The sequence below is a fragment of the Uloborus diversus genome, chromosome 7 (genome assembly GCF_026930045.1).
Source record: "Uloborus diversus isolate 005 chromosome 7, Udiv.v.3.1, whole genome shotgun sequence".
NCBI classification, from domain to species: Eukaryota; Metazoa; Arthropoda; class Arachnida; order Araneae; family Uloboridae; genus Uloborus; species Uloborus diversus.
Window position 1 is genome coordinate 59,937,992 of NC_072737.1, and position 72,089 is coordinate 60,010,080.

At 33.1% G+C, this 72,089-nt stretch overlaps 1 protein-coding gene across 3 annotated transcripts; it reads right to left on the bottom strand.

Moving 5' to 3' along the window:
* Nucleotides 1–14,597: 14,597 nt before the first annotated feature.
* On the bottom strand, nucleotides 14,598–57,047 carry LOC129227053 (Golgi reassembly-stacking protein 2-like). Of its 3 annotated transcripts, XM_054861696.1 has the most exons (11): nucleotides 56,855–57,039; nucleotides 55,873–55,953; nucleotides 53,565–53,768; nucleotides 52,523–52,609; nucleotides 31,711–31,841; nucleotides 30,078–30,207; nucleotides 27,684–27,780; nucleotides 24,859–24,924; nucleotides 23,917–24,081; nucleotides 20,514–20,535; nucleotides 14,598–16,645 (listed from the first exon to the last, which is right to left on the bottom strand). In XM_054861696.1, the coding sequence occupies exons 1-11, from the start codon at nucleotides 56,915–56,917 to the stop codon at nucleotides 16,636–16,638; spliced, it is 1,056 nt and encodes a 351-aa protein (XP_054717671.1). In that variant the 5' UTR covers nucleotides 56,918–57,039; the 3' UTR covers nucleotides 14,598–16,635. The 3 variants fall into 3 exon arrangements, with proteins under 3 accessions (XP_054717671.1, XP_054717670.1, XP_054717672.1); XM_054861695.1 differs by lacking the exon at nucleotides 20,514–20,535; XM_054861697.1 differs by lacking the exons at nucleotides 20,514–20,535; nucleotides 24,859–24,924 and having other exon boundaries at nucleotides 56,855–57,047.
* Nucleotides 57,048–72,089: the final 15,042 nt, after the last annotated feature.

Below are 72,089 nucleotides of genomic sequence, written 5' to 3' on the forward strand. Positions count from 1 at the left end.
CAAGAAAAAAAATCATTCCATGTGAAAATTTAAGTCAAAATTATGTCTGCTAATTTGTTAGTATTTAAAAAAAAATAGTGAATCGGCCTTGATAGGAACATGAGGCTCAAATAAGGTGAAATATGAAAAAACGCCGAAAAGTACAACCAAACAAAAACAAATTTAAAAATTCCTTACTTGCAACAAAAAGCATATTAAACGACATTTGATAAACTCTAAATACCCCTCCTCCGATCCCTCAATAAGAACACTGAAGTCAATGGCGGATCCACAGGGGGGGGGGGGCGATCCCCTCTAAAAGGTTTGTAAACTCAAAAAATTTCGAGGAGGAGACCACTGAATCCCCCCCCCCTCCAACATCACAAAAATCACTTCCAGTTGAGTTTTAAGAACTCGAATTCCAAAAATTTTCCAAGAGTCTCTTCTCCCTCTTGTCAACGTGAGATCATGTAAAATTTTACGCTCTTGGAGCTTTAAGTTAAAAACAAATTGCCTGGGAGGTTTCTTTCAACCCATCTCTTCCCCTAACGTTAGCAAAGTTGAATTATACAATCGTGTTTTTAAGACTTCAGTTCCGGAAAATTTCCGAGGAAAGAGAATATAATCTTCTCTCCTGCTAATATCATAAAAAAAAACGCCGAAAATTGTGTTTCTGGAACTTTAATATCAACGCATTTCCATGGGGAGAGTTCTAAACCCTATGCTTTCTCCTTTTATCATCAAAGAAGGACAAAAGTTGTATTTTCAGCCCCTGTCCCATACTACCATTTAGGATTGTCTAAAATTGTACCTTTGGAAACTTCAATATTGAACAGTGAAGGGAGAGTTCTTCAACTGCATCGCTTTTTTAACGCTGCCAACGATAGCCAACTAATAGGTTTTTAAGACTAAATTTTGAACAATTTCCGGAGAAAGGTCCCCGAACCTCCGATTACCAAAGTTCGTCTAAAATTACGATTTTGTACTTCAATTTAAAAAAATTTTTGAATCGTAGTTCCGATTCTCGTCCCTTCTCCTAACGTTTTAAAAGATGGTCTTCAATTTCTTTTGTAGGAGATGTGGACTTGAAGAGTGTGAGTGATGTGTCCATGGCGGGGTTTGATCAACAGACTTTTGTAATGTTAACCCAGTACAGTGAAACCTGTGAAATTCACCACTTGCGGAGCAATACGTTGGTGGTCAACCTATAAAGGGTGGTAATGATTTTTTTTAATATTTTTTATCGTTTCTTGCACCATGTATTCATTTTTTTGACTAATTACCACTTAGTTTTTTTGTTCAAAACACTTTTATTGTTTAACATTACTTGGAAGCAATAATTACAAATGTCATTCAAATATTTTTGTTATTTTTTCCTCGTTTTTTACTATATTAGACACTGCAGTTTTAGATATTTATGTGTCAACTAATTTTCTCTGGCTTTCTCTCTTTTTATTTAATTTTAATATTTCATACTTTTTATCAATCTCAATTTCAACTAACTTTCTTTTTGAAGCGATTTTATGAAAAACTTTTAACACAAAGAGCAACAAGCTGAAAGCTCCTAGTTCATAAAGGCAGCTGAAAATGAAAAACTCGTATCGCTTAATCTGTAACATCAAACAAGCAACTCTTTAGCGCAATTATTTTTTCTATTTTGCCACAAAATATTGCAACTGGGAGAAAAGACTTCGGACTTTTCTACTGACACCTGTTATTATTGAATAGAGAGTACAAAAGACTATCCCAAATAGAATAACAAAAACAAAATATGTTAAAGAGCAGCAAAAATTTTATGATTCTGTTTTATTTAGTTGGTAAAATGCTTGTCTGTCATCAAAGTAGTAAAATTATTTTTAGAAAACAATAAAAAAATAAAAATAAATAAAATAACTTGCTTAGTTGATTTTTAAAAAAATAAACCAAGTGGTCAACTTGCAAAAGGTTTTTACAATGCTCCAAGCTCCAAACCAAGTTTGGTATATTAGTGGTCAAGATAGACAGGTGGTCAAGATAACGAGGTGGTCAAGTTACAGAGGTTTTCCTTCATTATACAAGATAAGACATTCCGTTCCTGATTAAAGCGGTCAACAAAGGCAGGTGGTCAACTTTACAGGTTTTACTGTACTTTACTAGAACCAAAAGGACCTCAAGGCTCGGGCCAAAGATGAGTTGACTGCTTCATGAATGTACACCACATACAGCTAAGTCAGCGATAGGCAACCTAAATTAACAGCCGATCTACTTTTTATGCTTGGCGGAGACTAAGATCGACTTGTCGAGGAGGGGTGGGGAATTATCCTTCTTTCTGGTAACTGGTAACATCCAGTTTGAAACAATGTTTTCCAAGTTTAAAAAATTATAAATATCCATGCTAAGTTTTACCTGTAATCAATAGTAACTTTTGAGGACGTTTTTCAAGAACAAAAGGCAAAAAGAGGTTTTAAATGAAATTTAAAAATTGTGTCACTTTTAGCGATTACAATAAAATTTTGAAACTTATTCAAATGACTTTTGATTATGACGTTGAGTCCAATTTTCCTCCCTAAAATAACGTTCATTCAAGATGATCTGACAAAGAACTTGGTCTAGATGTTGTTACGATCGACTGAAAACGGACTCGAGATCGACCAGTCGATCGCGATCGACGGGTTGCCTACCGCTGCCCTAAGTGATGGAGCGAGAGAGCGATATCTGGATCGGATGGGGCGCCGAGAAGTCAGGCGTTTAGGCGTAAGCAACTTGACTCCAGTTGCAACCTGTTGCTGCTTGACATGGCGCCATTTTTTGAGTAGCTGGGTCACCAGCATGTTGAGTAAAAATGTGGAAGCAGACTGGACGAAGCGTGTCCGGGGCAATGTTTGATCCATGGACCTTTGTGATGTAACCCAGTACTTTACTGCTGAGCCAAAAGAATCTCAAGGCTGGATGGCTAAGAGCTCTCTGAATGTACGCCACACGTTTTTAGGACTTCAGTTTCAAAAATCATCTAAAATTGCGTTTTTGGCCCTTCAATACCAAAATATTTTTAAGGAAAAGTTCTGAAACCTATGCTTTCTCCTAATGTCACCATAGATTGCCCACAATTGCACTTAAAGACTTCATATCCGAAATGTTTTTGGGGAAATGCCTCCGAACTGCTCTTTTCCAAGCATCATTGAAGATCCTCTAAAATCGTATTTCAGAACTCCAATATCAAGATATAACTGCATTGTTGAAGCTTCAATTTCGAAAAATTTCTTGAAAAAACCTCAAGCTCTCCCTTTCCTCCTTATACTACCTAAGATCGTCGAAAACTGCGTTTTTAGAACAAAATTTTCAGGGGAGAGCCCAATGGCGGATAGTTAGTCACCCCTCCCCCCTCCCATAGTTTATTAGCCAATCGCCCCTCCCAAGAGGATCGTCTGGAGTCCTAATAATTTTAATTATAGCCATCTTGGACGACTCTATTTTGCTATATTTATCAAATCACAGAAAAATTGACGGCACACAGACCTTTTTTTATTTGAATTCGTCAATTACATTCATTTGACTTTTTAGAACAATTAGCGACGTTTTTTATAACTAGTAAACAACAGTGAATCATGAAAATAACGAATTTCCTGTAATCCATTTCTGTTCAGAAAAAACAATTTCTGTTCCCCACTTGTGGTGGTGCAATGCCGCCTGCGGCAGATGAAACTAGATGATTTTAATGCTTTTACCTCTGGATGTCCTCAAGACATTCTGCATATCCGGGCCCTTTAGGTTGGAGGGGTGAGACAGGGCAGAATGGCTTCCCTTAAATGTCTTTTATAGAACATTACCAGTATTTACTTGGTAGACATTGACAGTCCGACAGAGTTAAAGATACAGATAGACGCACACACGTTTTAATAGTATAGATATAAAGCATTCATAAATTAAGCGATAAAACACGAAGAAGAGAAATGAGTTTTCGTAGATTTAAGTCAAACTAAGTTTTATGAACAATACTGAATGGAAAACAAAATTAATTCTACTCTTTTTATTTCCCATTAGAAAAATAAAGTCAGTGAACTGTTTTGTAAAATATTTAAATTGCATAATATGACTGCCACGTGTGCTAAAAAAATATGGGAGCTAAGTAGAAAACTTTTCTCTATCGTAGGAACCCCTTACTTCAAAAAGAAATAAAATTTAAAAATTGAACTAAGAAGGCAGAAAAAAGTTTATGCATCAGTTGATTGATTTTTGATTGCATGAAAAGGCTGACTTGGAAACTAATTTCTCGCGTTTTGAGTTTTACTTTCAGACTGTTTCGAGAGAATTTTTGGAATAGAAAATAAGCTCTTTTTAATTACATTCCAACGGATGAATTTTTAACAATACATACAACTTGAATATCGTGTGGCATGTGCTAACTTTAACTCAGCTGAAGTTTGAAACGGTAAAATTAAGAAGGTGGATATGGGACAAAGTGATATAGTTAAAATAATTTACCTTTTTCAAAATGAACAAATTGGAAATTTGTTTTGAAAATTGTAGTACATAAAGAAAGAACGTAGTATTTTATAATAGCATTTGTGTTGAAACGTTATTTTTTCATTTTGGCAATAAATTTGTACATTAAGAAAAAAGGTGGGAAATTTTCACTTTTTTTTTTCACCGGCTGAGTGAAAACTTAAATATTTTTCTAAGGAAATATTTTCCATCTGATTATTAAATATATTTTTTATCAAATGAATGAGTAAAATAATGAATGAATAAATAAATAGACAGTGAAACATTTAAAAAATAAATAAGTAACTTAATTGATTAATATATGAGGATTAATAAACGATATGAGAACTAATAAATGAGAGAATTAAAATGATGAATGAATAAGAAATTAGTTGAAAGATTTAATAAATAAGTGAAATTTTAAACGAAGGAACGCAACTGAATTAATTAGTAAATGAATACAATATTGATTTAATTAATAATTCAATAAGTAAATGAAATTAACAATTTCACTTTGCTCTGCATGAACTTGAATAGTGGGACTAACATTTAAAATAAAAATAAACTTAATATTAATTAAATAAATACTGCACCTAATATTAGTAGATCTTAATGTTCAGAACGATCTCCTAAATTAAATAAAAACAAAAAATCCGACTGCGTAAAAACCAAAAAAACTAAAAAGGAAAATGTATAAGCCCAGTAGTTTAGAATGTATTAAGTACTACTGAATAACTACACCGTTGAAATAGATTTATAACCGTACACAGATAAGACAATTCATAAATTCAAAAGCAGAATAGAAGGATCAACAGTCAGGGCACATTCCTTTCTGATTCAAGGAACCCCGTAAAATTTAAATGGGCTCGCGGACCTAACTCGGCTTAAAAAGCTACATGTGCTTGACCTTCGGCAAAAATGCGCGAACTTAAGTCAACCACAGTACAGCTATATAAACAGCCTGTATAACTCATGATGACGCGAAATCGGAAACGTCCCCCCCCCCCCCCCCCATCAATCAAATCTTTCTCGCAAAACTAAAAAAGCCTCTCAAGAAAGTACACGTCGCGAAACTCAGTTCCTTGAATCAAAGCAAAAACAATTGCAACATGTTAGAGATGAAAACTGAATTAGTAGACTTTCTTTCTTTTGGTGCTTATTGCACGGGTTTATTTTGATGACAGGGTTCGTACCCAATTTCAGAAATAAAATGAAGGAGTTTTGAAGGAGTAAAATGAGTTTTTGAAGGAGCATTAATGGGCTGTCATTATAAATGATGTCACATTTTTTTTCAGCATATTTGACCCCCTTTCCCCTTTATCACTTTACCTAACTCCTCCTCTTGTCACACACACAGACACACGTCGTGTTTTCTACAACCATTATTATAATTACTGTGTGATGTCACTTTTTGTCACCCTCTCTCTTCCCCTTGTCACAATTTCACGAAACCGTCTCCTCCTTAAGGCATGACATCACTTGTGGATGACCCTTTTTACAATATCATAATTGCTATTTACTAAACAATTATTTTTTTGACACAATCACTTAATATAGTACATCTACTTATGTAGTTTTAAAGATTTAAAGAATAATTAAACAACCTGACTTCTGCTGCTGAGAGTGTGGTGAAGGGAAAAACAATAATCATAAAATTTGATAATACAGCCAAGCATCATTTAAGCATGTTTTACTTCACTTATGAAACATCTTCATCATCTAATATTATTTTCACCTTCAACTTTTATGACTTAACTATGATCAATTTGTAAATCACATCTATATAAAAAAAATAATAAATGCACGAAATTAACATTAAAATCGCCGTTGTGACGAAGTTAGTTGGCGATCAAAGTGTTATAAGTTACTGTCATAGAGGAAGATTATGTAGTCTTGAACTGAAAAAGAAGGAGTTTTGAAGGAGTTAAAACCAAAATGAAGGAGTTTAAAGGGCCCTTCAAAAAAATTTCCTAAATGAAGGAGTATTGGAGAGTTTTGAAGGAGCGTACGAACCCTGGATGAGGACTACAATCCGAGTGTCTTGCCTTCGTTACGCAAGATATATTTTTTATTACAGTACAGAATACATATAAAGAACACATGAAAGAATTTACATCAGAAAGAGGGGAAGTACATCCGGAGCGAGGGTGTCTTGACCCACCGCCTCAAGTGGGAGAAGCAATCGCTTTGACCACTCGGCCATTGAGACCCCAATTAGTAGACTTAGTAAACAAAAAAATTCAGGTAGCGAAAACTACCTGCATTTGTCACACGCAGGTAGCGTGCGACACAGTGCGCAACACCCAACGTGCGCCGATCCCGAACTGACAAAATGGCAACTGATTTTTGAAATGGTACCTTTGATTACTGTCATGTGTTTAGTGACGGGGCCGTGGTAGCCCGATCGGTAGAGTGTCGGATTCGGGGCCGGAGGGTCCTGAGATCGAACCTCGATGGTCGAAGACCCACCGTCGTCATTAAAGGGGACTGGGCGACGTTAAATATGCTCGTGGTCTCAATGTCCTCCAAGTGAAACGATACCTCTGGGGGTGCTAGCACCAGGTAGCTATTAGACCCAGGTAGCTATTAGCTCCTGGGGCCTTACAATGATTATATCTAGAAGGGAGTCGTTAACGAGAAACTGGTCAGAAAACCAGTTTTACGTCGTGCGTGACGTCACTTTCCGTGAGGCACCATTTCTTCCTACCATGAAGCTATCCTAAACGTCTTGCTGCCGACTTTAGCTGCCGAGAAGGAGCATTTTCGTTTTCACCCGGGTGGCAGGTGGTGAGTTCGCTTTCTCGGGAGGTGAGAAGTGCTTCCTAGTCAAGATGGCGGTGGCTGTTTACACTTGCGTTGTGATGGAAATTTTGCAATTGTGGGATTTTTAATGCTTGTAATTTTGCAAGAGGAGTCTAGGAAATATTGCAGCCAAGTTACTTTTAATAATAGTAACATTATTATAGGAACATGATTTTCATTAAACACTGACGCATTGTTTAAATCGTTTAGTAATTCAAATATCTTCGGTTTCAAAATATTATGAACATGTTTTTCGTTATAAAGTGGTACGAACATATTTTTCTTAAGCTCATTCCCCGAATATGGATGTTTTTAAATAAACATTAATTATGATGAGGTCAAATAGATACATTTTTTAACAATTTCGATCGCGAGAAATGACTCATTTCTTGGTTTATATATTGGTGTTTCTGCCTTTAAATTACATGTTTTGATAGTTTTGACATGCATATTGCTGGATTCAATTTTGTGACGTTAAGCAACGTTGCTCTACAGATAGACGTTTTCTAATAACTGAGAATATTTTTACAGTCCCCCCAAACTTTTATTTTTTGTACATATAATTTTGTCTTAAAAAATAGCAGGGTATGAACGTTGGTCATTTTAATAGAACCTCAAGATCCTTAGAAATTTTTCACCTACCAAATATTTTTTAATTTACATTTCATAAAATATCAAGCTTTATTTTTCGAATCAAACTGCATTCAGTTTTTTTTTTCCGCAGTATGTTTACGCACTGTTTTGTTGTAACCTCAGTACAAAAGCAACGCGAAACACTTTCCATGTAATTAATTAAAAGAAATAAAGTTTAAACCCCACAGCACTTTTCATGTTAAGTTATAAGTTATACACTATTCTAGCCGAATTGATTTGCTGGACCACTGTTTTTTCATTAGAAGTAATGAGAAAGGGCATTGTAGTCAATTCAAAACGATAGTTTTTGAATTCCCCAGCTTTATTATTAATCCATTATTCTTCAAATTTGCATTAAATAAAAAAAGGTTTTTTTTTTTCTTTTTTTTTAAATATATTTCACCCTGTCTATTTGAAAATCTCTGATTGAGTAGATAGGAGTAAAAGCTATAACAGTAGCCTGACTAGCTCTCACCACTCAAAAAAGAACTTAATTTTGGGCCAGTTTATAGCATAAGATAGAATAAACAAAAAATAAATGCATAATCATACAAAGAACACATAAACTCAACACGAGTAATGCAATAAAGTACGTCTATTTTATAACGGAACCCAGGTATACTATTACAAATATGCTACTTTATCCTAAATTGACTGCAATAGAATTGAGTATAAAATTGTTTAGCCTTTTCTTAAACAAATTTCGATTATTAATGGTTTTTTTTAAAAATGGGTAAGGTGTCCACAATCTTGGTCCGTAAGAGTTAATGCCATTAAACAATAGATTTGTTTTTGCGTTAATAGGTATAATGTTTTCACGGTTTCTAGTGGGGTCATTATGAACCAAATAAATTCTGTCAAATGGTTCTTAAAAGCCGTTTGTTTTGCTTTTGAAAGATAATCAAGAGCGAGTTCATCGTTTATTTTTTCAAAAAACATAATAATTGCTTAGTTTTTTTTTTTTTTTTTTTTTAATTAATAAAGATTCCACCTTTCTCAAGGCTTTATACAGAATCATGAAATCAAAACAAATATGTGGCGCATGAAAGTTTATGAAGAAAGAGAATTCTTTGGTGTAAACGAAGATTAACAGTCACTAGTTTCAAACTACAGCAACCGTGCTTCCCAAATCGGCATTTCTAATTATACGAAACATAGTCGTAAGGATGAGACTACATTGTCAACAATTTAAAGGGGGGGGGGGGGGTAATCTTAAAACTAGACCATTGTCAAATTTTATTCGCTTACTTACCGTGAAAAAGTTTTGAAAACTGATGTATATTAAACAAAAGGCAAACAAAGAGGCACTTTGCATTTTAAAGTATTCTTTCGAAAGAATATTTTCAAAAGAAAAAAATAAGTCAAAAATAAAATTAATAAAATGCGTAAACACAAAAGAAAAAAAAGGTTGGTTATGACATATCAAGAAATGTATCTGCCAATTTGTTTGGCCAGGAGATAACTCCTCGGATCCCGAAACGCCGTGGAATTAGAAGTTGCGGATCCCCGTTGCTGTGGACAAAAAAACTCAATTAGTACGAGAAACCGCAAATGCCGTGGGAAACGGAGTTGCAAGCCTCTTTTGCCGTAGGAAAAAAGAACTCCAGTCCGACTGAAGAGATTCCTTTCCCGCGTCACGAGTAGTTCTCGGAACGCTGGAAACAGGGACAAAATACTCACTCGATGCAATGGTGGTAAGAGCAAATGGGAGGAACCGACTATTTTCTCGGTTGTTCTCGGTTTTCGTGAGGGAGAAAACGTCGTCACCAGAATGGAACGTTACTTACGTTGTAGGGCCCCTGATCTAGTTCTAAATTATCATTAACTGTTCGATCCGGTGATGGTGCTGCCATCTATCGGTATAAAAAATAATGGAGGCAAGGCACTTAGCATGCAGTCCTCGATATAAATACAGTTGAAGTCAGTTGTGACTCGGAATCGTATCGTATCGTGTTTAGTGACACTCCCAACGTTAAGACAAATCGATTGACGTAAGAATTACCAAAATTGGCCAAGGCGTTTAGCCTGTAGAACGCCACATAGAAACGGACATACATACATAGACTGATAAACACATTACCCTCCTTTGCGTCGCGCACGCGCAGTCGGGTAAAAAGAAACGATCCTTCTTTTGAACGGTGAACAGTTTGAAACATCGTAATGATGCACTTGTGATAATTTTTTTTTAAAATTACAATCATCTTCAAAATTTTAACTCTCAATAAATTGCAAACGTCATTTTTCTCAATGTAGTATATTATATTCTATATATATTTCAAATCATTTTTACTTTCTGAATCAGTGGCGCACTGAGGGGTGAAAACACTCCCCAGAGCCATTGGTTTAAACATAAATGCAAATTTTAATACAGTAGTTTATGCATATAAAAGAGCAGTTTTGATTAAAAAAAAAAAAAACTTCAGAAGGTATTTTTGATAAAAATATCCCCTTTAAAAGGTATTTTTGATCAAAAAAAAAACCCCTCCAGAAGGTGTTTTTCATCAAAAAAAACCCCCTCCAGAAGGTAATTCTGGCTGTGTTAGTGTTTTGCATCATTCATTATTTGCATTTTTTCAATGTGTCCATTAGCAATATTTTGTGTAACTTGTTTGGGCTACTAACAAAATATTTGGACTTTCCATTTCCAGATCCAGTCCCCTGTTAAAACATTTATCACGCTTTCTATCGCGAAAACTGTTTCTAAAATTCCTTTTATTTCTTTTCTGGCCGATTCGTTTGTCTTCTATCTATTACATCCCTAATAACTATCATCTCTGTTAATTTGGCTTCCTTTTTAACTAGCTTGGCCACTTCCAAGTTCCTAATTTTACATTCAATATCCAGAGAATTTTTGATGAGGGTTATTGCTTAATTTTTCATCATTTTAACGTGTGTTGTACTTTTCTTTTTCTTTTTTTATATTTTCCCATAGGTACTATTGGATAATTTTGAAGCTCTCTAATATTTAAGTGAGTCCTTTTTTTTAAATTAAATTATTCAATACCACAGCTGAGATACCAATATGTTTGTTGTTACTTTTTTTTTTGCAAGAAATGGTCTATTATTATATACAGTCGAGTCTCGATAGTTTGAAACCTCATATCACAAATATTCCTTTATCTCAAAGTTTCATTGGGTCCCAAAAAATTTAAAAAACTGTGGGAACTTCTGAAAATTAAAATTACCAATAACTCGAAGGTTTATAAGCTGTTCCCTTGGGACTTCGAGTTATTGAGAGTTGACTGTAATTGTTTTATGCATCTGATCCTAATTAAAATGTTTTTTGATTAATTTTTCATAGGCATATTTTCTTACTTTTAGATAATTTAGGTTTATCCTTTAAAATATATCACTTACCTAATAAAACATTTAAAAAATGTATATGGGTATGTCTTACAGAGAGATCACCTGTAATATTTTAAAATGAACTAAGTCATTCAAATGAATGAGTAAAAGAAAGAATGAGCCTCTGATGAACAGATCATTAAAAAGATTGATACTGCCCATCTCTTTTTTTTTCTTTTGTTTCCATTCGGGCTAAGTAAGAGGTTATTTTGTATAGCCTCTTACCCAGAAAAACTTTACCAGTCCTGGTGCGCTCCTTGACAAGGCATTAGTCTTTCATGTGCCACCATTAAGGCACTGATGCATCACACAAGTAGTTTTTGAAGTTTCCACCAGATGGAGGCATAAGGGCTCTCTTCGATGTGAAACTGCACTACAAATTTAATTTTGCCTAGCAAATTCAAAGCCAAATACCCAAGGGATCGTTTACATACCGCAAAATAATACGACATGGAAGCTGATGATTTCCTGCATGTCCAAAATCCACCAACTGGCCACCTCAGTCAGAACCAGGGTCCAAGGCATTGAAGGCCAACACCTTATCATCACGCTGCCAACCGCCTCCCTATCTCTAATAAATATGTGAAACGCGAATTTAGAAAAATTTTTATACTAAAAGCAAATTTCTCGAAAAGTAGGCTGCAAGTACACTTCATAGTGACAACTCATTCAGAGGTTTAAAATGCTTTTCATAAAATAGAATAGATATTTAACCATAAAATACTATTATAGAGATCAAATCAGAAAAAGAAAAATGATGCAACAGGAATTTTTGAGAAAACTTTAATATCGAAATTTTAAAATGAAAATAAAATTAAACATTAAAAATCCTAGAAAAAAATACTGGAAACGTTTTAAAGAACGATCATCCCTGGTATGTCAATGAGAGCACTTAATAAATTTTGAATTTCAGCAATCTTTGATATCTTTTTAAAAATTGTTGTGACCACAAGCGTCATTCAGCCATCTTCTAGTTTTTTCTGTTTTCTTTCCTTTTCCAGCTCTTTCTTGTAACTCCTGTTGGCATTTCTGCTCAGAAGAAAAGTTTATCCATTATTGAAACTAATTCCACTTCTTAATTGATCACAATTGATGCACTTCATGATTTAATGCTTCCAATAGCATCTAATTTTGCTTTTTAAGTTCCCGACATATTAGTATGATCCTGGCTAAGAACTTGGAAAGAAAGTGAAAAGCTTCTTTTAATATCAAGTCGGAAGAAAAACGGTATACTCCGACTCCTGGATTTTGAAACGTCCGACTCCGGCTTTTTTATTTATTTATATTTTTTTTCAAATACCCTCCCTCATGAGAAGGGGGGGGGGGAAACCCCTAAACAGAGATTGTTACATTAATTCCTTTTTATGAAATTTTCGCATTGTATTTTATTGTAAACCAAAGATGCATACAACTTAAGAAGTTCAATTTAAAAATCAAATTATCCAACAGTTGTGATTTCTAAAGTAAGATTACTTTAAAATCATTTTTTTTTTTAATTGTAAAGGATTAATTTACTCCCCTCTTGTGTTCAACAAATAGATGTTGATCAAACTCTGCGCTTTCAATCTTTCAACGCGAAAACTTGAGAGAAAAAAAAACTTTTTTTGTTAAGTCAAAAAAATTTTCTTGACAGGAGGCAGTCTCCCCCCCCCCACCCCCACCAGGCAACACCCATCTGGTGGGTGACACCTCAACTTTGTTTGAGTCTATAAAATTGAAACACTTTAATTATGAAAATTTTTCCTAAAAATAAATCTTAAATTTCATCTTAAAAATTTCAATGAAAACATTGCACTGCATTGCAGGGAGAGGTCGGGTACACGTCTGTCTGCAGCAAATTTCACTTAAAATGCGGCGGTATACAGCTTTGTATGAATAGCTTTTACTATACTTGCATTTCTTGGCTAAATTTTAATTTTATTGGCAGCTTTAGAATTAACTTTAATATGAAGATTTTATGATTAACTACAATTATTGAGAGTTGAACCAATAAATCATGTACTGATTTTATTTTATACTTTTTAGTGATAACTAAGCTTTCTTAGATAAAATCTCTAGATTTAAAAAAACATTTATATTTTAACGGATCTTTTGGATTTGTGTTTTTGTGCCAACACTTATTTGAATTTACCAAGCATCGTCAGAAGTTTCTCGGCATGCTCAAATGATACATTCTTTTTAGGTAAAAAATATATTATTACTTTTATATGAAAGGGATTACTTAGAAAATGTTAAGCCCAAAACTGTTTGCTGACAGTTGCTAACAGTTAAATAAAAATAAAAAATAAGCAAACTAGGAGACCACGGCATAGGAAGCTGTTACAGAAAGTTCGATAAACAATCAAGTCAGCTGGTTGCCACAATGAATTATTTTTTTATTAGTAGGCCTTTATACATGTAATCAAATTAATTGGTAGTCAGTTTTTAAAAATTGCAAGGAGAGTCGGTGAAAATTAAAGAAAAAAAAGAAACCCAGAGTTGGAGTCGGGGGGAGGGCATATTTTCAAACGACTCCAACTCCTTTACCACAAAAACAGTCCAACTCCAACTCCACAGCCCTGTTGAAATCAATAAGCATGGGGTCGGCTGTGACTTCTGCCAGGGGAAAAAGAACTTTCATGCTCCTGTTGTCACCAGTGGTGAGCAAAGTTGTTTAATATTCAAAAGAAAAGCAAATGGATATGGTAGGTTTGATAAAAAAATTTTTTTAAAAAAACGTCAAAGTGACCAAACATGTATTTTTACAAAAAAGCAAGATTTGCCACTAAAAAAGGACTTTCAGTGAACAATGAAAAAAAAAGGGCATTTTGGCGAAAAATGGCACGGTGGGAAGCCTGCAATTAAAATACATTTTCACACTCCTATGCCATAAGATTTTCATCTAAATTTAAAATGGGTTCCAAAAAGAAAAAAACAAACTCTAACAGAAATTCCCACAATAAATAACAAACAAACACAAAAAAAATTTCAATATTAGGGGAAAAGATGTTTAAAACATTAGTTAATGTAATAGATATACTTCAGTTTGGCTCATTCAGTTTACTTCAAAATACTTAAGTATGATGATTTTAAAGATGTAACATGGAAAATATTGCAGTTTTTATCACATATAGCAATCAGTCTAATGGTTACAGGGTGAAGAGTTCTGCTTTTCAAAGGTAAAAAGCAGGAAAAAAGGTGAACAGATAAGTTTTTAAACCCTTGAAGCAAAAGTTCAAAAGATGAATAGCTTTTGAAGATTCTTTAACTCAGTCGAATTTCAAAAATTGTATCATCCAAGTGTTTTATTGGTTTATTAAGAAATTTTCTTAGCAGAAATAATGGCATTTTTTTTTTTTTTTTTAAAGTAGTAAAATTAAACAAATCACTCAATTAAATGAGTATTTATTGCATATAATTTTCCACTTCATACAGTTGATACATATGCATATTTTTTTGTTAATAAATATAAAATTAATATTTTGAAGCTTTATATGATGTTAAAAACTTATGAAATCAGAAGTACATTTTAACACTTTTCTAACTATAAATGCTCAGCTGAATTTAAATTTCCATTTTTATATTGTATGTATTTTTAGAAATCTCAAAATAAATGTTTAAGCATGCTTAAGTACTCATTAGCAATACATTTGTCTAGGTCAAGAGGTCTAGACATTCTTGTTTTTTAACCTTTTGAGTCCAGGCAAACAGAATATTCGCGCACCAGGAACTGGTTTGTGCTTAGAAGTCAGTTTTTTACTTCACTGCCATGGCCCTTGGGACCAAGGGCTCTCTCAAGAGTTTGTAAGCAAAAAATGTGCGAGAAATTGTCAGTTTTAAGGGATGGGAATTAACAATTAGTGGTTAACATTTGCAACTACCTTCTGAGCACAAAACATATTTTCGATAACATACTACAATATCAAGGACTCAAAGGGTTCAATTTCAACATAAGAAGAAGATCAAGTATCATTAGAGATAATATAATGGGATGCTTTTAGCAATGTAATTGTAGTACTTAATTTTTATATTAAAAAAAAAGTCACATGCAAAACTAAACAATAATTTTCTGCTTTATTTTGAAATCTGTTACTCTGAATAGTAAAATTTTAAAATTATGATCTCGGAAAGAAACTTAGAATTAAAAGCACCATATTAGGGAATAAAAAACAATTAAGGTTTTTATGTAACTGACTGACAAATGTATACAAAATGAATTCTTTAAAATTGCTTTTATTACAATAAAGATTTTTAGATGAACATGAACCATAAGTTGTGAATGACATTAAATGCAATAAATGTTTCAACATATTGGTAATTTGATTAAAATACTATAGTGGATGAAACTCATGAAAACATATGAAACCAGTTTTCCTATAAATACATGCAGAATAACAAATATAGAATATTTTTTTCAATAAACATTCATAATTTAATTAAAATCAAAGCAACTTAATGGTGCTCATTGATTAAAGATTTCACATAAGCTCAGAATAATATCTTTTTCTTTTGTACATTTTACAGGCTTAAAATACAAATATAACATAAAATGTAAAAAAAAGGGGGGAGGGACTAAAATGCAAAGTAATTTGATCTTCAAAGGATATTTACTAGCACTCTTATACACAAAAATGTAGAGCACATGAAAGGAACAATTGTAAGTAAAACTGACAATATTTTGAGGACAGTAATATGGGTACCACTCAGCCCTTTCCCCCTTACCAAAGGTTTGAAAGTTACATAAACAAGGAGTACAAGATATGAAACAAGAACTAGCAAAACATAAAATAGTTTAAGCATGGCAATATAGGTTCTCCTTTCTTCAAGTCATATATATCATTAACTATGAAATACAGATGCATAAGAAAATATAAATCTAGCAAACTTTTAATGCTTAAAAAAAGATTTATTTTTACTTATTTATTTTCTTTTCTAACTTTGGAAATACTTGTATAATACAATGAGAATTGCAAATAATTACATGCGAATAATTTAACTGTAGAATGTGTTCCCAATCTTCAATAGCAACAGCAGATTTTACAATTATTAATTTGCAATAGCAGACTTTACAAATTATAAAAACAATCTATTACATCAGAAGCATAGAATAACTGCTCTGTAGCTTTGGTAATGGTGGACTGCAAAATAAGGCCTTGGAAAGTTTTGAATTGGATAATGCAGCAAATATTTATTCCATGCTAAAATGCTTCACGAAATAAATAAAGGAATTCATTTCTAGAAATCTGCTTCTCACGGTAAACTGCGTACATGCTTCCCTGAAGCATTCAAAGTTTGTTGTGAAGAAAGGCCTTCATAAAACTCTATCTCAGTTCAGATTATTCAAGTGAGAACAATATAAATTCATATAAAACCTATACATGCTGAGGTGCTGGTACAGCTTGTGGTGGTCGTGGAGTGCTTGCATTGTCTCCAACATTAGGAAAGCCTGCCAACAAAATATACATAAAATTGTCACAAGTTTAGTATAAGATATTCAGATTCTAAAAACAAGGAAGAAAACAGATGCAGGTCTCACGCAAATGTGCATTTTAAATAAAAATCAATATTTTTTGGAAATAATCAACTTTTTTTTTAAATTCACAATGTTACATTTTGAATTGATGAAATTTGGTCAAGAGAAAAAAAATGTTGGCTCAAGAAAGAAAGAAATACTGGCATAGAAATGCACTGAAAGAAGAAAACTTATCTCATTTAAAATTATCAGTGACAGATTTACAGGTTTAGAGACCCATCGTAACATATTTTTGATCCCTCTTCATATTTAAAACATTTATCATCTGCATTTCAAAATCACATTCAGGGTATAGTCCTTTGGTACTCCGCAATTGCGACATGCTAAATCTGTCACTGAAAAAGATGCAGGATTGGATGAAAATGCAACTTAGAAAATTTTTTTTTGTTAAATAATATACTCATGAACTAATTCTATGTTTTATTCACGAATGATTTTGAGTATAAAATTACTTTCATTTTCTGTAATAAAAAAAAAAAAAAACATTTTAAATTACAGGTGATATTTGTATTTCATTAAAAAGAAGCTGCCAATGTATATTATCTACTTTACACTAATCTCACATACTCTTGCACTAAGTTCAATATCTAGATATAATACTGTTAACTACATGAGGGAAAAAACCTGTAAGTTTTCTTTACTACAATAAAAAAATGATGATAGTAAAAAGTATATTATTATTGTTGTTACTGCTACTATTATTATTATTTGCCTCCTTAAGCAATTTTCTAATGTTACGAACATCAAATCTTACTTTTATTGATAGAGAGTCACTTTAACTAACCAACATTTTAGTCAAGAGCTAGCAAACAGTATTGTCACTTCCTATAGATAACTAGGTCACTTTTTGAAAGTTACTTTTTATGTTCTTGCAAGCATAATATTCAATTAATGAAGCATAAAGCAATAAAATATCAGAATAATGAAAGAAAACTGGCTTTCCTTCACAATGAATGTCAAAAGGCTTATTATTTATTAAACTTATATTCAATGAAAAGTGTTCAAAAACAGAAAATATTAACAAGCACATTGAGGAATTGTGATTTTTAAAGAAATAAAGTTAAAGATTTTTCACATTGTTTGAGAAAAATGTGTTTTTCATCATTCCCTAACAAGTAGCAAATTTCTTTTAATATGATCACAAAACAAATTAAATTTTAAAAAACTCTGGACTTCAAAGATTTAACTCACTCACTGATTATTTATTACTTTTAACTCTTATCTTGTTCTGTCTCACTCTGTTTCTTTTTATTTATTTATTATTATTATTTTTCTTTTTTTACGATAGAAACTTGTCCCATTCTTAGCCCTGGAGTTCAAACAGAAAATAGTTCAGAGACAATGGGAAAAACATTGTTCAACTGTTTAAAAAAGGGGGCAAGAAAATTTACAAAATGGATTCAGAAAACTAACAGCTTTTTTTAATACACTGTAAAAACACTCTTGAAATTCAGCGAATTACAAAAGAAATAATACGTAAAATAAAACTAAAGCAGAAAAATACAGGATCTTTCGATCCCTCAATCAGAAATTTTTAATTTTCAACAAACAATTTAATTGTGCATGCTTTGTCTAATTTTTTTTTCTCAGATGCTTTGGTAAATGATGAGAGCAGATTCAGTTAAGAATAAATTGCACAAAATATAAATGTATATATGATGCATTGTGAATACATCAGGGAGCATTGCATTTATGAACTACAATCTGTTGCAGGACTTATTGAAGAGTGCAGTGTGGACTCAGAGCAATGGTCTCAAAAAATTTAAATTTGGAAGTAGTTTTGCTACAAAAGACAAACATCAAACTAAGCATAATTATACAGTCAACAGCTGAGATTAAATTTTATTTCACTAAGCACCATCTAATGGTCACTTCATGGCAAATGGCATATTTAAAACAACATCTTAATAAGGGATTAAACTTTTTAAGCAATAAACAATTTTATAATACTTTGACAATCTTTGATTCCCATTACAAAAGTCTAACACTGCATTTCAAACAGTTCTATGAGTTAGATTTAAAGCTATTATTATGGTGATTTAACATGCACAAGCAGCAAAGATTGCATCACAATGCAATTACAAAAAAAAAAAAAAAAAAAAAAAAAAAAAAAAAAAAAAAAAACAGCAATAAAAAGTTTTGAAATTAGAAAATGAGCTCATCCTGCAAATAATGCATGCATGCAAATAATTCAAGCATGTTAAAGACATTTTATTTAAAACTGCAGTGGAATTTCAGGTGAATTTACTTCTAACCAGGAACTACATTGGGCATGAATGAAAAAATATAAATAGAATAATAAGATAGCAATTGAAAGAAAATAATGAATTACTTTTTTTCTTTTGACAAATTAGTTACCTCCTCTCCTGTAATAGAGATATACAGTCTTCAAGTTGGCCGAAATTGTAAGAGAACAAGCCAAGTTTAAAGACTTGGCAAGAAATGGAAGTTACGAACCAACTTCACCCTCTGTATCTTCAAAGTGAGAGACAGATATTTTAAATTTCTCACTAACACTTGCTAAATGTGTCAACTTTTCTTAAACTTTCAGTAGATTTTTGAAACCTCAAATTTTAAAAACATATTTTAATAACTAAGGAGGAAAACCAGTTTAGGAGGGCAAAATTTTAGTGTTTGTTTTGATTTTTTTTTAACAGAAAAGAAATAATCAGAATTTGTTTAAACTTGAAAGATATTTTATTCATCTTTTGAAGTACACCTTGTAATGTTTTCTAGTCATTTCCACCAAAAATAGTGGAGTCAAAAACTGCTGTTCATGGGAGTTTTCATCCGAGTTTGTTACTGGTGGGCATTACCGAAGCCACAATTTTTATCTGTAATCCTTGCATGTTTTTTTTCTTGAACAACATACAGTATAACTTTGATTTAATAATACCCGATTTAATGATTTCCCCAATTTAATGATATGTTTCACTGGTCTGGATCTGACTGCATTGAATGTATATGTTCCTCGATTTAACAATAATTTTCCTGTCCCTTGGTGATCGTTATAAATTGGGGTTATACTGTATTTCCTAAGAATATGAACCTAATTGGGATCAAAAAAGTTGAAAATTGCATGTTTTTGAGGTGTTTGAAGTGTTTCTCTACCATTTTTTTTCTCACATTTCTGGCATTAAAAAAATATTTCTATTAACAATATCATCCCAGAGTTAGGTTCATAAAGAGTATAATTGAATAAAGAATATTCACACAAAATTTCAGAACGATAGGTCAATAAACTCTTTGAGCTAGAATGCCCACCAGTTGAAAAAAAGTTGTTTCTAGAGAAACGTGTTTGGAAAAAATTAATGTGAACGCTTTTGAATCTCTAGTCACTTAGTGCTCATAGCATCAGAACTAATCGGAATGTTTCACTGAAATTTTGGCAACATATTCTTGAATAGTTCTACTAACATTTTATGACATAAAAGCAGTGGAATTTTTTAACCCGTCTGAACTGGTTTTGCCCCTTAACTGAAAGAGTTGCAAATAATGTGTGTGTCCAAACAATGCTCTAATATGCTCTTTCGATTGTTACTTATATTTTTTTCTATTTTTACCCTATGGTATGGTTTTCTGGATAGAATCAAATACAGAGAGTTAATTCAGATGATGTACACAATCTATTAGTGTTTTTTTTTTTTTTTTTTGCATTACATGCATGATGATAGACATGCAGTCAGTTAAGAATTTCATGCAAATCAAATTCAAAATTAAAGCCTTCAACACAAGTACATAAAACACAGAAAGAGTAATAATTTTCTATAACAAACAATACCTGTTGTTTGTCCAAGAGCTGTCTAAAATAATAAATATGCAAAGCTTTAAAAATTTAGAATTTGAAATATTTAAAATTTTTCAAATGTTCACAAATATTCTCACAATAGATATAAAACTTTGTACACTTTTAAGTTTCCAAACCTTTAATTGGACTATAGCGTATGAAAGAAAAATCTCTCCCTAAGAATCTATTTTTGAAATCTGCTGTGAGCAACAAAAAATAAGCAGTGAGATAAGCATATGCTATTTAGAATATCGCAAAAAAAAAAGAGATAATGACCAAAAGAATCTCATTGACATTCAATTTAAACCCACAAAGACCAATGTATTTCATATTCCTTCAAGATTTATTCCGAAAGGAAGTAACCTTGCCATTGGTCACAAAACCTAACTGTTGATAAGAAATAGCTAGTAAATAGATTTGCATATACTTCACTTCAAAATCTAAAACTATTGCTTGAATTAAAAATATTTGAAAATACTTTTAGAAATCTTATCATTCTATTAATGAAAAAAACATTCCTTACATTTTTTGCATCATACGCCTTTTTACACCAGATGTCATTTTACAGAGATCAGAAATCTGTTGAAATGTCTTTGGTTTCAACACTCAGTGTACCTGATTCAATGTACTACATTTAAAAAGAAAAAGTAACCCCCAGAGAACTATGAAATGTCTCTGGTCTCTGTATCATAAATACAGAAGTGCCCTCCCACCCTAAAAAAAACACTTCATAAATGAAAGCCCCCGCCCCCACAAAAAAAAAAAGAAAAATACCCATGAAAAACACCCCTTAAAAAATTCAGTGGCACAGTCTGTGTCATGACAGCCTCCTGCTACCTTAGAGGGCACCCCCTGATAAAAGTATCTAACTACTATATTAAACATCTGAATAAATTTTGCTTTTAAAAGTCTGCTCAAAATGGAGCAAGATTTATAATATGTCCAGCTTTTAATACACGAAGAAAAATAAAAAGGATTATAAATCTTTTGGCAGAAAAAAAAAATTGTAAACTGGGAGGATAAAGATGGAAAACACCAAAGATTCTAACAAAGTTAACTTTCTCACTTTCGCTACCTTACACCTAGATTTGAATTTCAGACATAATCAATGAAATTAATAACTAAGTTTCAACTAAAAAAATTTGAAATGTCAAGAACACTATGCATACTGTTTGTCAGAAAAGAATTTCCCATTTTTAGTTTTTATTTAAAATTTTAGCATAGTTATTTTCATACTATGCTTTGCTGTAATCATGTGAGTTTTCACTCTAGTATGCATAATTTTGCTCTACCTTATATTACTTTACAGTTTTTGTATTAGATTTGATCTTAATGTTAGTTCTAAGCATTGTGTATAAATTACACATGGTACTTCTAGGTTTTTTTAATAAACTTAAAGTGATTTTTTTTATACAGTGAAAACCTGCTGCAGCAAACGACAGGTTGACTTGCAGTTGTCAACTCAACAGATTGACTTGCGAGATCACTTTAACCGAGGGATTACTACATCCAATTTTACAACGAAAAGAAAAAGGAAGAATTCCTTTAGATACTTCAAAACAAATATTCGAATCGCACAATATTTCAATTAGTAACCAGAGCAATAAACTGAAATAGTAGTACTAACTATACTTAACTCAATAATAAGCAAGCCATAAAATATACTTTTCTTTGTATGCAGAGGTGAGAGAATTCAGAGACTTGCAGACAGAGGGAGAAAAGACTTAGAAAGGGAAACTTCCTGGCAAATTGCGGATTGAACTCCACAAATTTGATTTCTGAATGAATTAAACTCTTTCCTCTAAAGAAAAGCCTTTTAGCTTATCCAGACTGACCATAATAACTGCAAATTTTACAGGATTATTAGCGGTAAAATTTAAAATCAACAGAAAACTAGAGAATGGCCTCTTTCATTGACCAAAACTAGTTAAAAAATGAGGGAGCTTGAAATCTGGTTTGTTTCCCATTTGGACAAATAGCTGCCTTACCTAAGCACCAATTAGTCAGGAATGTGGTTTGAGCCGAAGTATTTTAGCAAAAAAGGGGTAAGCAGTACACTAGATGGTGTTTGTGGAGAGAACAATTCATAAGGAATGTCGCTGGGACAAAAACTAAAAAAAGCTTTAAATTTTGGAAATTTTTTAATTGTGATAGCTGATTATCTAATCTTTCGGGATCATTACAAAAGTCTGAAATTTCAGTTGGACCATTTAAATTGAAAGTTATAAACAGGGGAATACTATATCCCACGTTCGATATAGAGGAGTTGGACTGAATTAAATTACCGTATATTCCCCCGCATTATCCGGCATGACGGAAAAAAGCGAGGTTGACCTGTATGCCGGGAAATTCGAATTTTCTGGCATGCCAGATAATTTAAGGTTTATTTTGCAACAAAACAAAAGTAAATTTCCGCATTCAGTTCCAATTAGAAAGCCAATTTCTTTCAAAAAAAATTGTGTATTGTACATAATATGTGCTTGTTATTTATAGTAGTTCATTATTAATGGATTTAATTATATGTCAATAAAGCAATTAATTCAGAAGCAATGATTGTTACTGCAATTTGTTCATTTTTTTTTAAATAAATGATTTTAGGTTCCTTTTACAGAGGCAAGTTTAATTTTTATTTATTGAATAGCTATGGTAAATTCTTTAGCACTGGTTTAGGGGCGGTAACTTACTGCTTAAATGTTTGCTTACATAGTTATAATTTAATTTTTATAAAATCTTTCATTATTAAATAATATTTTTCTTCTTAAAATAACAAATGAAGTTGTTAGTAAATATTTTTACAAAATTAAACTGTTAATTAATACTAATGAGATATGCATAGAACTTATAATAATTTTCAAGCTGAACATTTTTTTTATAGTATTAATTTTTTTTCCTAACCTCGATTTTTCTGGCATGCCGAAAAGGGCCAGGTAGGAGTTATTGAAAATCTGGTGATCCTCCAATTCTGCGGCATGCCGGATAATGCCAGGTAACGTGGTACTTAGAAATAAAAATAATATGTACAGTACAGTACATTTTATGTGCAATGAAATTGTCAATATTCAAAGATGGTGCTTTTAAATATTTTTTCTAAACTTGCTCCCCCCCCCCCTCCAAAAAAAATTGTCATTCAATTTTCAAATAACTATTGTTCCACTGAAACAAAAACTTAGGCTGAGCTAACATTAGTTTGTTGCTTTTGCTCTTATTTTGCAACCCTAGCAAAATTCACAAAAAGCAGTATTTTTCGAAAATTATATCTAAATTGATTAATATTAAAAGCATTTTTGCCACTTTTTAGGCTTATTTCTAAAATTAAAAATTTCTTCCGACATTAACAACTTAAACTTGCTTATGATGAGAGGTAAAATTAAAATTGAAGCTTGCAGTTGATTCTCACCTGCTGAGCTGGTAATTGGTGGTGAACTGGTGATGTTAGCAAGAGTGTCTGTTGGTAATGTAGCACTCACAGTTATCACAGGCATTCCAGGCAAGCTAAGAGTTGTCGTCAATGGCTGGACATTGGGTGTATTGTTCATGGTAACATCAATATTGTCAATTTTAGCTAAAGATTAAAAAAAAAGTTCACAAGTTCAGGCTATATTTATATAGATGGACAGATAGACATGTGTATGTATCAGGGGCCAATACAGGTTTCTTATTTTGAGTCCCCATTTTGTGGAGGAAAATATACATTTTGTGAATTTGCCTCCTTTTCATGTATTAAAAAAACAAAAAACATATACAGAGCAGGAATAGTTACCCCAGTTTTAACCTAAAATCCTAAGTATACAATGCAAATAAATGTTTTACACATAAAATAGAACATTATAGCTTCTGAACTTTGAACTTGACACTTTTTTTAGGAAAGAGGTTTTTTAGGAAAGGTTAACTTAAACAAATTTAAGTTAATGAAGAAAGCTTATTCAATGTTCTAAAGACAAAGCAACTCTCTAACATAATATTGATTTTATTCAAGATGTCTAACAATTCACACAAAAGAAAATTGATGCATTAAACTACAAAGAAATTGTTTTCTACATCTTTACCATTATTTTAAGTCAAACAAAGCTCTTCTCCAATCATATAAAACAAAAGTAAATATTTTTTTTTCAATTTTTTTGTTTTTAGGTGAATTTATATAACAAAAACGAAAACAGAACCATTTTTATGAAAAATAAGGTGTTTTTAGAAATAATTTTCTGAAAAGAACCTTTTTATAGGGCAGAATTTCGTGAAGGACCCACTTTCACGTTTTTTTTTTTTTTTTTTTTTTTTTTTGGCGTCTGAATTGACCCCTATTAAGTATAAAAACAAGTGCTTTAAATTTTTAAATGCAAACCTGATGGAGCCACAACAACTGGTTCTAAAGCTGGTATGGAAACTGATCCAGTCCCAGAAGAAAGCGCTGAAAATGAGAATGTTCACTTTTTTTTTTCGAAAACATTACTCATAATTCTTTTAACTAAAATAAAGCTAATTAAATTGTATTTGGAAGTACTTATTACATTATTGAACATTTGTACATTGTGTTTCAACTACAAGTTTGAACTAGGTGCAAATCTGTAAAAAAAACCTTCAACTTCAAAATAAACAGAAAAATAAATATATACATAAAAAAAACATACCAAAAGGATATGTATGCATGTTCTCTATAAATGAATATATAGCACAGGGGATTATGAGTCCATGAAAAATACCAGAAAGCTTTTAAAAGTTGGAAAAATGTCGCAACCCCATAAAACAGCTTTCACGACCCCATTTAGAGTCGCAACCCACAGGTTGGGAACCCATGTTCTAATCAATACAAATCAACTGATTCATAGATTTTAAAACAGAGGTATTTTCAAAGCAAAGGTATAAGCATAGCAAAATTAAAAGTAAAATAACTTCAGAGTTGCATTTTAAAGGTCTATGACAAACATTATGAGTAACTATGATGTAACGGAGTAAAAATATTAAACTAGCCAACTCGACATTCAACATTGACATTTGATGCTTAAAAACACAGAATTTTAACTGAAAATTTTCAATTTATGATTTTAAGAAAATAAAAATCAACTTCATTGATGTACCTCTTAAAGTGTAATAAGCGACAAAAATTAGAAAAATTCTGTTCAAAAATTGGATGCAAAGAGATCCTTTTTTTTTAATGAAGGTATCTCTTTATATTAAAAAAAAAGTAAGGTCAAAGAAAATTTTGATAGGAAGACTGTGGCGGGTCTACGCCCAGGAGACCCCATAGCACCTACAGCCTTGACATTTTGTACCTTGAGTCTTGGTGGTTTTCACCTGGGGTTTTTTTTTTTTTTAAATTCAAATTCATTTTTTTTTCTAATTAATTTTTTAAGTTCAAATTTCGTAAATTGTCTATCATTGCCTGTTAAAGGGGTGAAAAATTACTTGTACATGTTTTGCACATATTAATATTATACATCGTTGGAAAGGGTAGAATTTTCTGCATTCTACGCAATTTGTTCCAATACTCTTACTTAAATACGGCGGAGTTATTTGCGTTTAGGCTTAGCTAAAATTTAGACCCTTCTTTCTTCATTAAATCTATCAGTAAAAAGCGAAGGAATTGTCCCAGATTTCTTTTTGACACAACTGGAAAGAGCGTCTTTTTTTTTTTTTTAACTCCAGATCTAATTTGACCTATGGTTGAAAAACTTAGCTTCTATCTCCAAAGGGGAAAAAGTTACAAGCGGTTTTAATCAAGTTCAAAAAATCTCACTTCCATTCAAATTATTTTGTGTTTGATTTGGCATTCACATAGTTATGTCTTTTTGATTTGTTTGTTTCTTTTTCCTTATTCACAAATTTTAAGGTTTCGATTTTAACGGAAAATCTTAGGCTCAACTCAATTCATTTGCTCAAGCCCTGAGCAAAAGAACAAAATATATTACTAGAGACCACAAATATGAAAGCGACTTTTCAAACATACACAACTGCAGTTTTGCAATGCTCAGGAGCCTCCTAGCCCTTATCGCTCTGCAAGTTGGTACAAACTATTTTGAAACCCGGCGAAGGGGTGCTTTCTGTTCCAGAGGGTACTCAATGCGTTTTTAATCTGTTTCTTTCTAATTGACGACATAAATCTTTGCAAATCAAATAAGATTGCGAAGTAATCTTCGGGGGTTAATGAGGGTTAGCGAGCAGGGGGCAGGAGCCCCTAGTCACATATATAAGAATATGGCAATCGCTCTTATCGCCCCTCCCTTGTATCTCATTATTTGTCTCCAAACTACCACACACGCTTATCACAGCTTGCTGTATTAAACAAATTTTCAGAAAGGAACAAATCAAATTTAACATTCAGACATTACCGCACATGCTTTATATATATATATATATAAATGATATCTTATCTTTCATATCTGCAACAGATTTTTGGTATTGTGGGTATGATACACGCTTCTATGTGTTCACCTTGCAAGGTCAACATGTGAGGAAAGAACCTTCGGTATCACATAGGGATAACACTATGAATGTTTTGGTGTTCTTCAAACAATATAAGAGAAAAGAATTCTTAACTTTGATCTGCATTACCATGGAAGAAAAGACGCTAGGAGAGTGCAAACCTTGCCCTCTTATCCCCACATGGATGCCTCTATAATTGAACTTAATTCCAGTTAGTCTGTAGCACACTCACAATTTAAAACCCTTTTCATGATTTTTTTTTAATCGCAAAGAGAGAGAGTGATACCAAACATTCCCCTCCCCCCTTAAGTCATTATTTAAAAAATAATAATAATAGTTTCATTTTATTTATTCATTTCCATTTTGGAAACACAATCAGTTAAACCGGAAATCTGGTCAAGTGTATATATGTACACATGCACACACACATATTGTACTACACTTTGATATGAATAATTTTAAGAACGAGAATAACACAATTTCCCAGCCAATTTAATTCTCTTCCTCCTTAAGTTGCTCAGTTTTTTATGCTTGAATTTTCAGAATCGATGATAAATGTCTGTATTGCTGTCTTTTAAATTCAAAGAAAAAATGGACACTCAATTGTATGACACTTTTTACAATTGGGGATATTATTTAAGTTTAGCAACAACTTTCAATACTATAAATGATTTTTGACAAAAAAAAAAGTATTTGATTAAATAATTATAGCATTGACATAAAACTACTTCAATTTTTAAAACATACTTGTGATAGGTGCTGCAGGAATTTGATTAGCATTAATTTCAGGCACAGGGTTGAAATTATTCACACTAGGTAGCTGGCTGGCTGCATTAAGCTGCACCTACAAAAAGAAAAAAAAAGAACAGGCACTTTTAATATTACAGAAAAGTAAAATAAAATCATTTGCCGATTTGAGTAGAAATTTAGAACTTATCAAGATATTTTTTTCAAATGAAAAAGTACTAAGACTTTTGCAAAAAGGTGAAAAGTTCTTGCAAAAAAATTGAAAAGACTGGTTAATATCTAAACAACCAGCCAGAAAACGTTGAAGGTGTTATACATTAAACTATACAACAACACAGGAAACAATATTTGAACACATATTTTGTAAAAACCAAAGTTTTATGTGTGAGATAAAAAAACATTTTAAAACATTATTTAATCACTAAATTCAAGTAAGAAAATACACCTCAGAACAAAATATTTTAACTTTTCTATGTGAATTTCCAATGATAATATCTAGAGCACAAAATTTTTTTATGCAGCTACTTGATGGAGATGGAGATAGACAAATTTGGATAGATTTAACTCAAGTGTATTAATTTTTGGGATCGTATCCAACTTGTGTAAAATAATCATACTTTTGGAAGCATCTGAAAACAAGAAGTGAAAGATTTCCGCTTGAAACATTAAGTAGTAAGGGTTTGCAAGCATTGAGTCTAAGGGCAAAAATACGTTGGCCTCTTTTCACGGAATAGTATCTAGACATGTTATTTGACAGGGTGTCAATACACTTCTGATAAAGTTTGAGAAAAAAAAAGCCTATGATTTACAGTGTCACTTTATATACAATAAATAGTAAACAAAACTTTTTCCCCAACTTAGCCAAGAGAGGGTGAAACATATGTGAGGCTATTAAGAAGCCTACTGCCTATTTATCCATGAAGTTTTTCACTAAAGCAAAGAACAAAATTTATTGAAAGCTGGCAACCACAAGAGGCTTAATTTGTAGTCAAATTTTTATGGAAGTCTAAATTTTATGCATAACAGAAAAGATCATAAGCATGCAAGATGAACAAAACTTTGAGTACCACCAAGCACTGTAACAGTTGCTAATCTAAAAGCATAAAACTTCAGTGTCATAGAAGTGAAAATTCTTCTTTACACTGAAAGTAGTACAAAGTGAAGTTGACAGAATAAACAAAGTAAGTTAAATAAATTTAGATGTAAACAAAAGGAAATAAACAGAACTAGTCTTTCTTCCACAAAAAGCATAAAACAATAATTTGATTTTAATATACATCATGGCTACATTTAAGGAGTAGGATTTATAGGTCCTCTTTTTCAGATCATGAACAGATATGAATTGACACTTATCTTCAAGCATACATACCAATAACACTGCTTCACAAAAAAAAAAAAAAAAAAAAAAACTATTTTAGTCATTGAAGCCCACAAAATGGTCAAATTTCTTTCAGACAGAAGTTTGAAAAGGATGTAAGACATATTGATCAAATTCTAGAGCACCTCTTTTCAGTGAGCTAGAAAAGATCTGGATGTACACCCTCCTCCCTTTCAGAAACGTATCTTATACAGGCATCCCTCGTACAACACGTTTTATTCGTTTCCTGCAGTATTGAAACCATGTTATACGAGACTTTTTTTTAAGCTCTTTAATTTATTTTATACACTAATTTATCATCTACACAGTAAAAATCATGTCAATATGTATCATGTTGTATTCAAACCGTGCTGCGTGTTATATTGAAACTGTGTTATACGAGACTTAAAAATAATGTAAATGAAGGGATGTGTATTGTGTTGTATCAAAACCAAGTTTCATAAAAACAAAGTAACATTAACAGAATGTATTTTAAAAAAAATAAATTCCATCCTTTTTGAAGATAACATTCATGTTTCATCAAAAAACCATGAAGTATTAAATTCCAGTTTCGTACCGTCTAATATTAAAACCGTGTTACAATAATCGCAAATGGTACCATGTAAAACTGTGTTGTGCAAGTACCATGTTATATGAGGGATGCCTGTCTATGATTTATTAATCGATGATTACAGTGTGGTTGATAAAGATGCAATAAAACATAAATCTAACAATATATTTTCTGTTTGAAAGTTAGGTATTTAAATTTTTTGAATCATTTGCATACATATATATATATATTTTTTTATTTTAACTTCAAATTTTTATTTTAAACGTATTTTCTCTTGAATGTGAATCTTACCCAATTAATTTTGCTAAAATTCCAAAATAATTCCATAAAAAATCTATCTATAGAATTATATCTATCTATAGAATCTATCTATATATATAGAATATCTATAGAATTATATAATACAAACAAATGAAAAAGGAAACTCACAGCCAATTATGTACCATATATTTTGAAAATTACTTACAGTAGAATACCCATCAGCTTGAGATTTTTCAGACACGGGTAGAATGGAATATGGAGGTTTAGAAACTTCAACTTTAGATGGACGTGTAGGTATTCTATGAAGATATCCATATCCAATTCCACATCCTAAGCTAATATAATGATAAATCACAGAAGTGTAAATTAAAAATACAATGTTTGGTGACACATAATATACAAGATTACACTAAAAGCAATATGAAAATAGACTTCTATTTTGTTATTAATTAATTAATTCATTTATTATTTATTTATTTATTTTTAATTTATTTATTTTTAATTTCTTTATTTTTTTTTCTTTATTTTTTATTTATTTTTTTTTTTTTAGAGAGCATTTCTGAAGCAATGATCAAAAATGTAATTTATTATTTACTAGTGTTACCCGCACGGCTTTGCTTGTAATAGAAAAATTAAAAGGTCTTTTCGTTTGCCTGTATATTTACAAATAATGTATGGTGAATTTTCTCGCCAACTGGCTTGTACCCACGTTACGGTTCCATGTTATGATAATTTCGTATCTCGCCAATTGGCTTGTGCCCATGTTACGGTTCCACATTATGATAATTTCATAATTTACTCGTCCATCTTTTGATAATTTTGTTCTTAAAATTGGAATAGAAAAAGAACCATATCGAATTTTCGAAAAATCGCTTCGAGGTGCACACCCCCATGCTACAAACTAACTTTGTGCCAAGTTTCATGAAAATCTGCTGAACGGTCTAGGCGCTATGCATGTCACAGAGATCCAGACATCCTACAGACATATAGACAAAGAGACTTTCAGCTTTATTATTAGTAAAGATTACATTTGAGGCAGTGAGAAGCAAAGGGATATAAGAGGCAAAATTAAAAATTTGGAGATAACCAGTACACATGGTAGGGGAACCTCTCCTCTGTCTTGGGGCAAGAGATGGTACTAGTAGCCCTGGTAGTTGCTGCTATACAGCATGATTTATAAAAAAAATTCAATGAAAGCCTACATAGGATATTATGTTTAAACGCGTTTTACCAAAAACTTGAAAATGTCCACTTACAACCATTTGCTTCTCACTGCCTCATTTGTCCTAGAGTAGTACTTCTAAAGAATTTGATTTTAATACAAATTACAATACAAAAAAATCTTATTAAAGTAAAACAGTAATTTAGGATTCAAAAAAAAAAGAAAAAAAAATGTCCTAAAGTCAATTAACTGCCACTAAAAAAATTTACTCTAACTACTGCATAAAATCACTTATTTTCCTGAGGCAGTAATTTTTGGAAACCAAAGTTAACATGAAATTTAATCTGCATAATTTTTTTCCTATACAGCTTTTGGTTTTGTTAAGATAAAATTTACAACATTTTCAGCTCGCAAAGAAATTCTTTTCATTATTTTTATAGAAATTATGGCTTGCAAAAATCGCGGCTTTTTACAGAATGTGGTAAACTAAGTGAGCTTTAAAAATATTCTGGAAAGATTGTAGATATTAAATTAAAGAAGCAAGAGCTTAAAAAGGGTAGAACAGTCTTGTTGGGTGATCTAACCATGCAGTACAAGTCCCAGAAAATAACTTTATTGCGTGTGACAAAAACAAGCCTGAAAGCCTTAGATTTTATGTTTCAAAAAAAACTCTTACCTTCCTTCTCCTCCCCAATTTTTATTTGGGGTGATGACCACTTCCCGACACAAGTCAGAAACTATGTTGTACACATAAAGAGTAAGCGCCTTGCCTTCATGAGCTTCAATTAGACTAAATAAATCTTCAGACTAAAACAAAATGAAATTACATTGAGTTAGGCTGTATTAACGGGGATTAAACAAAAATAAAGTACGCACAAACAAAAATGGTATTTTACAACTCAAACTGCAACAATACATTTTCATGAGGGAAAAAAGAATGAATTTGTATGTAAAAGCATTAAAACAAAATTTCTTCCAGGAAAAAATTAATTTATTGATGTAGAAAACAGACTTTTTATAAAAATTGAGTTTATTTAACTACAAATATGCAAGTTATTCTGGTTATTTTCAGTACACAGAAAGTATATAATAACATAACAGAAATTTAAGCCACACACAGTTTTAAATGCATAGGCTAATATCATTGTTAAATTAAATTTCAACAGTTATTTATCTGCAAGCATTCAATTTACTTTGTAACATAAAATGTACTACTGGAATGAAATGCAACTCAAACCTACTGGTTTATAACAAATTTGAAGGAATTTATTATAAACCATTAATTTTGGCTATAACTACTTAAAACTAGTTATAGCCAAAATTTTGTTTTAAAAAATAATGAATAAGACAGTTAAACAGAAAAAATAGGCATAAATGCTTTTTAAAATAGAGAAACAATCTATTGTGACTTTCTTTTCCAGTTTTACAAACTCATATGCATAATACAGTTATAAAAAGCTTGTTATTGTGTCCAGAGAGGATCTGCAGAGGCTGTAGATTGAAGATCTTAGAACTTGATACATTGTTGCCTCAGAGCAACAGTAAGATATCTAACAGAAATAACACTAAGATATCTTACTGTTGCTCTGAGGAGACATATGAGAAATTGCACAAAATAAAGCATTTAAAGAAGGCTTTTTAAAAAATACTATAATAAAAATTAGATCCATAATTTTTACTGAAGAATTTAGAAGGGCCTAAAATAAGCTTCTTGTACACCTTTCCTGAGTTTAGAAGAAAGCAAGTGAAATAGGAACTGATGGTAATACTATAGAGCAACATTTCCTAATTTCTTTCAAAGGTGGAACCCTTTTTAATCCCCACTTTTTTTTTTTGTGGAACCCCTGGCTTTTCCTTAACACTAAAATTTAAATCTGACATTCTGTAACTGCTTCATTTGTAATAAAGTGACAATTATTTCAAACAAAACAAATCTCAAAAAGGTATAAAAAATTTCTTTAAAATAAATTTAAGTAACATAAGCAAACAAACTTCAAAGTTTAAATATTAATGAGTTGCATTTTATTTGATTATCTTTGACATGCTTAATATGGGAATTGACAGATAAAAGTTGAATCATCATATAAGATCCATCATCAAGTCTGTAGCAGTATTTATTGTTCACATAAGTTGATAAACCTGTTTTGCACTTTTATGTTAATCTATACTAATATTATAAAGAGAGAGAGAGCGGACTTTTGTACGTTTATATGTTCGAGGTAATCTCCGGAACCATTGCACCTATTTGAAAAAAACTTTCACTACATGAAAGGTGCATTCTTACTGAGTGACATTGGCTGTAAGTTATGACATATGTATTTACACTAATTTTTTAAACCACTAGTTAGTCTTTGCTACCAGTTCATGTTTCGTACTTCTTTAGTCTTATACACGTTAAAACAACCGCCCATAGTCCCACACCAGCAACGAAAAAGTGGTTGAAATTCTCTTTGAACTAAATGCAGAGGGATGGAAACATGCGAATGAAAACAAATCACAATGTGAGCATTAGAACCACTAAAACCTTTTCATGTGTTTGAAGCCACAGAGGACACGATCCTTCCTTCCCTTCTACATGAGCCTTCCATTATCCTTAGGCATTGCAAACCACTTAGAGTTAAAGAATGTTTATACTTCTAAATTTATTTAAACAGATAATAACTAAGATTCGCTTTCGACAAATTAGTTCTTGAATTCAAGTAGCGCAGATAGACAATAACATAATGTGTTTCTAAAAGTTGTAATTTTGCATGTATTTCTAGCTATTCTTTAAGGTTCTTATTCACACTAAAATCAAAATGAGAAACATCTGCTAATGAATTCACTTAAGTACATTTAGTTTAGAAAATTATCAACTCAAAGAGTAATTGCACATAATTACTGTACATTCAAAATTATGAGTTCAAACAATAACGAACAAAGAACATTCAATGGAAAGAAATTAAAGAAAAGAAAAAATATGTATATAAAAAATAGTTGGAGAAGTATAAAGGTCATAAACATTCTATTAGAAAGAAATTGTTCTAAGGGAAAAAAAGTAGAGACTTGTGAAATAGAGGCCAAAGTAAACAAGTACAAGAGGTTGCAAAAGACTGACCTCTCAGTAGAATATACAATATTCTTCCTACTAGCCACTTGGAATTTTGTCAGTTATGAATTTATTTAGAACATTTTCCTGGACCAACATATTTCCTAAGCCTTTTGAAATTTAAAGGTCCTGCCAACCTATCAAGCAGCATATATAGAACTCAGACCTATAGAGGACGACAGACCTTGGAAACTAACCTTATCTGATGCATGTAACTTTAGACTCTGCTCCTAAACAGGGAATTATTTATAACTATTTCAACTTTCATGTCAACTTTTAGATTCTATTGCTTTATGGGAAACATTTGAAAAATGTCTCTAAGACAACATATTACAAGGAAAGCAGAAGTATTATGATTGTCGTTTAATATCAAACGATATAAAACCAAAGCCTAAATTTTTTAAAAAGCAAAATTTGTCAATGAAGTAGAAACTCTATAGGATACTTTTCTTTGCCACCGCTGCAGGGAATCAATGAAAACAATTCAAAAACAAAAAAAGAATGGCATATGGAAATCAGAAATACAAATTAATGTTTATCGGCATTACCAGTGGCCTGATCAATAAGCTCTTGTGATGGAAAAACTGACCATTCCACATTTAATGACTTTGAAAATCTCCTTCAATAAGATCTGTATGTTCCACAAGAAAAAAACGGGCATGTGGGAGAATTTCTCCAAGAGGGTGTCGCATAATGTAGGACGAATGTTTGATGAGCCACTGTTCGACTATAGAAGACGTAGGTAGAACCCTAAAAGGTCACAAAGGTTCAGACAAAATTATGAGAGGCGTCATCTTGTATTTGACAGCGACTTTCACCAAACTCTTCCTGTGGTACCCTAGAGGAACGCGTGCAGATCTACTTCATGTCTGATCAAAGTCTTCCCTTTACAATCTCTGTACCCCAGAACAACTATAATAGCCCGTTTAGGAGATGGTGGTAATCTTTCCTAGAGTCTTTTATGACAAGTAAGTAAAAATACCTGGAAAAGGGTGTCTTATCAAAGTAGATGAGTTGGGAAATTCTCTCTGAATGATTTGCTCAGTGTTTATCCTGAAACCAAGACTGTCAAAAACCAACGCTGTGCATCATCTAAAAAAAATTCCTTAATTACCTCAACTCCCCAGGATTTCTCATCATGCAATTAAAATTGAAGGCAATATCCCAATAATTTTACTTTACAACTCAAATTTGCCTAACCTAGGCAATTGTGTGAGTTCAATTAAAATCACTAGGAATAATATGATTTTGACTTCTACATCACCTGCAGCCGATCAGTTGGCTTATATTCCTTGCATCCTTATGGTCCTTGCTTATTTCCTTTTCCAATTTAAGTGATTACAACTCCCAATGAAAAGCTCTTATGAACATTTCACATGAGAAGATTATATTGCTCAGTGGGAATTATGTGTTGGTCTCTCTTAACCAGAAAATGAGGTAAATCAATTTGCTTCAAACCTCATAAAAACAAAGCAAAAAATTATGCTTACTACTACATTTTACATTAAATGACCTGCATAACATTTTTTGAAGATAAATCGCTTTCAACCCGAACAAGGTCAGGATGGGCCGCAAGCAGGGGCGGCATTTCAGCCTTTAATTTGGGGGGTCGAGTTTCTTAAATATGTATTACCACAGTGCGGTAACAAACACACATTAGCTAACAGGAAGTGGTCAAAAAATCAGTTTAATATGAATAAAAATTAGTGCTTAGAAGCAATTAAAATTTTGATTTATTTTCTAATACGTTATCATACAAAACATCTCGATACTGAAGTTTTTATACCTTTTGGAAAAGTTTGAATGCATGTTTTTTGGAATTCAGAAGAGCAGGGAATCGTCTTACTATCAGTGCCCAGTGTCGTGCTGTTTTGCCAGTATACTGTTAAAACTACAGGTTGCATTCGGCACCTTTTAGGGGTGAAACGCTTGCTCACCAGCGGCACCCAATACGAAGCCGAAATGGCACCTCTAACTAGGGTGAAAAACAGGCACCTTTTAAAAAATAGGCAGCCGGGGTGAAAAGGATGAACCTTCGGAGAGAGAAATGGCACCCTTACTGTAGATCCTCCTCCCCCTTTCCCCGTATTGTGTGCGTTTTTGAATACAGTTGTGTAATTTTTTTTTTTTTTTTTTTAATAGTTTTGTTTTGATTTATGATATTCTACGTTTTGGACATTTTTCACATTGAATGAATTCAGTACTGGAAATGATTAAAACTTGTAATTACAGCATTTGATCATATTTCAGAGTTTTCAACATAGTTAAGAAGTGCTCATTGCTTTAATTCATTTGATCGTGCTTCATACAAAATATTAAAAAATCAGTGTTTGACTTCACATCATCAAGTGGATTTTTCTTTTTTAGCGCCTTTTTTAAATTAGCTCGGAGGAAGAATTTTTTTGAAAACGTTTCACCATTGATTGAAATATGCATCTATGTAAAATCTATTTTCAATTTCAATTGTAGATTGAACTATGGTAGTATGAACGCACAGATCAATTGTAGATTGAACTGTGGCTTGAATAGTCCGAAAATTAAGTGTGGCGGATTGAAGATGTTTTGATAGAGTAAAGCATTTTTAAAACACTTTCCGCAATAGAAACAAATTGAATAAAAATTCAAACGAAGTCATACATGCTGAAGGGCATGAGCTTTTTCACCATTGAAAGAATCGTTTTGCAATAATTTTCACAGTCGTCAAATCACTGCTTTGAAGTTATAGAGAAAGTTTTTATGGTTTTAACTCTTGAAGACCATCTTGTGTCACTTCGAGATTGCATAACTATAGAGCCCCATAAAGGGTATTTTGTCTTTTTTTTATTCAATAAGCACATGCATTTTTAAGAAGTTTCTATGAAAGCAGATAATGCATTGAGCAGCTGAAACGTGCTCCTAGCAAAAGAAAGGGATGAACATTCATTAAATAAATATACTCTTAAAAAATGAGCGTAAAAGTGAATGTAAAATATCAAGGAATTTTCTTGAGAAAACCATGCAGCCACACCACTTTGCACGAGCCTCTCATATTGGACATACCATCGTTACACTGGGCACACAAGTATGAAATATTTAGCCGTGAAAAGGCCGAAAAATATTTCGTGAATTTCTAAGTCATCATCTAAATAACGAAAAACACTTTTTCTAGTCTGGGAATGTGTCGAGTTTCAACAAATAGTTACTGAGAACCAGCGAGATTTTTTTAATGAACATTGATTTCGAACTTACATAAATTGAATTCACCCATTTTCTATCATTCTGCTTAAAAAATTTGGGGGTGCGACCGCCCCCTCTTGACCCCCCTATTTGCCGCCCCTGGCCGCAAGTGTGAATGATAAATTTCCAATGAAGCCTTTTAGGACGGTTGAAAATATTTATCTTGGAAGCTGCACCTTAAGTCCATTGACGACATTAATATAAATTTATGTTGCAAGGATGAATTACATGCCATTTCAGTCAAGTTTTCGTATTCCTGTAGTGACATAATCAAAAGTCGTACAATGATAATAATTAAGTTTTTAACCCTTAATTCTATTTGATACTTCTCCCTACTGCACATATCGAAAACACTGAGGATAAGATTCACTGAAATCTTTATAGTATGAAAATTTCAGTCACTCGTACCCATTAAATGTAGAATAGAATATATTTTAAGTATTTGTCAATTTAAAAGAAAAAATCTAAAAACTACTGAAAATGCTGCTCAATATGCATTTTAATTAATTAAAAATGTGATGGTTTTATCCATGTATATACAATATCAAAGGAAGCAAAAATATGCAATTGCATATGCATATAAGCATTTGCATAAAATCCAGGTCCTGTCTAGACATTATAAAAAACAATTCATAGGATGTTGATACAATCCATGTGAATATGGAATATTGATACTTAGGAAAGGATACTTAGGTTGCCCATAAGTATATATGTATATGCAAAGAATTGGATTTCATAAAGAAACTAATTAAAACTAACATAGGGATGATTTTTTAATAAAAATTAATGTTGAAAATTTGAGTCTGAATCTTTTAAGAAAAGTAATACAAGGAAATAAACATAGTTATTTTTATATATTAATAGGCAAGCCGTTTTCTATCGTTACCGATTTCTCCTCTGTTTGTGAACCGATCTCCTTCATTCTTTTTTTGTTCAGTAGCTGTTGCCGAGTTTTAGTGTCATCAATAAAATTTTTTGAAACCAAACAATAATTAACGGAGATATTAATTAAAAACACATTTTCGTCCTAAATGGCTCTTTCTATGCGAATGGATGGTCAAATTTTTCCGAATTTGATATGGTTGGAAAGGTCTTTAAAAAATACTCCTTACGAAGAAATTGTCAGGGTGTCCAAAGTCCAATAACCTAATCCACAAAAAAAAAATGTTATAAGCGTTTTTAGTTAGTGAAACTCAAAAATTTTAATTTTATCCCTTTTTCATTGTTGAAATTCATTGTTGGAAGCTTGAAACATTAACTTTTAATTCATTTTTTAAACCACTTTTTCTACACGAAAACTGAATTTTAGCGCTTTGAGTTTGGTATGGTTGGAAAGATTATGAAAAATACTTCAAAAAAAAAACGTTTACCCCCCATTTACGGCTCAAAAATGGAATTTCACTCAGATGACTAGAAAATGAGCTACAAGCAATTATAAGTTAGCAAAAATTCATTTTTATTTGCTTTTTAATGCGACGTAGTTAGCATGAAGAAAGTGCTTGATAATATTATGCAATGCCATTTCTCGCGTGAGCGTTAAGAAATGAAATTCTTACATTTGTTTTCATTATTGAGGCTTTTTGGGTAACTATGGGAATTTAAAATATTTTCATTTTGATTAGGTTTTTTCGCGATTTGATTATTTAAATAAATTATTTTACGGAGGGAGGGAGGACTTTCAGTTTAAGAAAATTACCTTCTTCTCACAATAATACCTGCATTTGCTATCGCCAGCAACAAATCTCAAGGTTAAACTTTTGATAAAATTGGCGTATTATTACGACGTCCAGCGCTTTCGCATGGATGTTTATCTGTTGCTGCGAGTAGAGTTCATTCATTTGACTGTTGAAAATTTTATATTTAATGGCAAAGGACACTCCTACTTTTACAAAGAAAATTGTTTATATAGAAGTTTTACGTATTAAAGGAGTTTTGCGGTATTGTTTCATTTGGCACAACTTCCATGATTGTAAAATTGGCGAACTTTATCCATTGGTGTCTAATTTTTGCATCCAATGCCAGCGCGAGAAATATTTTTCTTTTACATTCGTAAAAAAAGAGTAGAGAAATTTCTATTTGCAAGGAGCTGACTACGAATGAAGTCCCTTTTTAAGGTGGGGTTCATTAAATTAACCGTTCTTGACACGGGGGAGGAAATAAATGACAAGAGGGACATAGAATGGGGAAAATGCGACATCAAGCCTTTTTTTGATAAGAACGTTTATTAAAAACAGAATGACATGTGGCAAAGGGAACAGGGGGTATGGTGAAGTGTGAAACTTTGTGACAAAGGGGAGAAGGATCAAAAATTTTAAAAAGAGCATTAGTCAGTTATCTTCTAAACCATAAACAAATCACAAAGACGATTTTTTAAATAAAATTGCACTATTATTGCGATGTCTGATGTTTTTGAATGGACAATTTTTTATGTAGCGACTAGGATTCGTTCACTTGACTGTTCGAAATTTTATATTTCTAATGGAAGAGGTTAAGGCAACGTTTTCAATAATATTAAACTTTTTAGAAGAAATATTGTTCATGCAGAAGCTTTACATATAAACTGAGTTTTGCAGCATCATTTCATTCCGGAAGATTTTGATAATTGGGAAATTGGTGCTCTTCATCTATTGTCGTGAAATATTTGGCATCAATTGCAGTGAGAGAAATGTTTTTTTTCACATACTTAAACAAAGAGTATGGAAATATATATTTGCAAATGGTTACTACAAAACAGGGGCTGTCCAAGAATGTAGTCCCGCTTTAAGGTGGGGTTCATTAAATAGTAGGTAACAGTTTGTGACAAGGGAGAGGAAAGAAATGACAAGAGGGACACACAATGGGGCGGATGTGACAACAAGCCATTTTGAAATAGGAACGTTTATGAAAAACAGCGTGACATGTAAAAGGGGGTAGGGTGGAGGGGGGTATGGAAAGAGGGAGTTATTACGACGTCCAGTACTCTCAAATGGACACTAATATGTTGCCTCAAGTAGAGTTCGTTCATTCGATATATTTGGAATTTTATATTTCTAATGAGGAAGAGAAGCAACTTACTCAATAATAGTAGACGTTTCATAAGTAATGTTGTTCACACAGAAGCTGTATGTATAAACTGAGTTTTGATGCTTCATTTCATACGGGAAGATTTCGAAATTGGATAATTGGTGATTTTTATCCTTTAGCGTCAATTTTTTTGTTTCCAATTCCAGGGGAAATAAAGTAATTCCTTTGCATGCGTCAACCAGAGTCGGGAAATATCTATTTGCATAGGGTTAGTACAAAGCAACATGGTATCCAAAATAAAATTATTCAAGCCAAGAATTTGACGACCACACCAATTTCTCAATGGGGTTGTTTCCTTCAGACAAAAGTACTACTTTTAGTCACTGAAATTGATAGAATAAGCATAAGAAATAACGTTATTTTTTATTAATTTTTTGAATGTTTGATTTTGGAAATAAAGCGTGGTCTTTATGACGTTACAAGTGATGTACTTTGGCGCGCTTTTCCATTGCTACTCTAACTGTTTACACTTTGCTGCCAACCGCGTTTTCGGGTTATGATATTTTGCGCTGTGCGCTGATGGCATCAGTGAATGGCATTTCATTGCTTTTGATGCTATGTGCAGAAGCGTAAAAAATTAATTTTAACATGCGCACCAATTAAAATATTTGTTTAAAAATATTACATTTTGCGGCTGCAGTAGCCAAACTGGGATGTTGGCGCTCTCCAAATTGGCTTATACCTATTGGCTTATACTTTTGGAATTCCTGAGTGTGTGTGCAGCGGGTTTTGCACACACTCATAGCAATATCATGTCTTTACCTTTTTTCAATTAAAGTTTTTCAGTGTTGAATAAAATGTTTTGAGTTCTAAATATCAGCGTGTTTTTTGTGACACGGAATAACAACAAATGCCGCAAGTGGTGACCCGGAATGAACAAGTGCAACAAGAGGTATGGTGAATGATTCATTTCTCTGAGTTCAGTTGTACAAAATATTCTAATTTTCTAAAAGATTTCTAAATTCATTGTATTTGTGCCTTCTATTTTTTTTTTTTTCAATTGACTAATTCGTAATTTTCAAACCTTTTCGCTAAATTTTTAAATATGTCACAGGAAAATCCTAATAATACGGGAAGCGGTAGTGAAACGCAAATTGGCCGAATTGGCATGAAATTACCCCCGCTATGGCGTAACAACATTAAGTTGTGGTTTGTACAGGCGGAAAGTAATTTTCAGCTATCTGGAATTACTGCAGATGTTACTAAATATAATACTGTTGAAGCCGCGATAGACCCGGAGACCCTGTTAGCTGTTTCAGATATTTTGCTTAACCCACCTGAGAAAGACAAATATGTCGTTTTAAAAGAAAGAATGATTCAGGAGTTATCGGATTCCGAGAACAAACAGATTCGAAAATTGTTATCCAAACTTCAACTAGGAGACGATAAACCATTGCATTTACTGCGAAAAATGCGCGACCTTGCAGGAAAGTCTATTTCTGATGATTTTTTACGAAACTTGTTCTTGCAACGGCTTCCTGCTGACATGCAAAGCATTCTTTCTGTTAGTTCAGAATATCTCGAGAATGTAGCAAAGATGGTAGATAAAATTGCAGAGGTGCGGTCGGACCCACTTGTTGTATAATATATTCAGACATAATTGGTCTTGCCATTTAAACAACCCTCTATTGTCATCATAAATATATACGGATCAATTTTCTCATTGTTTGTCTCACTGTCCGGTAGATGGCGCCATGAGTAGACATCAACTGTGTTTTTTTTTCTGTGGGATATAAGAAGTAAGATCACAGAGGGTTTGTGTGGTATTTGGTGTGTGGCTATCTTGTAACATGGTGCTTTCTTTTCCTCATGTCCGAATGGGTGCATTATATAGAATATTCACCTTACAGGTATGAAGTTAAATGTTCATCCATCCTGTTTTGCAACGTACATTGTAATTTCTTTAACTTACCAACTATTTTAGACTTTTAAATAAAAGCTTTTTATAGCAGAAGTATCTTTCCTTGTAATGTGTAATATTCACTCTGCTTAGTGTTAGACAGTATTAGAATATGTCAGATATCTTCGCTAATGGCGTTTGATATTCTGTACATAACATTTGGTTATGGGCAGTTATCATGCTAGTTCTAGTATTTAATTGTATAAGTAAGGAAGAATATTTTTGAATGACCTTCATTATTATCGCTAGTATTTTGAGTAAAAGTGAAATTATCATTTGTTTTCCACTTAAACATACACCTATTCGGACTTTGAGGAAAATTGCACAAGATGGCCGCCAAGTATAAACAAGAATGAAACGATGTATGAAGATGGGGAGGCCATGTTTTATCCCCATATAAAAGTTTTTATTTCAATAGTAAAAGTTATTTCTCACAATTTTTTGAGAAACATTGAAATTTTAATGAGGAATTTTTCAGAAATTTAAAAAAAAGTAAAAATTGAACTTTAAATTTTTTTTGAAAAAAAATTTTTTTTTGCTGGACTTGTCTGTCATTTCCCAAATTGAAATATGGCACTAATTCAGCCTGCAATTGAAAAGCCGAGTGCAAATAACTACGCAAGTTGGGCAAGAGACATTAAATTCGTACTTATCGAAAGAGGAGTATTTACGACTATTAATACTGACACTCCTGAAATAAATAAAGAGACAAATATTACGGCTAAAGAAGTTGATGATTTTATATCTAAATCGCAGACTGCACTTGCTCTCATCTATTTGAGCATTACTCCATCATACAGACAAATCATTGAGTCATGTGATACAGCGAAGGAAGCCTGGATTCTACTGAAGACACATTACGAACCAGATAATCGGTCCAGACATATGCAGCTCTTCTCTGAACTATTAGTTTGCCGTCTACAACCTGAAGAGAAAATTGACTTATTTTCGTCAAGAATATGTCACATCGCCGAACAGCTGAAATCCATTAAGCAACCAGTTCCTGAAATTTACTTGACCTTTAACTACTAAGACATCTGCCTGATGCATTCAAGCCAATCGTCCAAGCTATTCTCAGATGGGATGACACTAAGTTTAACTACAGAGATGTGCTCCTTGAGCTGATTTCTGAGGAATCCCGCCTACTCCTTAGAGAACAGGACAGGACCGCCAATTTTCTTCCAGAGGTCCAGTACACCAAGAGGAGGATGAGATGCTACAGATGTGGACGATGGGGACACAGTAAACAGCAGTGCCGTGTTCTGACAAAAGTCAGGAGTGACGACTCATCTTCAACGGAAGCTGACCGTACTACAGGTACAGACAAGAATCTAAACAAGAAGAGTAGAAATAAGAGTTTCAAAACCAAGAAAAGGTCCAAGAAATCTTCCAAAGGGCATTTCGACTCCAGAAGTTCTTCCGATGAACATTCCGACTCCAGAGATTTTTCCAGTAAAACAGGTACTCTTTCACTTTTTACACAGGCTAGCTATACAAGCAGCAAACAAACGCAGAATGCATTTGTGTTTGATTCGGCTTCTTCTCATCATTTTGTAAAAGATAAATCTTTTTTTGTGGACTTTACTCCAATAAAAGAAGAAATGTCAGTAGCTGTAAAGGGTAATACTTTTCCAATTGAAGGTAAAGGAACTGTAAAATTGAAAATAGGTCATCAAATTTTTAAATTTACAAATGTCATGTATTGTCCAAAATTGCGTAGAAACCTGATTTCTGGTCCTCAACTTGATGCTAAAGGAGCAGAATTTGCAGGTGGTAAGGGTAAGGTAAAAGTAACTCGGCAAGGTCAGTATCTTTTTTCAGCCACACTAGATAATGGTGTTTATTATGTTTATCCAAAGGTTCTTAAGAATATCCCTAAAAAGGTTCAGTTCGAAGCCTCTGTTGTTGAAAATAATGAAATGCATAAATGGCATAAACGTTTTTCTCATATTAGTCCTGAATTGATTGTAAATACATGTAATCACGAATGTGTCAAAGGTCTTCCTAAACTTAAAAGTAAGAATTTTTTTTGTGAAACATGTCAAATTAACAAGCAAAGGAGAGTATCCTTTAAATATTTAGGGGAGGTTACAACTAAAAAACCACTGTCTCTTCTTGTAATGGACATTTGGGGACCTGCCAAAACTGTAGGTAAAAAGGGGGAAAGATATTTTTTGAGCATAATTGATGATTTCTCACGTAAAACAGCAGTTTACCCCATACGTAGTAAAAGTGATGCACTTAGAATTTTCAAACAACATATAGCTAGAGCTGAGAGGTTTCTAAATAAAAAAGTAAAGAAAATTAGAACTGATAATGGTCGCGAGTTTGACAATGAACAGTTTACACAATTTTGTAGGGAAAAGGGTATCAAACATGAATTTACAAACACATATAGTCCAGAAATGAACGGAATTTCTGAACGCTTTAATCAAACTATTATAAATGGTGTTCGTACAATTTTAGACGAAAGTGGGTTAGATAGAAGTTTTTGGCCCGAAGCGGCATTGTATTTTTCTTATACATGGAACAGATTATGTCACAAAAACCAAACTAAAACTCCTTTTGAATTGTATGGAGGAAGACAACCCTCAGTAAAGCATTTAAAACCCTGGGGGGTACCTGTGTTTATGGGAATTTTAAAACAACACCGGGGTAAATTTGATGCAAAAGCAAAGAAAGGTGTGTTTGTCGGCTATGCATTCAGAACCAAAGGTTATCGCATATGGCTTCCTAAAGAAGACAAAATTGTTGAGACTGTTAATGTATCTTTTAAGGAATCTTTACCTGACAGACAGAGTAATAGTGGAGCAGTGCTGGGTTCCAAATGTAATAATGAATCTGATAGTTATGATTCTAATAATAAGTCAGAGGTTGAGTCAAATGACAGGTATTATATTACTTCTCCTCTTAGGTACAGTAAATCACCTTCGGATGAAGTATTAAAATCCAAAACAAGTGAAAGTACAACCCCTTGTACAAGTTTAAGGAGGGTTACCTGGGAACGAGAAGCAAAACCTCGACCAGATGGAACACGTACTGATATATATTACTATGAACATGGGGAAAGGGAAAGATTAAGATCACACAAGGATGTTGAGTCATATTGCAAACGAAACAATATTTTATATGAAAAAGAACTGTTTGATTTCAAAGGTAGTAATACAAGCCAAGGTATTGTCTCAAATATTCAATCTGAACATTGTCACTCAGACATTTCAGACATTGATGGTGATTCAATCTTATCTAGTTCAGATTCTCCTTCTGCTAACAGTTCAGCATGACTAGGGGAGGTCACAGTTCCCAGAACTTATAAGCAAGCAATAAAATCTTTCCAAAAAGACCGGTGGTATCAAGCAATGAAAGATGAGTTAGAAATTTTTGACAAGAGACAGGTCTGGGAATTGGTAAAATTACCGGAGAAAGTCATTCCATTAGGATGCAGATGGGTTTACTCTATTAAGAGAAATGACCAAGGGGAGATTGCTCGATATAAGGCAAGATTATGTGCACAGGGCTTTAAACAAGTACAAGGCGAGTCTTTTGATCTCTCTTTTAGCCCTGTTGTCAATATAAGTATCATTCGCTTCTTCTTCTCTCTACTTGTGTCATGTAAAGGTTGGACTCATTTGCAATGTGATGTGAAGTCGGCTTATCTGTATGCCTCTTTATCTGAAGAAATTTATCTTGTTCAACCACCGGGATTTTGTGTAAAGGGAAAGGAGGATTATGTTTACAGATTAAAAAAGGCATTGTATGGTCTCCATCAATCTGGAAGAGTCTGGTATTTTGAAATCAACAAAATTTTAACAGAATTAGGTTTTGAAAAGTATAATTGGTGTAATTGTGTATATATATTCAAAAGTGATGTCATATTACTACTTTATGTAGATGATATTGTCTTATTTGGTAGATCTGAGAAACATATTAACAAGGTTCTAAATTTGTTGAAAAAACATTTTGATTTAAAAATACTTGGTCAAACTAAAAAGTTATTGGGAGTTGAATTCGAGGAAAATGATAATTCTATCTTAATTCATCAATTAAGTTACATAAATGAAATATATGATAAGTATAAAGAGTATAATCCTCCTATCTCTTCTCTCCCTATAGCCAAGGGTTCTGTTTTTTCCAAATCTCAATCTCCTCAATCACAAGATGAAATTAATGAAATGCAAAATTACCCTTATAGAAATCTTTTAGGCTGTTTATCTTTTCTGGCAAGCCGTACAAGACCAGATATTTCATACGCTGTAAATGTTTTCAGCCATTTCCAGAACAATCCTGGAATGGTTCATTGGTCAGGTCTGTTAAAATTATTAGGTTATGTTTATTTAACTAAGAATCTGAAATTAAATTTGACTTGTACAAACATTCATATAATTACATACAGTGATGCTGATTTTGCATCTAATCGTGATGATCGTACATCAATGGGAGGACAACTTATACTATTGGGTAAAGCCCCTATAATGTGGTGTACTTCTAAGCAAAAAAGTATTTGCTTGTCTACAATGGAATCAGAGTTTGTCTCTATGACTGATGCTGTTAAAGAACTAATATGGTTTGATCGCATATTAAATGAATGCATAGATAGAAAAGTTATCAGTGACCGTAAAGTTCAATCTTGCCTGTATGTAGACAATTTAGCCACTATTGATTTTGTTAAATCTCCCATAGAGAACCATCGTACAAAGCATATAGATGTCAAACTTTTCTTTGTTCGTGATTTGTTCTTTAAAGATATTTTCAGCATAAAATATGTAAAAAGTAAAAATAACCTTGCTGATGCTTTTACCAAACCTCTTACCAAAGGTGACCTGAACAAATTTTTGAGTGATATTTTTGAAATGACATGAAGTACAATGTTTTTTTTTTTTTGATATTTAAGTGTTTATTACATATGAATCTCACTTTGATACATTAATACCTGATTTTGTATTAAATTGATTATCCATAATCTTTTTTCATCCAGTTTGATACTTAGTAAACCAATTTAATTTCCCGCCTGATTGTTTCAACTGTGCTTGGTTTGGCCTACTCCTTCTGGCTTGAGCAGCCTCGGGAAACGTTTCGTAGGGGTGTTTTATTGTAAATGCCAGAAAGTCATTGGGTGTGGATTATCCAAGTATCAGGGTTACATGAGGGCCTTGCGCGGGCATGTTATTTTTAATTTTGTAAGATCCTATTTTGATAATTGGCAATGTCACTAGGTCCCGGTTTAACAGTATTATTGCTGGCTCTGAATTTTTTTTTAATTGTCATAGTATCAATATGTTTATACAAATACATTAGTGTTTTTTACAATCAAATATGTATTAAAATAATTTTTGAAGTATTAATGAAAGTCATGTTTTTCATGTATATGTGTTTGAACGCAGGATATCATGAATTCTCTTATCATGGAAAAGTAGCTAAACATAGTGCAATATTTAAGTATTGAAAAAAAAAGGTCTTGGTCATGATTGTCCTTTATGAAACATAATAGTCTTTCTATTTACAGAGCTTATATAAGTTATTTTAGGACTTGTCTATATGAACTTTTTTCAGAAAAATGCTATTTTTGCAGAAAGAAGACGTTTGTAAAATGTTTCAGATATTTCATATGTTCATCTTGATGTTACTTGGATTTTTTTCCATGGTAGTATTTGGAGTTTAGTGTTATACAAGTTGTTGGTAACTTATTTTTATATGGTTAGCAGGATTAACCAGTTATAATTATTTATAGTTAAAAAAAAATATATATATATAATTTTTAGTATTGTTATATTTATATGTTATCATAATTGTTATATATTATGTTAAGTTTTTATCTTTCATATATCTGTATTAAATGTAATCAGGGTTGGATTGTTCGAAACAGTTGTATAAGCTTATGAATAGTATGAATAGTTTTTTTAAAGTGTCAAGAGGGGAGGCCATGTTGTATAATATCTTCAGACATAATTGGTCTTGCCATTTAAACAACCCTCTATTGTCATCATAAATATATACGTATCAATTTTCTCATTGTTTGTCTCACTGTCCGGTAGATGGCGCCATGAGTAGACATCAACTGTGTTTTTTTTTCTGTGGGATATAAGAAGTGAGATCACAGAGGGTTTGTGTGGTATTTGGTGTGTGGCTATCTTGTAACATGGTGCTTTCTTTTCCTCATGTCCGAATGGGTGTATTATATAGAATATTCACCTTACAGGTATGAAGTTAAATGTTCATCCATCCTGTTTTGCAACGTACATTGTAATTTCTTTAACTTACCAACTATTTTAGACTTTTAAATAAAAGCTTTTTATAGCAGAAGTATCTTTCCTTGTAATGTGTAATATTCACTCTGCTTAGTGTTAGACAGTATTAGAATATGTCGGATATCTTCGCTAATGGCGTTTGATATTCTGTACATAACAGAATATCAAACTGGATAGAAATTTGTGCATAATCACCGGTACTTCGAGTGAAAGTGCGTTGCAAAATGAAGTGAATTTCCTTCGTGAGGAAATATCTGCTCTTCGACATCAAATTGAACGCCAGTCTCGTAGTCATTTTCGAAATTATTCCCGGGGGCGAAATTCTAAATCATCATATCGACGTAAAAGTAATTCTGCTACTAAGGGGGAATTTTGCTACTACCATGAAAAATTTGGTAATCAAGCTCGTAAATGTAGGGAGCCATGCTCATTTTCTGTAAAAAATTCGGAAAACTAGATCTGGCTATCGAAATATGTTTCCGCGACTTCAACTCCGATAGCCAAAAAGTCTTGTCGTCTTTATGTTTTCGATAAAAAATCAAATTTAAAATTCCTTGTTGACTCAGGGTCTGATGTATCGTGCGTCCCCATTTCCCAATGAGCAAAAAATATGCGACCCGACCAGATAGAATTAATTGCGGCTAATAACACGAAAATACGTACATACGGAACCAAATTGTTAAATGTGGATTTGTGGAATTTGACGATATTTTGATTTTTAGTAAAAGCGAGGATGAACACATGATGCATGTACGAGCCATACTTCAAAAACTGAGCGAATATAGTTTATCTATTAATGTTCTTAAATGTGTTTGCGGCATATCGGAAATTTCCTTTTTAGATCATTTAATTTCAAAAAAGGGAACTCGGCCCCTTCCTGATAAAGTATTACCAATATTAGAATATCCACAACCTGAGACAATTAAAGAATTACAGCGTTTTCTAGGGTTTTTGAATTTTTTTCGCAGATTTTTACCGAAATTAGCGAAACATCAGATAAATCTAAATGCTTATTTGAGAGGAGCCAAAAAGTATGATCGAACTAAAATAGAATGGTCGCGTGAGGCTGAAGAGGAATTTCAGACTTGTAAGAAATTAATCACAAATGCAGTACTTTTGGACCATCCTAGGGCGGATGCTGAACTCATTTTGCACATAGATGCTTCAGATTTCGCTATAGGAGGAGCTTTATTGCAGATTGTCGAAAATGAAATATAACCAATCGCTTTTTTCTCGCGTAAACTTTCCTCAACAGAGCAAAATAGTGCATATGATAATTACTTGCAGCATACGCATCTGTAAAACATTTTCGTTACATGTTAGAAGCTAGAATTTTTACTCTTTTTACAGATCATAAACCCTTAACTTTCGCATTTAAGCAACGTTGAGATAAAAGTTCACCCAGACAAATTAGACAATTAGATTTTATTTCGCAATTTACAACTAATATTCAATATGTGAAAGGCTCTAAAAATATCACAGCTGACACGCTCTCTCGGATCACTGCTATAACAATGCCAAGTCCTATCGACTATGAGGAAATTTCTAAGGCACAGTCTGACGATTTGGAACTAATAAAATTAATTCAAAATCCTCAGAAATTGAAAATAAAGAAAATTGTGCTACCGTGATATGACAAGCCGGTATATTGTGACCTATCTACGGGCACGACACGTCCGTATATTCCAGTCTCATTTCGGAAACGCATTTTTTCTTCTTGCACAATGTATCACATCCTGGAATTCAGGGCACAACAAAGTTAATTAGATCTCGATTCATCTGGCCTTACATGAACAAAGATTGTGTAACTTGGTCAAGAGAATGTATTCCCTGTCAAAAAGCTAAAATTTTCAGGCATACTAAAACTCCCTTAGGTGTTTTTACTAAACGGACTCGGAGATTTGACCATGTTCACCTTGACCTAATAGGACCTCTCCCTCCATCGCAAGGCAACTGCTACTGCATCACAATGATCGACAGGTTTACACGTTGGCCTGGTGTCGCCATCAAGGATATTACAGCTCAAACCATTGCAGAGACTTTTTATAATCACTGGATTACGCAATTTGGTTGTCCATCATTGATAACTACAGACCAGGGACGACAGTTTGAAAGTCTTCTTTTCAAGGCACTCTCCCATTTCCTTGGAATTAAAAGAATTTGCTCTTCGCCATACCACGCGCAAGCTAACGGTTTGATTGAAAAATTTCACCGACCCTTAAAAGCTGCCCTCAAAGCACACGGCAATGAACATTGGTCTTCAGTGTTGCCTACAATCTTGCTGGGTTTTCGAACTGTTTTCAAAGAAGACATCAAAGCAACTACTGCTGATTTGGTCTACGGCACTAGTCTCCGGCTACCAGGAGAGTTTTTTGTTCCGACATTAACAGAATCTTCCCCTCAACAATTTCTTGAGGAGATGAGAGCACATTTTAGTGCAGTTAGACCGGTACCGACTTCTAATCATGCAGTTAAAGCTACGTTTATCCACTCTCATCTAAAAGACTGTTCCTGCGACATAATGGTGTGAGAAAACCTTTGCGGTGTCTTTATGACGGGTCTTACAAAGTGCTAAAAAGATTTAGTAAGACATTTGTCATCAATATTAAGGGACATAAATCAACAGTTTCACTTGACAGGTTAAAACCAGCTTTCCTTCCAGCAGTTGAAACTAAAGACTGTGTACCTGCGAACATTATTCCAGAGCAAAAAGTAACGACTCGCTCAGGGCGAACTGTTCATTTTCCTGATCATGATACAGCTAAAAGATGAAACTGCGGGGGGAGTATGCGGCTGCAGTAGCCAAACTGGGATGTTGGCGCTCGTCAAATTGGCTTGTACCTTCGGGTAGTGCAATAGGGTATAAATTCAAGTTCACAAGAACCGGCTCTCTCTTCTTTCTGTTTTGGAATTCCAGAGTGTGTGTGCCGCGGATTTGCACACACTCATAGCAATATCATGTCTTTACCTTTTTTCAATTAAAGTTTTTCAATGTTGAATAAAATGTTTTGAGTTCTAAATATCAGCGTGTTTTTTGTGACACGGAATAACAACAAATGCCGCAAGTGGTGACCCGGAATGAACAAGTGCAACAAGAGGTATGGTGAATGATTCATTTCTCTGAGTTCAGTTGTACAAAATATTCTAATTTTCTAAAAGATTTCTAAATTCATTGTATTTGTGCCTTCTATTTTTTTTTTTTTCAATTGACTAATTCGTAATTTTCAAACCTTTTCGCTAAATTTTTAAATATGTCACAGGAAAATCCTAATAATACGGGAAGCGGTAGTGAAACGCAAATTGGCCGAATTGGCATGAAATTACCCCCGCTATGGCGTAACAACATTAAGTTGTGGTTTGTACAGGCGGAAAGTAATTTTCAGCTATCTGGAATTACTGCAGATGTTACTAAATATAATACTGTTGAAGCCGCGATAGACCCGGAGACCCTGTTAGCTGTTTCAGATATTTTGCTTAACCCACCTGAGAAAGACAAATATGTCGTTTTAAAAGAAAGAATGATTCAGGAGTTATCGGATTCCGAGAACAAACAGATTCGAAAATTGTTATCCAAACTTCAACTATTCTTCCGCAATTTTTTCAAATTACTTAAAAAATGGTTAAAACCTACGTTTTTAAGCATGTTCTTTCAGAAAAAAAAAATATGTTTAAAATTTCGGAAACGACCCCATTACCGAAGGATCCCCTTTCATCCATTTATTTTGAGATTAACAGACAAAAAGCAAAAATGGAATAAATTATTGCTGTTTGTTATTGCATGTACATATAAAAATTGTATGTTTTCCTTGATAAGCAGTACACATGGGTAAGAGTAAAAATAAAAATGTTGGAAATAGTTAAATTCATACAAGTTTTCTCAAATATTCATTTATGCACATGGTCGAAGTTCGACCATTGGGCAAACACTAGTGAGTTATAATTTTACCAAATTTTCTCTTGAAAAAAAAAGTCTTACTTCATGAAGAACAGAATCAGCACCAATTATGTAATCATCAAACGGATAAAAACCTGCAAGATCTGCTGGGGAATGTGGTTGAATTTCCTGCAATAAATTTAAAAATATTTCAAGCACATCATGAAGTTTTGCTAAAGAAGAATGACACTCAGAAATAACATGCTTTAATTATAAACATACAACAGAAAGGAAAGATTTTTACACTCTATTGAGGAAAGCTTTTTCGAAACACTGTAAATCATGAAATACACCGCCAGCTCAGTCAATTCCAGCCGAGGACTGCAGTTTCGTGCTTATTAGCACTCATAAGCTCGGCATAGGAGTGACTGAGCTGGAGGTGGAAAACTGAGCTGGCGGTGTATTTCATGTATTTCTGCCTTAGTCCTGGCTATAGGGCAGTAACTTACTGAATACACTTTAAATTGTTTGAACCCAAATGAAAAACCATCAAATATACTTTGTGCCATACATGATTGAAATGAAAAAAAAAAATAATAATAAATAAATAAAGCACAAATTGTCAATAAAGTACAGCATATAGCTATTTAAAGCTACAACCTCTTCAATAGTGCAAAAGTGCTTAACACAGATCAAATAAACATAAGAAAACTTGTGTTCTCACAACTTTTTTGTACAGATGAAGAGACTCCATAACACCTATCATGAACTCACCATAACATAACTATCTTTCATAGAGATAGTTTATACAAAACTATTCTAATTTAGACCTTCTGATTTCTATTATAAATTCTAAATTATTTTTTAGAATCATATGTATCCATATAGATTCCACAACAAATTAGAAAAAAATGCTTCTACATTTTATCCTTAAAACGACTCAGACAGAATCAAAATATAAGAGTATTCTATTAATAATAACCTTGATCAGGTGACAGAAGATGAAGCCCTTTAAATTAAAAACTATTCCGACAGAAAGCGGTATCAAAATAGAAATTAATCTCTCAGTTTAAGAATAAATATATTGATGATTGAAAATTTTACATCTTCGAATTTCAAAGAATGAGTATGCACAGTAACTCACCAAAACATGCCAAACATTTTCATTGACACCTTCAAACGAGCAAAATCTAATACTGACACCAAGTAAGCCTTGACCACCCCACGTGTTCGATGGAGTAATTTCAACTTCTCTCACTGTTTGGCTTTTCGTGCTATACACTGTCATCCGCAGTGGCCTCTCAATATTTGCTTTTAAGATCTCTTTCAAAGTATCATTGTCTTGATTCTGGAAGAAAAAGTGCCATAAGTGAATTTATTAATACAGTGTTAGACCAAAGTGATCTTCACAAGGGCTGATATTCAAATTTACATTAAATTTCAACATAACATTCTCAGGGTTGCCAACCTTGGAAAAACAATTTGAAGAACATCTGTGCCAATTTTGAGAAACAGTTTAAAATTTTGCAGAGCAGTTCGAAATTTTGTATTAAAAATCAATAAAAATAACTAAAACCACACATCCAAAATTGCTTTAGAGCTTCAAAAATCATTTTAAGCACACATATAGAAATAATTATTTTTAAATTAATAATACAGCTTTAAATGCTATTTCAATCTTTGAGTATAAGAATCTTTAATTTTCCCATATTTACATGTTTGTTATGATAAAATAGCAAAATTTAAGCTTGAAAGCGTTTGACTAGGAAATGTGGAGCAAAAGAATTTCTTTACAGAGTCGCAGGGTTTTTGCCATTTTTGCAGAGCAATTCCGCAAAATGCAGAGCAGTTGGCAACCCTGCATGATGAATAATTTCAACAAAAAAAAAGTTTTTTGTATTCAATCATGAAAAGTTTTACTGATAAGCTAAGAAATTTTGTTCATTTTCGTCCAAGCTTACATTTTAATGTATGTATTATGAGTCAAATTTTTTAACATTATTAAATACCAAACCAAACTTTGCTATCAAAATCTTTGGTTTAGTCATGAATTCCTATCAACTGTGGTCATATTAAGAGAATTCAACAGAGTACCATGTATTTTTCTCTTTTCCCCCAAAATGGATTCTCATATCTTTTAAGAACTCCTCAAGAACTTTTAATGGTTAAAAACTAACGTCTATTTATTTTAAGTAATGTTAGAGCTTGATTTTATATAAATTTCGGCACATAAATATTTATTGATCAATAGTCTAGCCCAGAAGAAATTTGAATTGATTAATGGACTCTTTACAAAATTCCAATCTTAATCAAAATTCATACCTTCACTCTTCACAAAACTTCAAATAATCAAATCAGACATTTTGCAAAATTATTAAAGCTGAATAATACACAAATCACATCCTGTCACAAGTAGAATCAACGTCATCCTCAATGTATTGAGAATGCACAATTTGTTCATATGGCCAATCAATTTAAAAAAAAAAAAAAACTAATGAATTATTAAACATTGAAATTTGACAAAATTCTTTGATTTTTTCACAAAAGCTTTTTGAACACAAAAACAGAAACAGGAAAAACTCCTGAATTGACACTTGTTAATTGTACCTATTTTATTCTTGATCAACAACATTAACTTTAAATAAGGAAGGCTAACACATATACTACGGAACAGTTTTAATCCGCAACAACTTATTCAGAATAGGTCTGACATAAACATCATGGATAACTGGTTTTGCAACTGTAATAAATCTTTCATTCATTTTAAAACTGATAAGAGAAGCTAAGGTAATGGGTATAATCATACAAAATTAGAATAAATAAATTTTATTTAATTCACATTAGCAGAAAAGAATATCATTTAGACAAGGGTGCAAAACATGTCCGAATACTCAAACTAAGTTCGGATGAAATGTTTGCACTTTCGTGGGAACTTTTTGCAAAAAAAAAAAGTTTACATTTTCAAATTAAATATTTTGGGAATATTTCACTAAGTTTTTAAGAAATTAAGATCTCATAAAATTGAATTTTGTCTCATTTTTTAACCAATTAAGCATCATAATTTTTAGATTGTCTTTTTATAAGAAATTTGACAACTGTGACATTGATTAGGCATAGCAAACATATTTATGCTGAATAAAATATGAGATTGCTAAATTTCTGACACAATAATGCTTTAAATATGACACAAATACAGTTTGGGGAAATTTCAGGAAAATATTTAATGTTTTGGGCATTTTTTAAACTGGGAGCATTAACTGCACCACTGCATCTTGCTACTTTCATAGCTTTTACAGATGAAACTGATAACAAGTTTTAATACAAACTTTCAAACATTTCCACCATTCATACATACATAAACATATATGTTTCATTCTCGAGTTTGAGATGAAAATGATTTGTGACAGGTTTCCCTCCAGGAAAGTACTATAAGAACATTAAAATCATCTTACTAGACGTGTATTTCCAACTGCAACAATGAAATCGAAAAAAGCTTCCAATCCAGCTTTAGAGCCTGGAGAGTTTTCTTGAACCTAATAAAACAGGAATCAAGCATTTAATAACACTTAATAAATTAACAGATACAGTCAAATGAAACAAATTTCTTATCTTTGTATGTAACTACCATTGGCAATATATGTTAAAAACAAAAGTTCTGAGAGGGGTTTTGACCCTAAAACCTCCCACCAGGCTGCGCCACTGCAAATCAGTTACATTCAAAGCAATGAATGCTCCCTCGCTATGCTTCGAAGGTACAGAGTTAATTTTCTTCCCTTAAATATCTTCAGTGATCCTGAATCAAATCAAGGTACCCAGTGATTTTTCTGTGCAGAATTGCTATTTTGTTCGCCTTTTTTCTTGCATAAATCCTAACGTGATTGCGTGGGGAGGAGGATCACGTTTGTGCACTGATCTTCAGTTCATTTTGCTGTTTCTTTGTGCCTAAAATGTTGATTGAGAATTATATAACTGAATATAAATCCAACTGTAAGCAACTGAAAAGATTCTTTGCATAAATCGCTAGCTACCACTAGATGCAACGAAAAAGGCCAATAAAATCTGTAAACATTAGGAAATTAATACTGCAAAAACATTCGACGCCTATCATAAAGTTCCATTTCGGGGAAGAAAATTAAAATGATGACAATCATAGATGTAACGGATAAATTGCAGGCTAAAAGTAAGACGAAAAGCCATGCTTTGAAACATTAGGCTGGGCAGTTTTGCGGTTTCACCGGTAACTAAGATGCAAGGTTCTAAATTTTGAGCAGTTACTTTTCATACGAAATGTGCTTTACACAGCTGAAACCATAAGTGGGAATGGATCTGATGAACAATCGTAAAAAATTGCTAGATATATTATAAAAATGCGCAACTATTGTCACAAATTATCAAAATGTTTACTTTTACATCATACGGGTGTCAGATACTCACACGTAATACGTGATAACCCTCCGTTCCACCTCCCGGGACTAACGTACTTTCACTGCTGCCCATTATGGGCCAAATATAACACTTTTAATCACTGTAAACAGAATGAATTTCCGATTTTTAAGTGTTTTTAATTTAAAAAACCATACATAAATATTACGTGGCAAGCATCGCAGAAGTCAAATGTCTTGTTGCCACAAAAAATACTAAACATGACAAAAACAGAAACAGGAAGTCCATCTATGATAAGAAAGGACGTTGCTACTACTCCTCGAAAATAAGCAGCTTTGATTGGCTAACGTAGTCTACTCCAGTAGGGACTACTTATTGGCGAAATAATCGCTCATTTTGGCGAAAAACTTCTAATTCTACAGGAAATAAATTACATGACAAATTATACAGTTGAGTAATATTGTCGGTTGCCATTTTTTTCTTGCGTGCAGAGAAATACGCTCGGAATCAATGTTACAAAAGCTTTGAGGCTTTGTCGTGAGCGAAAGCAATTTAAATGTTTCTTTTTTGATTATTCTTTAAGAAATGCAGATGTGTATGAGAATTTTGTGGGATCCTTATTGCGATGAGGACTTCCCTTGAATTTGCTTTTTGAGCAATCACGATTGCTTATTATTCTCACTTGACAGTCCTTGATGTCCCGGTTCCTTTTTCAGTTTGGACCAGGCCTGCAGCACCACCGTCCACCGGCGGCGGCGCGGCTGGTCCTGAGCACTGTTCCCCGGAATCCACTTTTGCTGGGCGGTGGCGTCCATGTCCTACACACGCATGCTCATACACATTCGCCTACACGCGCACGCCTTTACACACATACACACGCCTACGTGCACACACGTAAACCTACACACACACAACTATACACACGTAACCAGCCAGGAGGAGAGACATGCTTGGGGGGGAGGGAGTCATTTCTAGAAACAATAACTCTAACCAGTAGAGTCTTGTCGTAACTCGTGATTGCGAAAAACATAATTTGAATTCAAAGTTTCGGAATTCAAATTACAGTTTTTTTTTTTCCTTTTTTATGTGTGTGTGTGGGGGGGGGGAGAATGCACTAGTACTAGAGTTCTCATGGGTTTTCGAACTAGTATTATAGAGTCCCTACGGAGATTTTTAGAGGGCGGAAATGGTTAAGAGGAATGTATTGGAAAGGAGATCTCTTAATACTCTAATGGAGACTTTTGGGGAACGTTTTTCTTTTTATAATATAGCTTGAGTTCTTGAGTATTAAATGTCCTCCTTCACAGGGGTACCCACCTAGGGGGAGGATCATGGCGTTTTTAGGGGGATTCTTTTAAGGGTATTTTTTTCATTCGGGGGGACTCTTGCTCGGGTGTTTTTTGCGATATTGAGAGGAGATGCGCCCTTGCCCATCGGGGATGAGCACCCCTGTCATTCAAATGAAGCTTTTCAGGGACTACTGTCCTTAATTTGATGCGTCGCTTGAACAGGACCGTTGACGTTATTTATTAGGAAGAAATATACGCGGAGAGAGAGAGTTCATGGTGCACAGGCTGCTTTCATTAGGTTTTTAAGGGGGTAGTTTTAAGTGATATGTTTATCCTCATTTTAGAGGGACTCTCTTTATGGGGGGGGAGAGTACTCCGGTCATAGACGCTCATATGGGTGGCAAGTGAGGGCTCAAGCCCTCCCCCCTTAGAAATCACAGAGGCGTCACCCTAAAGGCAAGGGCGCACCCGTCTCAATATTGAGCTCCTTCCCCCGAATGAGAAAAATACCCCTCCCTATAAATATTTTAATGGCGCAGTATGCGCCATGACCCCCCCCCCCCTCCCATCCCAGGTGGGCACCCTCGGAAATCAGAACTTCCTTAATTTTAGTATTTTTTCTTCGCAAAAATGTATTAACATTTCTCTGGCTACTAATGAATAAGTTATTAAAAATGTCAAATTTTAATAACTCTAATCTGTACAGAAATCGGTTTCCATGGGGAAAATATATCCTGCTACATCATGGGGAAAATATCTGGTCCCCCTCTTCTCAAAATGTTGCATATGGGCGCCCATTTTCCGGGATCAATATGATATATCAAGGGGTTAAATGGAGTTAGGACATCGCTCATGAGAAAGATTTAGGCACTCTTTTGATACTATTAAATTGTTTCTTCATTCCAAGATAGTCACTTTTGGAGATCGGGTGGTGTCGACTGCCCCCCCCCCCCGTTATAAAAAAATTTTTGGACTAATGTCAACTATACTATATCTTAATGAACATTGGCAAGGTCGATGCTATTCCGAAACTGTTGACTTTTTTTGTTCAGCATCATTTTTAGTATTTCTTCAGCAGAGAAATCCGACACTGCCTCTGTTTCGGTTTCTGACTTTGTATGCATATCGCGCGTCAGCATTACGTTAACGTCATATGTTCCTAAGCATGAATCTTGCTTTGTAACCGTATTTCTGATCTACACACAATCAGCACAGCTTATTTGGACGATATAGTTATGAATCCCCTACTGTATATATGCACAATGGGAGAGGGGAGCATGAGTGTCCTCGGTTCCAGGGCTGGATCTGCGTACCTGCAGACCCCGCGTTGTGGGGGGCCCAATGTCCCAAGAAATTGGGGAAAAAATAAAATAAAATAAATAAATAAAAAACTACACTAAGACTTAATTACGTCACAAACATACTACTAGGGGAATGGCCCTACAGATTTTGGGGCACAAAATTTATAGATCTGGTCCTGCTGAGTTTAAAGTAAAATAAAAAACAGAGCCCCTTCAAGAAAAAAATTGGGCCTACCAATACAGGGCCGCCAGAGCTTGAGTTTTCCTTCAAGATCTTATAATTTTTTCAATCGGAGACTACCTTTTTTTAAGACCAAACTGTCCAAATAACGAGCCTGAACCTCCCTCCCCACGACCATATGGCTTATTGTGGCAATTGTCCCTGATAAAAAGAAAAAAGTACTTTATGCTGATTAACTAATACGAATACGACGACCAGCCAGCAGGGGCGGATACAGAAAAATCATTTGGAGGGGGTACGGAAAAATGAATAGCCCTCCCTCCGCGTCACCTTTGATGTTTCATAACAAAGCTTTAATGACTTTATTTTTAAAAGTGCATGTTTTTTATTTCTCCTTTAGATCGAGGAATCTACTTCGAAGTACATGAATATTATGCACTAATATACTTTTAATATAGACCGAAAACATGTGAAATACATGAACCGAAAACACCTTTAACGTTTCAAGCCATTTAAATACTAAACCCAATATAATGTCACCGAGATGCTAGACAATGAGCAGTTTTACTCAGGAACATTGCCGTTAAGGTTATAACAAAAGGGCAAAGTTATTAAATAAACCCATACCTCACTTGAAGTTTTTTAAATTAATTTATAAAGAAAATCATAACATATAAGTTTTACTGAAGAATTCAGAAACTATTTTTGTGTGAATTTCAAAACAATTGCTGATTTGTTCTTGAAACCATGATACAGTTGAGATAACATATTAATACTACATGCCGTTTCCATTAAAAATCATGGTTTTTCCAAGAAACTACCATATGATTTCTTTCATTTTTCATTTTTTATAAGCTGAAAAAGAATCGCAAATAGGTTCCTGGATCAAAATGACTCTTTTAGGTGCGCCTACAAATTTAAAAAAATAAATAAATAAAATTAAAAAAATCAAAATAATTATTGATTCCATCAAAGAAGAATTAGTGGACGAATCGCGATAATACGGTCCCTTGAATTCGAAACTAGTGAGTTAAATGTATTCTGCAACTCTGAGCCTCTGACTCCAGTAATACTTCCTTAGCAAGCAAATATGCTGTGTGTGTTATGTGTTCTTTTTAATTAACTACGTAAAAAATGCAAAAGAATAGTCAATTAAAAAGTAATAACTAAAATAGTGAAATTAATTCCTCCTTTGGGGGGGGGGGGGCGCAACTCCCAGCCAGTCTAGCATAGATTAGGGTTGGTGACAAAACCTCTCCTAAAACGTTGGTCCAAAAAAAAAAAAAAAAAAAAAAAAATCTCAAAACCATTTATTCCTAGAAAGAAAAAAAAGTGCGATTTTTCCGTTCATGTCATAGTTAGGAACAACTGCCTTAGCGCATTACAGAAGTGGGAAAAGCAGATTCTGTAGGTCGAATTTGGAGTTTAGGTTAGGATAGGGGGGGGGGGGGAAGCGCCAAGAATAATCTTTTCACGGATTAATCGGTAAAATAAATTTAAGTGATCGATATGCTAATTAATGGACGTATCTCAACTCCACATCAAGGAAAATTGATATTCCGTTGAGATTCTTGAGTCATTAAATACAAAATTAATCAAAAAATTTATTTTCCTTTTTTCTTCCCATAATAGGAGGAAACAAACATTAAATATGTATACTCATACCCCAAATAATGAGGGAATTAACAAAATATTTAAAAACGAATAAAAATTTTATATTTTAAATATTTATTTAGCGAGACTTATTTTCGTCGTCATGGTTACAAATCGTCTGCATTCGAGGCTTATCTCAAATAGTTTTTGCATAAAGGGTTTTTTTTGTGTAAAATCAAATATTTTCAGGAAAAACATCTAAAAATACTTAATTCTGGTAAGGATAAAAGTATAACATTATACGTTGTAAGTTTAATCTTTATGAAAAGTGCACAAGTGCAATTTGGTCATATCTTTATTACTTCATCCTAATTACTAGTTTTTTTTAAGAATATGCCTCCTTTTACCTAACCTAGAAAATCACTGGTCATGATATGATGAGTGTGAATTTGTCCTCTACTTCTATACATAGAAACAAGAAACTCAACGAGTAGGGTCCTATCGCAATTTGTGATTTCGAAAAACATAATTTGAAATCAAGACGTCAAAATTCAAATCAATGCCAGGGCCTTTTTTTTTTTTTTTTTTTTTCAAGTTACAACAATTTATACGTTTTGAAGTAAAATTGTGAAATCAAAGTTTGTGTGTGGTCTTTGTATTAATGTGGGGTCTCTTGACTAGAATGTGCTACGCTGCAAATGCTTGAACAAAAAAAATTGACAGAATCTTTAAAAAGAGAGGAAAGAAACAAAATTTTGAAATCTAAGAAATCATGGCTAAAACTAAAACAAGTGAAAATGTGTGAGGGCTATCAGCTAAAAACAGATAAATAATTATAAATCATGTATTAATTTGAAAAAGAAAGGCATATCCTCTCTAATATGCACACTTGAAGGATCCATGAGCAGTGCATGTCTGAGACAATTTCTTTTACTGATCATTTGTCCTAACATAACTGAACCAACACTTATTTGCAATATTAGCAACCAAATGATTAAAATGTTTTTTTTTTCCACCACACTTCTAAGATTTATATGAAATGGCTAGATGTAGCTGTTAAAAAATATCGTAGCTAATTTGAGAGGTTGCAGAAAATTTATAACAATCTGGTAGAAAACATTAAATATACAGACAGAGATTTGATACAAGAACTTTATTTATAGCTTCCAAAAATATACTCATAGTAAGTACCAATTCAAATGATCAAATCTTCATTTCTTCATGAATGAAACAGAAATATATCTGTTTAACAAATTGGATTTGATCAAGGGAAATGGAGCAAGCCTCCAAACAATATGGTAAAAACCTTTTAAAAATTAACCAATTCCTCTTAAATGAATTGTTATGAGGCATGTTATGTCTTCAGATACTTCCACCCTTTTTTGATGACAAGCAGACAAATTACACAGAATAATTTCAATATTTTGCCCCAATGTCTCGTTAGTTCTACCATTATCCTGCTTCACACTGTTCCTTCAATGTTCTACGTAGGATGCCTTTAAAGATGTCTTAACAAGCTTCTAGGCAAATATCTAGAAAAAGGAGGATCCAAGCTTTAAATCTTCAAGAATATGCTCCTACTTAGTCTTCCATTGAGCTTAAAAATTTACTTTCTGAATTTTCATTTAAACTATTTTACAAAAATTATGGGTGCTATTAACAAAGATGGGGTAAGAGATATTAAGACATGAAAGAAACAGGTAATCTAAAGAAGCTCCAAACATCTCTATATGGAGTAAAATTGCGTAACACTTTTTCATCAGGGGTGTGTAAAGAGGTGTCAGAAGGTATAAAAATTACTTAACAAATACAGTAGAAATTAATTTAGGTTAGCTATGCCAATCACTGTAAATTCAAGAGATCAATGAGCCTGAGCTGTTATCTTTCGCTAACAGCTCAGTTAGCTTTTGCTCCTCAGATGTGTAGACAAAATACTACATAGTACAGTTAACTCTCAATCACAACTCTCAATCACTGTACTCAAAGTCCTGAAAAAACCGGCTGTAACCTTTGAGTTACGGGAAACAACCACAGCCCTTCTCAAGAGTTAGGGACCCAATGAAATCTATGAGATAAAAAAATATTAGAATTAGAGTCAACTGCATAACACAAATCAATGAATAATAAAAAGTTAGAACATAAGAAAAAAATTCATGTACACTTGTTATTTGATGATTTTAAAGTTGAATAATTTCCTCCTTGATTATTTATTACAGATTAAAACTCATGAAATATCACACACATTCATACTTCTGTTGAATCAGTTATTACTCTTCAGGCTCCGACTAAATTGAAAAGCATAAGCAGAGGAAATGACAGCAAATGAAGCCAAATCTCTCTACTATGTGTCATTTAGTCAGGAATTTTCAGTTTTTGCATCTGCACATGCGAAATACTTCTTGGACTGAGGGGAAAAAAACAACTTAATTTAAAACTTAAATGCACAAATATTGCCATGCATCATAATCATACTGGAATAATAAATACACAATGCATTGTTTTTTCTCCTTTTTCAAATATCAAATTGCAGTTGGTTCTGTTAACGACATTCTATTGAATGACTTTTCATAGTCCCAGATACTCCACTGCAATTTTAGAAGCATTCTATTTAAGTACGATTTTTTTGTGGTCCCCTGAAAGTCGTTAGATAGAGTCAACTGTATTATATTTCTCATCTATTTCTAATTAAATCATTTATTTAATAGTTTTAATAGGTTAACAAGCTGTTTTTAATAGCTTACTCTGCTTAACTTTTTTTGAACACAAATCAATAAACAATCACAAGTTAGAATACATGGGAAAAAGTTCATGTAGGCTTTTGTCATTTATCAACTTTTAAAAATACTACTAAGATAATAAGTAAAAATACTACTTTATCTACTTTAAAAATACTACATACAACTAAAGTTGTATGATTTTCTACTTGATTACCTCTTACAGATGAAAACCCTTGAAACATCATACAGATCCATACTTCTGTTGATTCAGTTGTTACTCTTCAGGTTCAGGCTAAACTGAAAAGTACAAGCAGAGGAAATGACCGACAGTAAATGAAGCCAAATCTCTCTACCATGTACCATTCAGTAAGGAATTCAGTTTCTGAAGCTGCAAGCCCAAAATACTTCTTCAACTATGGGGGGAAAAACAACTTAATTTAAATCTTAAATGCAACAATTTTACAATGTATCACAATGGAATAGTACGCAATGCATGAATTTTCACTGTTTTCATAAACAAATTATTATATTTCTGTTGTCTATTACACCACGTTTCTACTTACTCAGATGAACAATATAGAATAGCATCCAAAAGGAGAACAATTATAATAAATTAATATGAATTTCTGCCTTCTGTGCATAGAAAAAAAATCAAGAATACCAAATATCAAGCGGGGAAATGCTTTGCACACAATGCATTTTAACCTGGAGTGCTCACAGACATATAAGATAAACACACCAGTTGTGATCAGTGCTTCAGCAGTAGCCACTTCAAGGTTAATACTTGAGAAAATAGGATTCCAGGTCTCCCAATGGAGTCAAAACTGCATCAAACATCATTTACACCTCAATAGCGAAATATTAAATACATTGTAACATTTTACCCGCATCAAATCATATTATCGACATGCAAGGTCGAGCGAAACAATTTTGTAATAGATTAACTAGGTGCATCAATTTTTAAATAAATATTTTGATTCTTTAAGAATTGAAGTTTTCAATACTGTTTTTTTGGGCACTTATCTAGTTCTTTTGTGAAACATAAATTAAACTTAATTATTAAAATTTGCCTTTCCAAATTATCCTTGGGTACTTTTCGTTCGTTCATGTGCGTCCAACCATTGCAGTCGCCTAACGTCATAGTTGCCATAAACTCCAGGTCAAAATCACTAACGATTTAGCTGTTATTTACATCTACTCGACAAGATGCTGTCCATATTCAGATAAAAGTAGCCTCACAAATACTGGCCCAGTAATGCATTGCCATGAAAAGAAAAAAGAAGCCAGGAATATAATTCAAACATTACAGTGCAACAAGAATAACACACAGTAAAAGAGCTGTAAAACACTATTGAAAGGATAATACATGAAGCAATTTGGCATTAAGTATAAAATAATTACCTATTGCTATTTTAATTGCCTGTTGAGCTGTAGGAGCTCTCAGTCAATGCAATAAATGTATTATCAAACAGAAAGCTACATTAATGTTGATGAAAAATACACCAAATCGAGGTCTCAAAAACAATAGATATCTTCTTTGGTGACTAAATACGGTTCATAAAACCAATCATCGGCAAACTTAGAGTCATTAATGAATTGCGACACATTTTGAGCAGTGTATTTATTTATAACCTTATAAAACAGCTAATACATGCAACGTAGTATTATTTTTTAAAGAGGAAGCAACTTGTAAGAAAATTAGATTATATTTCTTATATGTCAGTTCGGTGTACTGGTCAACACACAAAACTTATACTCACTTATAGATTTCCTTTCATTTTTGTTTTCTTTCCTTTTTTTGGCACTCTCGTCCGCCAAAAACAATTGGTGTATTTTAATTTGTAATACACCAATTCGACATTTCCATGTTTTTAATGTGTCGAATATGAACATCACTCGTCAATTTAGCAGAATCTTGCACATCAAAATGCACAAAATTCTCTTCTTCCGTAATTTATCTTGTAAGCTTTCAAATGAGGAAAACTTCGCCCCTACTTCAATAGTCATTCCTCTATAATTACAATAATTAGATCATTAAAATACTATCCATATAGGAAAGTATGCCGAAAAAGCACGAGGCGCAGTTGTTTCTCGCTGGAATAAACAACGCGAACGTGATCGCCAAATATCGAGGACGTCTGAAACCACGCCAAGTTACTACAAAGGTTGCTAGAAAAATCGAGGAGTAGCAGACACTTCCGATAAGGAAATTAAAGAAGAAGAACGACCATAATAGCAGTTCGGAAAGGAAAACAAAAGCAAATGCTAATAATCGGAGCTGTAATTAAAAATTGCTCCATAAAATAAAACAGGGAAGAGTACTTTTACTCCGTTTCCGACTTCAGGTGTTTTTTCTAAGAAAACTCCCCTTGATTTGTCCGCCAAAGAGTTCCGCTTGTGTTTACGTTTTGCTCGAATCTGTTTCAAAACGTTTGTTTGTTACTTTCATGGTCACTTTCTTGCTCCTTAAATTTTATTTTCATTAATTAAAAAACATTTTCGAAGAAAAACACGATAAAAATTTTATACTTTTTTATTTCAGCAGGATTTGCTTCAAATGTCGGAAACGAAACATTTTGAAGATATTGGTTGGATGGTTGGTCGTCCGACATCAAAGATGTAACTTTTTTTGGGGCCGTGGTAGCCCGATCGGTAGAGTGTCGGATTCTATGCCGGAGGGTACTGGGTTCGAACCTCGATGGTCGAAGACCCACCGTCGTCATTAAAGGGGACTGGGCGACGTTAAATATGCTAGTGGTCTCAATGTCCTCCAAGTGAAACGATATCTCTGGGGGTGCTAGCACCAGGTAGCTATTAGCTCCTGGACTAGTTCTAAATTCTCATTAACTGTTCGATCCGGTGATGGTGCTGCCATTTATCGGTAGATAAAATAATGGAGGCAAGGCACTTAGTATGCAGTCCTCGACATAAATACAGTGTGGTCAGTTGTGACTCTGAATAGGAATAGGAATGTAACTTTTTTTTCTTTTTTTCAAATGGGCTATACTCGCGCTCAGACCTGGCCAAGACTCAGCATTGGCCAATACTGAACCCATTTTAGGTCAATATCGGCTAAAGTTGGGTCGACCAAGAGTCCCTACATGAAAACTTCAAGCGGTTAAATTTATTGCTGCTGGGCTAAAAGTGATGATATTAACCATTACTGATGACACACAGTTTAAATGATGATTTCTTCATTTTGTAATTGGATAATATGCATCTACAAATACATTTTATTGTGGTAAATTGAATTTTGTTTTAAATACAGAATAGGAGCAAGATCTTTTTTAAAAAACGCAAAACGAGGAAAAATTGTCGCTTTAATTTGGAATAAAAGAAGGAAGACTAAATAAGTAAAATTAAATTATCTAAAAAAAGTTGTGGGTAGAAACATCCGCATAAAAAAACATTGATAACACATTTTGAAAATTACGGGTCTGAAAAATTAGCGGTGTACTATGATCTCTTAAAAAATGACCTGCTGTTCTTTTGAACGATGATATTTATTTTACATTTCCTCTGACACACTTAATTTCTTTTTCTTCTTCTTTTTTTTTCTGTTTTGCTTTTATCTTTTAATATTACTTTTAATATTATATACAATAAAAATAATATTCTGCTATATTTTTTTCTTCCAACAGTTTTACGTAATTGTATTTTGCAATTTTTCTTTTATTTATTGGTCAATTTTACAATTCTTTTGACGTCATGTCAGTTTATTTATTTTTTTAAATAAAATTTATCTATTTAATTTTGTACCATGCAGAAATTGAACCTGCAACTTTTGAAATAACATGTCTTCACTCGGTTACCAAAAAATAGCTCACAACAGTAAGTATAATTGCTTTATATATCTAAACCTAAATAAAATATTTTGTTATTAAATATTTAATCGTAATATTTTCCAAGTGTTTTTTTTTTAAGCCGCTTTCAATTAAAAGAATGTAAACCAATTTTCCTGTAAAGAATACCATACCAGTGAAACATTTTCAGTGTACGTGAGTATAAGTCTCGTAGAGATCATGTGCAATTTTTTTGAATGAACGAAGTCGTCAAATGAGTTCAGTACCAGACATAGACATAAACGATCCTCTGTTGATCGGATCATTAAAAAGAACGGCTTTGCCCATCTCTAGATACATAATGAGAAAAAAGAAAGCTTTCATTTTTCATAACATTGATATATTAAGTTTAAAGCAAGTGCGAGATAAGTAACTTTCCATTAACATTACTTAACTTGTAAATTCGTATTAGAACTCTAAATAAAATATGCTTCACATTTATTTAGCGAAATGTAATATTTATCCATTCCGGATATTTACCATTTGTAAATAAAAGAATTGGAAAACTACAAAAGTAATTAATTGTAAAAGAACGGCAAAAATATGATATGACTTTTTGTTAATTAAAAACATGATTGAAGAACAATTTTATAGATTGATATCAGAAAAAGTTAACATTAGAACTGAGACTCTCATAGCAAGATAATAATATATTAAATTCCCGTTGCAACGACCTTCAAGGGACGACAAATTTTATTCGTTGCAATGGAATTCTAGAAATGTAATGACAAGTAATTCGGGACAAAATATTTATTTCGCTGAAATTGATATTTCGTTGTTTTGACTGTGTAGCTGCTTTCGAAGTTTGATGACTTTGGTCCATCCTGGATACTTCTAAAAACAAATCTCGGGATCTTCTTTCAGTGGCGTCGCTACGGGGGGATGAGAGGGTCTGTACCGGGTGTCACCCGTCTAGGGGGGGGGGGGTGACACCTAAATTGGAGTCTCAAAATTTTGGAAAATATGAATACTTTAATTCAGAAAATTTCCCCCAAATATGCTAAATAACCTCGAACATCTTCAATTCCTAACATTCTCGAGACCAAAGATAGTTATGGAATGCCTTTAAGATTATAAACTAGACAAATTTTTCGGGGTTGGCCCTCCTCGAACCTTTCCTACCCGCAACATCACAAAAGTTTGTCTAAAACTGCGTTAAAACAGCTACCTACCATTTTGAACAATTTCTCGGGGACATCCCACGAAACCCCTTTTCCTATCATAATGTCTGTAAAACATTTAAAACTTTTTTTTTCTACTTTTTTCGTCGCAGAGGGAGAGGGGGCGGGGCACCCACAATTACCTGGTGTAGAATGAAGAGAACCATCCCGATTGCTAAAAGAGTACACTATATAACTGTGCAGTAACATAAAGTTTAGTTGAACTGTCCGCTTACGCATAAAAACACTATATTATTTATTTTTTAAATGCCGAACATAAGCGCCTAAGCCATTTGTTTTCGGGCTCTCCCGTTCTTTTTAAGAATATCCTCATATTGTAATAGGCACAATACAACTTTCCAAAGGTTCAAAAATCATTTGTTGTTTAGAGTCAGATAAACTACATTCTTGGAAATCCCCCACTCTGATTCAATCGAGATGCAGTCATGTCCAAGTGAGACCGAAAAATCTTTTATTAGTCGCTCTAATAAGAGAGCCACTGTGCAGTCTTCCTTAGATAACTGGGAATCGTTCGGTTTTCCCCCAGATTCCTCCAACTCTAGTAAAGAGCAAATTGCGTTGCATCATATCTTAACTTAGATTTTTCCTGGGGTTTAGCTTAACAAATGACTTAGTCACATGGAAGGAAAGAAGACGACTCACACTATGTTCTATCGAAGCTCATTTCTTAACCAGGGTAGAATAAAGCCAGGGTAGAATAAAGCGCCATCACAGTTGACGACAAGCGAAACATGATCATGTTGAAAAAAAATCACGAGCATTGTCATATTTCTCTCATGATGTCCTAATTCTCATAGTAGCTAGACAGAATTATTGTTCCTGGTATTTTGTGCAAAGAAATTTACATAAATCTTTACATAGTATAAAATGAAGTCCCTAAAAAGCGTCAGTGTGTTTGAACTCGCAAAAATCGAGAACTACCCGGCCGATTGCACTGAAATTAAAGGTTTGCAGACCAGTTCGAATAAAATTCGATGAATAGTTCTTTTTTTGTTTCAATTTACGTTTAATTTTCACATAAATTCTCAAATATGGGGGTGAAAAATTACTTGCACATATTAATATTACATATCGTTAGAAAGGGTAGAATTTTTCGCGTTCTACGCAATTTGTTTCAATGCTCTAACTTAATTACGGCGGGAGTTATTTGCGTTTTTAGCTCGAATTTTTTAGGCTTAGTTGAAATTTAGGCACTACTTTCTTCATTAAATCCATCAATAAAAAAGTGAAGGAATTGTCCCACAGTTTTCGTTTTAACTCCATTGGAAAAAGCGACCTTTTTTACTCCAGATCTAACTCGACCTATGGTCGAAAAAATAAGCTTTTATCTCGAAAAGAAAAAAAGTTACAAGCCTTTTTAAATCAAATTTAAGAAATCTCGATTCCATTCAAATTGTGAACCATTTTCCTTCGCATTTTAATTTCTTAAAATTATTTTATTTTCTGTTTCCATGGTTACGCATTTTAAATCCATCTTTCTGGATTTAATTTCTTAAAAGTATTTTAATATCTGTCGTCACTGTTTCGAAGGAAAATCATGATGTTTTTTAAATTTATTTTTTACGCCTGATTGTTGAATATAGGTCACTTGACGCAATTTTTTTTTCAAGGTAGACCGGGCAAAGCCGGGCAACGCAGCTAGTCTAAAATAATTAAATAATGGGTAACACGAAAAGATTCTTAACTCTCGCATTCAGATAGATAAGAGATAATTTTGAAGAGTGACAATATGAATCAAGTTAGCAAGATTAAATTACTAAAGGAAAAAAAATCAAACATTTTATTACAAACAAGACCACAAATAAGGGGTAGCAGGTTATATATTAGTTACTAGTGGTACACGCACGGCTTTGCCCGTAATAGAAAAATTAAAAGGTCTTTTGGTTCGCCTGTATATTTACAAATAATGTATGGTGAATTTTCTCGCCAATTGGCTTGTACCCATGTTACGGTTCCATGTTATGATAATTTCGTAATTTACTCGTTTATCTTATGATATTTTTGTTCTTAAAATTGGAATAAAAAAGAACCACATCGAATTTTCTAAAAATTGCTTCGAGGTGCACACCCCCATGCTACAAACTTTACCAAATTTCATGAAATTCGGCTGAACGGTCTAGGCGCTATGCGCGTCACAGACATCCAGACATCCTCCGGACAGAGAGACTTCCAGCTTCATTATTAGTAACGATAAATAAAAGACTAGAAAAAAAAAATGCCAAATGATATACAATTCTCTAGCATTATTTGGAATGCTGTGCAGCAAAGTTTAATGCATTTCATTCTAATACCATAATACTGACAACAGGGATAAATACTCCATTAGTCCGTGCCCCGATACGGAGTAAAACCTTTTGAGGGAGGCAAAAATACCAAATCAAAATAAAAATATATATAAAGTTTCTGAAAAAAAAAAAAAAAGGAGAAAGAAACTTTCCCGAAAAAAATACCAAAAATCAAAATAATCCAATTAATAACCAAACATTTTCCAACTCGAATAATAGATATGAAGCAGGGTGGGGGTAGGGGGTTAGTTTCTTCTTAAAAAGGGAACAAAACGCTTGATGAAGTGATAGAAGAAAAACCTTAAATAAATCCCCACTCAAAACTGCTATTTTATATCCACGAAAGCTATCTCTACATTTCTAAAGTATTTTTTTAATACAAGAGGGTGCGTTTCCTCTACAAATGAAGAAGACGCTCCTGGAAACCTCCCGGTAATCTGCTCTACAGCCAATCGTAGCTAGTATATAAAGTACTGTCCACCTAAGGATTGTATGGAATTTTCAAACGTCCAGATAAGACTAATCTATGTGAATTAGGGGGGGGGGAAGTAAATATTTGATGCGCGTATTCCGCTCATTTGAATGAGACTCTGCTTCTGCAAAAGCTGCCATCGGTAAAAAATAATAGATTCGTCCATTTTCGGCTGTAAAACGGATGTTTGTCTTTCCATAGAAACCTAGAATCTGTGATCAGACAGTAATATGAAGTTTGAAGTAAGTTTTATTGTAGTTTTGAACATTAGAATAGACTTGAATATCATTTAAAAAAATAGATTATCGGCCGCTCTCCCTCTCACCCCCCCCCCCCGTCTTAATTTTTAGGAGAGGGCCTGTCCATTTCTTTTTGGCAATGTAAAAATGAAAACCTTCGCTAGGTTAACAGTTTAAAAAAACTTT

Coding starts and splice junctions, on each gene's coding strand:
- LOC129227053 (XM_054861695.1), bottom strand. CDS start 56,917: ATGGGCAGCAGTGAAAGTACGTTAGTCCCGGGAGGTGGAACGGAGGGT. Junction 52,610..53,564: donor AAAATGTTTGGCATGTTTTG/GTGAGTTACTGT, acceptor AATTTATTGCAG/GAAATTCAACCACATTCCCC. Junction 24,925..27,683: donor TCCTGCAGCACCTATCACAA/GTATGTTTTAAA, acceptor TCTCATTTTCAG/CGCTTTCTTCTGGGACTGGA.